The following is a 60,948-nucleotide window of genomic DNA, read 5'->3' as shown; positions in this document are numbered from 1 at the left end:
ATACCAGCACACATTGTACTATCTTTTTCTAAATGCATTTCATAGGTTTGTATTCCACCTGGAAACATTTTTTTCCTTCACCTTAGCAACCACTGTGGATATGTTCAACCAGATGCTTCCCTTTCATTCCTTAAAAACTTAAATGGACGTTTCTATGGCTTGAACGCAACCCAACCCCAGATGTGCCTGACCATCAGAGATGGTCTCAATTTAAAACATTTGTAAAATTGCAGAATTTGTAACAACACATTGGAATGAAAAAAAAAAGTATGTTATTTTACATTTTGTTATACAGTAGAGAAATTCAGAGATTTGTGAATTACATTTCGGAATATCAAGTGAATCAATTTCCCTGTAAGTAATAGGAGTCAAATCATTGGAATTTACCCCAAATCTGCCATCTGTACTTGTGATGGGGGGGGGGGGGGGAGAGCAGGGACAATACCCAGTACAGTTTCTCTGTGTCCATAATCATGTCGAAACACTGACTGCATCTTTATTTCATAAAGCATCCACCTATGGGTGTGAATCATTCCATTTTTTACCACCAAAACCCAAACTCTGAAGTCATGCAGGATTGCAAGTTGGTATTGTTCCCTATTGTCATTGACAGAAACTGCTTAAAACTAGAAGCACTTCCCTTGTTCTAGCTATAAATAAACCTTGACCGCTAAGATATATACTATATTCATATATTTTATATTCAGCCATTAACTGGCTGATATGAATCCAGTTTTTTTTATTACGATATTCATCTAAAAAATAAATAAAAGTACCTGTGCAAATATCCACAAATTGAAGTGTTCACATTTAAGACATTGGCGCCATCCAGTGGCTCATTATGGGCATGGCCCTAGGGTCCACTGGAAGGAGCTGATTCAAGTCAAAGCAAAGTGCATTGAGGTCTATATTACCTAATGCTAATATACACCACAATGTTATAGGACATAGGACTGACCCTCTTCAGGTCAATAAGTGTGTCTGTCTGTACTGTAAAGGGCGGTGAAATGTAGTGGACTAGTATTGTTCTCCTATATAGGGGATCCTGTCATGGGGCAGACAAAACAGCACAAGGAGATTCAGAAGAGATGATTCAACAACGTGTCTGTGAAGCAGATGACAGTTGTGAGTGTTTTTGAAAAAATAAACGACAGGAGGAGGATTGCAAAAACAAACTGACATACAGACAGCAAAAACACTTGTGATGAAGATCAAACCCTACATGATCACGTTAGTCTGACTGGTTAAGTCACCACGAGCAAAAAGCCAAAACTGAGACCGAGAGCGTTAACAGTAAATAACCAGGCAGACATCTTGGTCCCTGTAGCCTACATGAACATCACAGTACATCCTTCATTCTAATCAGGAGGAGGGTGAGGAAGCCTTTTTGAGGTTCTTATTTTCCAACATTGTACTTTTACTGTATGTAGGCATCCTGTAAGAGGAGCAACAGGGAAAACACAGCATCCCAGTCACATTGTCTTTATGTCTCTCTCTGTCTCTCTAAATGACTCCTCTGCGTGTCTATGCACTTCCCCTACAACCCACAGTAGCCGACCCCACATGAAAAAATACATTAATATACTATGGTAAAAATACTGTAGTATTACTATATTTATATACTATAGTATTCACTGTAGCGTTTTGCAGACTTTACTATAGTATTCAACTGTAGTGTTTTTGCAGACATGACTGTAGTGTACTGTAGTATATACTGTAGTGTTTTTGCAGACATGACTGTAGTGTACTGTAGTATATACTGTAGTGTTTTTGCAGACATGATTTACAGTTTACTATAGAGTTTACTATTGTTACATATACCGGATAGGTGCAGTGAAATGTGTTGTTTTACAGGGTCAGCCATAGTAGTATGGCACCCCTTTAGAAAATTAGGGTTAAGTACCTTGCTCAAGGGCACATTGCACAGATTTTTCACTTTGTCAGCTCATGCATTCAAACCAGCAACTTTTCGATTACTGGCCCAGCGCTCTAACTGCTAGGCTACTATAACCTGTAGGTAGGTAGGAATGGAGTCTGAACGGATACTTTAGAGCTTCTGCTCTTTTCCATAACCTGTAGGGAACACAATATATGGTCTATACTTGGCATGTAGGTTTCTCATTCATGGGTGGCACAAATTGGGGTACGGGGTATGGGAATGGGTGAGGTATATGCAAATGAATATTGTAGAATTACTATAGTTAGAACACTGTAGTGTTTTTTGCGGGTACTGTAGTATTTTTGAGGAAATTACTGTAGTATTTACTATAGTATTCTACAGAATACTACAACATGCTATAGTACTACACATGATCAATGGATACTACAATGTGGAGTTAAGTATTCTACAAAATTCTATAGTAAGCACTACACGATCGAGGGATACTACAGTATGGAGTATAGCATTCTACAGAACACTGCAATATTCTAAAGTAAGTACTACACACGATCGAGGGATACTACAGTGTGGAGTATTGTATTCTACAATATACTACAAGATTATATAGTAAGAACTACACGATCGAGGGATACTACAGTGTGTAGTATAGCATTCTACAGTATACTACAAAATTATATAGTAAGTGCTACACATGATCGAGGGATACTACAGTGTGGAGTATAGTATTCTACAGTATACTACAGTTAACTACATAATTCTATAGTAAGTACTATAGTATTATATAGTAAACTGTAGCATTTTGTCATGTGGGATAGTCATCAGCAGTAGACAAAACCAGTTTGATCTGAAGTTCACCAATGTCAAAATGTTGAAGGGTGTCAGAGTAGAGGCACCAGTGTGTGTAACAGTGGAAATGGGATTGGGTGGTTTCAGTTGCCTCAGAAAAAAACAGATTTTGATGTTCACCTTCAATGTAGTGAGATGGCTGAAGATAAATCGGCATGGCACGGAATAGAAATCAAACGAAATTGCATTGCATCGCATTGCACTGAACGCAATATGACATTTATATATCTATATCTATATATATATATATATATATATATACATATATGTATATATGTATATATATATATATATATATATATATATATATATATATATATATATATATATATATATATACATATATACACATATACACATTCATATATACATATATACATATACAACTTACTCAAATACACAGAAATAAAATATTTCAAATACTTAAATAATCATGTACTTCAAACATTGTCTGTTACAAATTTGGTTCACTAGTATGTCTGACAGCTTTTCATTTTGGCAAAGCCATGTGGCATTCAAGGGCGCAATGTTCTGCAGTGAACCGCGGTTGGATTTGCTTCCTTTCCAGCCACCCTTTCAGCCATAATACATTGAGTTAGGCTATTTTATGCAGAGGAACTGTGTAACTCTTTCATTACTTGAATTCAACTTTGCTGAAGAAAGGTAAAAGGGATAGATCATATCGTGAGAAGTATGGGATGAAATGCTTAAAAACAGCTTGATATGATTATTGGTAATGACCAGTTCCAACACAGACATTGATCCCAGCCAATCAGAGGGTTAAAATAGTTTCTCAGGAAAAGGAATGTGCCAATGGAATTACTTTGGAAGGGTGTGTGCAGGAAACCAAATGTACAGGTAGCTAAAGAGGTATGAAGGTGAAAAAATAGCACTATGAACCACAGTTTTGATCTACATAGATTAGGTTTTCATATTGCCGCTAATGGAGCATGATGTGTACCAAAGTGTATACTACCTGATCTTATACATTAACAAAACAGCTTATTACGGTGTGGGTTGTACAATACTACAAAACTGAAACCTATATCTGTCCAGTTTATATGTGTCATGTGCTATAAGACTTACTGAGAAAGATTCATGGTGTGTCCGAGAAAACATCCCCATCTGCTACTTTATTCTGTTGATGATATTGTAAGCGGAAAATGGATGTGAAGGTCACCATTGGCTGGTTCAAAGTGTCTGTCAACTCCTCTGTCATTGCCAATAATTCAATCCCGCCCATACCATGCACACAATGAAAGACAGAGCAACTGTCTCCCTATTTGTGCATGTTGTCCACTGGCGACAAGTCCTTGGATAATCACTTTATCCATATTAATGTTCAAATGGGAGAAGAATGACCAAAAACACATACAGTGACACGCAGAAGACAATCAAAGACGGCGAGACACAAGAAATGTTTTCGAGAATGTTTTCGATAGTGTCGGTTCGGAGGTGGTGATGGTTAAAAACCACAATGATACCAATCATAAAAGTAATAGTCATTCTGGCTAGAGTTAACGATAAAAAATATGAAGCTGGATATCTCTCTGGTCCGGATCCAGTGGATGAAGTTGGGGGAGGAGATGCTTGAGTCTGTGTGGCGTGGGGGGTTTGGGTGGTTAGGTTGAGACTGGTGTGGAGGGGGGTAGGTCTTTAGCCACGTAAGAGACAGGAGGAAATGTATTTATCTGCAGCCCCAAGTCCCTTTATCTATTTCACTTTCCATCCTTCTCAACCCCCATTATATTCAGAGTTCGAGGTCCTTTGAGATTTGCGTGGCGATGTCCCGGAAAGCAAGCGGTGCCCCCCAGAGTCGCGTGTAGCGCACCCCGTTGGAAGACTCATTGTTGGCGGCGCTGCCCCCTGTGGAGAGGTGGCACACCTCGGCCTCAAAGGCCACTTGACCACCGGCCGCCCCGTGGGTGCAGGAGAGCAGAAAGGGGCCGGCATGGTGGACCTGGCAGCCGCAACCCCGTGCCGCCTCCCGCAGAGCCAGCACCACCTCCGCCGGGTCCCGCCGCCCCCCAGGTCCCCTCAGATCCCAGCCACGTCCGACGGCCCGGGGCTCGGACGCTTTTTGATGCCCAGGTAAATGGCGACTGGAGGCCAGTAAGGGACAGAGAAGTAGGAGAAAGGACAGAGGTGTGGAAGAGTGGAGGAAAAAGGAGGAGAGAACAGCTGTTAGAGAGAAAGGGGTAGTAAATGTGGGTAAGTAGAAAAACTTGTGACGGGTTGTTGAATCTAAACTTTAATGTCCAGTTAAGGTGTGCAAGTTTACTGTCTGAAACTTGAGTTCTAGATGGGTTGACGAAGGGTTGCCGGATATACTGACCTTGTGACATATACTGACCTTGTGACCGCAGATCGGCAGATTCCCTCAGGTTCATTTGTGACCCTGCGTAGAGAACAGACACACACACACACACACACAGTTAAAGGGGGAATCGGAGAGCTGATTTATGGGAGATGCAGTTCCATGTCCACCAAGTACACAGTCATCATCCATCCACAATACAGTGAAGCCATTCAAAAAGAAAGGAACATAAATCAGAGTGAGGACAAGCAAACAACAACAGCAACAAAAACCTCCAGGTGTTCATGCATGTTTCCTCACAATATTATTATGTAAGATCTATTGACTCCTGAGTCAATGTTTTACTCAATGCATTGTCAATTGGCGCTGTTGATGAAGATTTCGTGGATTTAGTGGCTTGGAAATACGATGTCATTTCTTTTCTTTTTTTTCTTTTGACATTTTACCCTATTTTTCTCCCCAATTTCATGGTATCCAATTATTACTACTATTATTACTACAATTATTACTACTATCTTGTCTCATCGCTACAACTCCCGTACAGGCTCAGGAGAGACAAAGGTCGAAAGTCATGCGTCCTCCGAGACACAACCCAACCACTGCTTCTGCACATCCAACCCGGAAGCCATCCGCACCAATGTGTAGGAGGAAACACTGTGCACCTGGCGACCTTGGTTAGCGTGCATTGCGTTCGGCCCGCCACAGGAGTCGCTGGTGCGTGATGAGACAAAGATATCCCTCCCTAACCCGGACGATGCTAGGCCAATTATGCGTCGCCCCACGGACCTCCCAGTCGCGGCCGGCTGCCTTGGCGCGAACCCAGAGTCTCTGGTGGCAGTGCGGTGGCAGTGCGGTGCAGTGCCCTAGACCACTGCGCCACCTGGGAGGCCCTCAATGTAATTTCTAAAGGAGACAAATAATGAGTAGGAAAACCTTTTGTCATCATTGTGATGTCGTCAGATTAACTTTAGATGCAGTATAACCACAGATAGAACAAGGAGCCATATGTTTCACCAGATGTATAAATCTGAATCATCCGGTTTGAAGTTCCACTCCCCACCAAATATGGTGAGGAGAGGAAGCACCAGTGGCCGGCAGTGAATGAATATGGAGCCAGATGGAACTGGTCTGACACGCTAGTTTTCTCAGCGATTAAACATTTGATCTGAATACAGTTTGCTTTTCACAAAACAATAATCTGTTACGAACAGAGTTGACTAAGTCTTGTAGACTTTAACCTTTGCCAAAGTGGTAAAATGTGTTGTTGTTTAGAAGGAGAGCAATGGCGAATTGAGTTACTGCACACACGCAGTTCACAGAGTAGGCATTTCCTAACGGAAATATGCAAACACATGCTAGAACGTGCCAATAGGACCTCGCTAGCTCGTGCTTGGCTCTGCCCACCTCCTTGCTTGTTCTGCCCACTATGCTTAATTTGCTCCCATTGGAAACGACAGGTTTAGTATCTTGGTTTAGTTATAAAAAGAAGTTCGTAAAACATTAGTGAGCCGCCGTTCAGATGGTGTGACACGACTGGGTGACGTAAATGCAACCCATGAATACGGGGTCAGAGTATGGAGTGATATTGCTGCAATATTACCCCGTATCAGAGGCCCTGACTCGCACAACAGAGTCAACTAATAAGGCTGTATCAATATAACAAAATAAAAAACAACCCCATGCTTCTCATATTGTGTTTGTTCGGTGGCAACAGTGAATCTGTACTGATATGATTGTACTCCACGTCTTTTAGGGGGAGGTGGGAGAATCCACAGCAGCGTAAATGTTGGTGCATTCTGTGACACCAACTGTACGTCACTATCAATTCCACCACACAACAAAGACAGTCCGCATGTCCAGGAATCAACTGTCATTCAAAATAAAACAAGGTAGATGGAGTCACAGGAAGACCTTATGCACTAGGATGGTGCCCCTGGAACAAATCATTATTTTAACGCAAGCCCTTCCGTATAACAAAATGATAAATAACACTTTCATAACATATATCATAGGTGTCAGTTTATGACAACTAAGACCATGTTTACTGTTTATCAGCCAATTGTCTAGCAAAACTGCCATAGCTAATTAATTGTTTGTGTCACGTTAAGTCATTGTTATGACAGTGTTATGTAGCCCTTATGATGCAGGTTTCAAGTAAAGTGCCAAAGGAATTAACCAAAAAGCAGTGTGAGAGAGCTATAGAATAAAGACAAGTAGGTAGACACACTGTCATGCAGATAGACAGACAAACAGGCATGCATACAGACAGACAGATACAAACAGACAGGCCTACAGACAGACAGGTAAGGCAGACAGGCATACAGACAGGTATGGCGTAGAGACAGACAGGCCTACAGACAGACATGCAGACAGACAGGTAAGGCATACATACAGACGGACATACAGACAGGCATACCGATAGGCATACAGACAGGCATACAGATAGGCATACAGACAGGCATACAGACGGGTATACAGACAGGTATACAGACAGGCATGTAGACAGGCATGTAGACAGGCATATAGACAGGCATATAGACAGACAGACAGACCGACAGACAGGCATACAGACAGGTAAGTACTAGGCACATGGGAAGTTAGAGAAAGGAAGTCATACAGACAGACAGGTCAGTAAGACATAGACAGACAGACAAGTATGTACAGACAGAAACAAAGGTATGTAACAGAAAGGTAAACAGATAGGTACAGTACCAGTCAAAAGTTTGGACACATTTGACTATTTTCTACATTGTAGAATAATAGTGAAGACATCAAAACTATGAAATAACACAAATGGATTAATGTAGTAACCAAAAAAGTCTAAACCAAATCAAAATATATTTTATATTTGAGATTCTTCAAAGTAGCCACGCTTTGCCTGATGACAGCTTTGCACACTCTTGGCATTCTCTCAACCAGCTTCATGAGGTAATCACCTGGAATACATTTCAATTAACAGGTGTGCCTTGTTAAAAGTTAACAAGGTAGGGGTGGTATAGGTAAGGGTGTTGTGACAAGGTAGGGGTGGTATACAGAAGATAGCCCTATTTGGTAATACAAGAACAGCTCAAATAAACAAAGACAAATGACAGTCCATCATTACAGCCAATTCGGAAAATTTCAAGAACTTTGAAAGTTTCTTCAAGTGCAGTCGCAAAAGCGCTATCATGAGGATTACCACAGGAAAAGATGACCCAGAGTTACCTCTGCTGCAGAGGATAAGTTCATTAGAGTTAACTGCACCTCAGATTGCAGCCCAAATGAATGCTCCACAGAGTTCAAGTAACAGACACATCTCAACATCAACTGTTCAGAGGAGACTGTGTGAATCAGGCCATCATGGTCGAATTGCTGCAAAGAAACTATTACTAAAGGACACCATAAGAAGAAGAGACTTGCTTTGGCCAAGAAACACGAGCAATGGACATTAGATCGGTGGAAATCTGTCCTTTGTTCTGATTTTTGGTTCCAACCACCGTGTCTTTGTGAGACGCAGAGTAGGTGAACGGAATATCTCCCTAAGTGTGGTTCCCACTGTGAAGCTTTGAGGAGGAGGTGTGATGGTGTGGGGTGCTTTGCTGGTAACACTGTCTGTGATTTATTTTGAATTCAAGGCACACTTAACCAGCATGGCTACCACAGCATACTGCAGCGATACACCATCCCATCTGTTTTGCGCTTAATGGGACTAACATTTGTTTTTCAACAGAACAATGACCCAACACACCTCCAGGCTGTGTAAGGGATATTTGACCAAGAAGCAGAGTGATGGAGTGCTGCATCAGATGACCTGGCCTACACAATCACCCGACCTCAACCCAATTGAGATGGTTTGGGATGGATTCGACCGCAGATTGAAGGGAACGCAGCCAACAAGTGCTAAGCATATGTGGGAACTCCTTCAAGACTGTTGGAAAAGCTTTCCTCATGAACCTGGTTGACAGAATGCCAAGAGTGTGCAAAGCTGTCATCAAGGCAAAGGGTGGCTACTTTGAGGAATCTAACATATTTTGATTTGTTTATATTTGGACTTTTTTGGTTACAACATGATTCAATATGTGTTATTACATAGTTTTGAGTAGGTGTGTCCAAACTTTTGACTGGTACTGTAAGTAAACAGGAATGCAGTCACACACACACACACACACACACACACACACACACACACACACACACACACACACACACCGTTAGTATGTCCAGAAGGCAGGCAGGCAGGCAAGCAGGCCGACAGAGAGAAGCTAGAGACATGGGAACTTACTAACTGTTTTTGATCCCTGGGGAAGGGTACAACCCGAGACTGATTTGTTTGAGCCCTGGCGCTTAGAGGGTTCTAGATTGACCCTGATATAAGGAGAGGAAGAGCAACAGAGAGAGAGATAGAAAAAGAAATAGGAGAGGAAGGGGAGAAAGAGAAAATAATTGAATCATGGCCAAAGGAATGGTGGATAACAGCGCAGCTGTAGCTGATTGGCATGGAGGAAGCATATGTTTCATTACATTACATATATGTGATTATACTGTATATTATAGCTGATTCCAGGGATAGCTGGGTAAGCTCCGTTTCCAATGTCAGGGCCCAGGGCTGTGGTCTGTAACTTTGTGTAACAAATTCAGTTAGTGTGCCTACCTCCCCTGTTTCCCCTTATAAACACAACCCTGGTCCACAACTACCTGCTTGTGAGTTTGGAGGCAGGTGTTACGGAGGTGACTACTATTATTCACTAAGGTGATTGTACCCTGCATTTGGAGGCAAACGTTACTGAGGTGAGTGTTGCGGAGGTAAACGATTACCTGCGCATGAGTATGGGGGCAGGTGTTACGGAGGAGACTACTACAATTCACTAAGGTGATTGTCCCCTGCATTTGGAGGCGAGTGTTATGGAGGTGACTGTTACGGAGGTGACTGTTACGGAGGTGACTGTCACAGAGGTGACCGTTATAGAGGTGACCGTTACAGAGGTGACCGCTTACCTGCGTGTGAGTTTGGAGGTGAGCTTGGTGAAGAGGTTGGAGGTGGCACGGCTGCGGGCGTGCGGCAGGGGACTTGCATCATGGTGGGACAGAGTGGGGGAGGTGGGCGGGGCCGAGTAGACGGGCGGGCCCCGGTCTCTCAGCTGGCCCCCGTGGAAGGTGCTTCGAATGGTGGAGCCCCGTGTCAGACGGCAGCGCTCGCTAGAGGAGGAGGAGGCCCCGGCCCCAGAGATGCTCAGGGTGGAGGGGGATGTGGGGGGCAGGCGGTGGGACAGGGAGCTGGAGCAGAGAGACAATTAGAATTAGACAAATGTTACTGTCCACACTAAGTGGAAACTTGTTTTCGGCTTCACAATAACATGGTTGACAAAAAACAACACTAGAGACGGGGTGCCAGGTAGCCTAGCAGTTAGAGAGGTGATCCAGCAGCCAGAGGGTTGCCAGTTCAAATCCCAGGTCCAACAGGAAAAATCTGTCGGAAGTGACCTGGCAGGAAATGGGAAGTGATCTGGCAACCAACCGGAGAATTGCTGGTATCAAATCCTAGATGCCATTGCCTGCCGTTGTCCCCTTCAGCAAGGCACTCAACCCCCCACAACAACAGCTCCCCGGGCACTCAGTCTGGCAGCCCCCTGCACATCTCCAAAAGCCTGTATGTGTGTGTGTCTTTTGTATGAGTTGGGTTAAAGGAGAAGTTTTGCTTTTAACAATCAAATCTAAAAAAAATTATGTAAATGAAATGTTATAGATGGGTCCAGACACCTATTCTGTGATTTCACTTGTTTTTGAGAAACTTACCCCAAACAGAAAATCTCCCACTGGGCACAGATGTAGACTCAACCTCTATTCTATGTTGGTTCAACATAATTTCATTGAAATTTAACCCATGTGTGCCCAGTGGACTCTTCATCATTGTCACGTCCTGACCATAGAGAGCCTTGTTATTCTCTATTTTGGTTAGGTCGGGGTGTGACTAGGGTGGGTAATCTAGGTTGTTTATTTCTATGTTGGCCAGGTATGGTTCCCAATCAGAGGCAGCTATTTTTCGTTGTCTCTGATTGGGGATCATATTTAGGCAGCCATTTTCCCACTGTGTTTTGTGGGATCTTGTTTATGTGTCTGTGCCTGTGAGCACTTCATTTACTTCACGTTGTGTTCGTTCGTTCTTTATTGTTTTTGTGAGTTTCATTCAATAAACATGTGGAACCCATTTCTGCACTTTGGTCCTAATGTTATTACGACAATCGTGACAGTCATCCTCCTTGTGTAGTATGGGGCCCTTAAAAAACATGAACAAAGGATCCAAAAACACCCAAATAGTTATTTTTAGATACAGAAAAGCTCTCAGTATAGCAATGCAGTTCTTTAGATGTTGTACTCATGAAATTGTGTCATTCCGAACTTATCCGCAACATATTCCCTTTTGTGCGACTCAAGCCATTTCCGCTATCCAGCTGTTCTATTCTCCATGTAGCCCGCTGCTAAAGGTAAACTACAAAATAAAGGAAACCCCAACATAAAGAGTCTTAATAATGTGCCTTGGCATAGATTCTACAAGTGTCTGGAATTTCCTGTGTGGAAGGGAGGTTGAAGAAGGCAAAGGTTAAGACAACGTGATTCTAATATCCCATTACTCTTTGCAACAAATGGTACCAGCTATGCTAGTTAGCAACAGCGCTGGTAGTTACAACGGTGCTGGTCCCACATTTGTGAAGACATTGTATACCACATTTACTCAAGTGTTTCCTTTATTTTAGCAGTTACCTGTAGAATGATTGTAAAGGTTTTGCTCGAGTCGCAACAAAATGGAATATAATGTTGCGGATAAAATTAAGAATTACACAATTTCATGTGTACAACAAAAAAGACCTGCTTCCCTATTCTGAGAGCTTAGAAGTTTCTAAAAATTAGTATTGGGGTGTTTTTGGAGCCTTTGTTAATGTTTTTTCGGGGCTCCCATACTACACAATGAGAATGAGGAAGCGCCCACACACTAGGATGAGGAAGTGATTTGCTGTTTGGGGAAAATGTCTAAAAAAACAAGTGAAATCACAAAAGGTGTCTGGACACTTCTATAACATACAATTTACGGTACCAGTCAAAAGTTTGGACACACTTACTCATTCAAGGGTCTATCTTTATATTTTACTATTTTCTACATTGTAGAATAATAGTGAAGACATCTAAACTATGAAATAACACATATGGAATCATGTAGTAACAAAAAAAGTGTTAAAACAAATATGTTTTAATTTTGAGATTCTTCAAAAGCCTTGACAGCTTTGCAGACTCTTGGCATTCTCTCAACCAGCTTCATGAGGTAGTCACCTGGAAAGCATTGCAATTAACAGGTGTGCCTTGCTTAAAGTATATTTGTGAAATTGATTTCCTTCTTAATGCGTTTGAGCCAGTCAGATGTGTTGTGACAAGGTAGGGGTGGTATACAGAAGATAGCCCTATTTGGTAAAAGACCAAGTCCATATTTTGGCAAGAACAGCTAAAATAAGCTAAGAGAAACGACAGTCCATCATTACTTTAAGTCATGAAGGTCAGTCAATGCGGAAAATTTCAAGAAAGTTACTTCAAATGCAGTCGTAAAAACCATCAAGCATTATGATGAAACTGTCTCTTATGAGAACAGCCACAGGCAAGGAAGACCCAGAGTTACCTCTGCTGCAGAGGATACGTTCATTAGAGTTACCAGCCTCAGAAATTGCAGCCCAAATAAAAGCTTCACAGAGTTCAAGTAATAGACACATCTCAACATCAACTGTTCAGAAGAGACTGCGTGAATCAGGCCTTCATGGTCAATTTGCTGCAAAGAGACCACTTCTAAAGGACACAAACAAGAAGAAGAGACTTGCTTGGGCCAAGAAACACGAGCAATGGACATTTGACCGGTGGAAATATGTCCTTTGGTCTGATTAGTCCAAAACTGAGATTTTTGGATCCAACCACTGTGTCTTTATGAGACGCAGAGTAGGTGAACAGATGATCGCCGCATGTGTAGTTCCCACCGTGAAGCATGGAGGAGGTGGTGTGATGGTGCTTTGCTGGTGACACTGTCTGTGATTTATTTAGAATTCAAGGTACACTTTCCCAGCATGGCTATCACAGCATTCCCATATGGTTTGTGCTTGGTGGGACTATCATTTATTTTCGGTACAAATCATTCCTTAAGTTCTAGACCTCAGCTGAATCTGGTAATGAATGGTGTGGCTGTTGAACAAGTTGAGGAGACTAAATTACTTGCCGTTACTTTAGATTGTAAACTGTCATGGTCAAAACATATAGATTTAATGGTTGTAAAGATGGGGAGGGGTCTGTCCGTAATAAAGAGATGCTCTGCTTTTTTGACACCACACTCCAAAAAGCAAGTTCTGCAGGCTCTAGTTTTGTCTAATCTTGATTATTGTTCAGTCGTGTGGTCCAGTGTGGTAAGGAAAGACCTCGTTAAGTTACAGCTGGCCCAAAATAGAGCGGCACGTTTTGCTCTTAATTGTAATCAGAGGGCTGATATAAATACTATGCATGCCAGTCTCTCTTGGCTAAGAGTTGAGAAGAGACTAACTGCATCACTTCTTTTCATAAGAAACCTTAATGTGTTGAAAATCCCAAATTGTTTGCATAGTCAACATACACACAGCTCTGACACTCACACTTATCCCACCAGATATGCCACCAGGGTTCTTTTCACAGTCCCCAAATCCAGAACAAATTCAAGAAAGCATATAGTATTATATAGAGTCCTAGTTGCATGGAACTTCCTTCCATTTCATATTGCTCAAATAAACAGCAAACCTGGTTTCAAAAAACAGAAAGCAACACCTCGCGGCGCAACGCCTCTCCCCTATTTGACCTAGATAGTTTGTGTGTATGCATTGATATGAAGGCTACGTGTGCCTTTTTAAAACATTGATGTAGTTCTGTCTTTGAGCTGTTCTTGTCTGTTGATGATCTGTATTATGTCATTCTTTATTATGTTTCATGTTTTGTGTGGACCCCAAGAAGAGAAGCTAATGGGGATCCTATTAAAATACCAAATAACAAACAGGACAATGACCCAACACACCTCCAGGTTGTGTAAGGGCTATTTGACCAAGGAAAGTGATGGAGTGCTGCATCAGATGACCTGGCCTCCACAATCACCTGACCTCAAACAACTTTAAATTGTTTGGGATGAGTTGGACAGCAGAGTGAAGGAAAAGCAGCCAACAAGTGCTCAGCATATGTGGGAACTCATTCAAAACTGTTGGAAAAGCATTCCAGGTGAAGCTAGTTGAGAAAATGCCAAGAGTGTGCAAAGCAGTCATTAAAGCACGTTTGTTGTTGCTGAACGCTGTCAAACGCCGAAACTGAAACCTGAACTAAAGACCTCGATTTAAAAGCCGACAGTGTTTTTATATAGTTTAATTGTATTTTGAATTCTGCGGTTCTGTTGGGCTAAATTGCTGTGAGCGCTGCTATCTGTCCCGGGATCCTGCCAGATTCCGTACAGGGGGAGAGACGCGAAAGCCCAGCTAGCCTAGCTGGCTTGGCGGCTCAAATGGAGGCCGCTATTGAAAGTTTCCAAGGTTGCAGGAGCTGAGTTTACACTGCTTTGTTCTGGGACAATGTGGACCACGTTGACTTTCAATGTAGCAACTGCTTGCTTGCAGAGGACTACAGGAGCGAAGTAACTACTCTTAGCAAGCAAGAAGAAAACCTACATAAGCTAATGGGGAACCCATGCCCACCTACTATTTATTTTTCTTCCACCCCAGTAGCCGGTTGCCGCTCTGGACAGGTGGAAGATGAACTGCCGTGTCGGCTCCCCACAGCCGACTGGCCGGTGTAGGCAGGGTTCCATCACCGAAGGGGACTCCCCCTTTCCTGGAGAACAGAGCTGATCTCGACCCAACCAACCAGCCATGGAGGTACGTCACTCGCCGTGGAAGTGGCAACGGGGGTCTTCATGGAGATGTTGAGCCGGGAACTGACACAGACCAGAAACAGCTTTGCCGCCCTGGAACCAGAGGTTCTGGTGCCTTCGTCTGTGGTGGCTTCCCAATCAAGATCGGATCCGGAGGTACCTGCATATTCATTCTCGGCTCTGTCTCCCTCTCCGGTGACTTCTACCTCTGGTTCAGATCCTCAAAGCTCCCAGCCTCACCAGACTGTGAGGCTGCCTGAGAGACCGGCCCATTCACCATCACCAGCTGTCATCAAAGGCAGCTCTATGGTGAGAAATATCTCGGTCCTGAAGGCAAAAACCCTGTGCTCTCCAGGAGCAAGAGTACAGGACATAACAAGGCTGCTTCCAACTGTTCTACCACAGATGCCGGGAGCTGACACTGTCGTAGTCCATTTGGGGTCAAACGACATCAGGAGGGCTAGCTCGGAACATTTGAAAATTGATTTTAAAGAACTGATTTTAGCATTAAAAGACTCAAAAAAACAGACAATAACTTCAGGTCCAGTACCATTGTTGAGCCGCGGGTGTGAAAGATTTAGCAGACTGCTGTCATTACACATATGGCTACAATACTACTGTAGCTCTGCTGGAGTCACTTTTATTGATAACTTTGACACCTTCTGGAAACAGAAGATACTCGAAAAGACAGAAATGCCAACGGAGGCGGTGTTGCGGTCTATATTCAGAACCACATTCCTGCAAAGCTTAGATAAAAATCTAATGTTAAATACTGTTGAAGTAATATGGCTACAGGTTCATCTGCCTCACCTAAAGCCCATTCTTGTGGGAAGCTGTTATAGACCACCAAGTGCTAACAGTCAGTATCTGGATAATATGTGTGAAATGCTTGATTATGTATGTAAAATCAACAGAGAAGTACATTTTCTGGGTGATTTCAACATTGACTGGCTATCATCAAGCTGCCCACTCAGGAAAAAACTTCAAACTGTAACCAGTGCCTGCAACCTGGATCAGGTTGTCAGTCAACCTACCAGGGTAGTTAAAAACAGCACAGGAATTAAATCATCAACATGTATTGATCACATCTTTACAAACGCTGCAGATATTTGTTTTAAAGCAGTATCCAAATCCATAAGATGTAGTGATCACAACATAATAGCCATATCTAGGAAAACCAAAGTTCCAAAGGCTGGGTCTAATATAGTGTATAAGAGGTCATAAACTCTTATCGACGGTAGGCAATTCACTTCTTTGGGACTGGGGGGCAGTATTGAGTAGCTTGGATAAAAAGGTGCCCAGAGTAAACTGCCTGCTACTCAGTCCTAAAAGCTAGAATATGCATATAATTAGTAGATTTGGACAGAAAACACTCTTAAGTTTCTAAAACTGTTTGAATGATGTCTGTGAGTAGAACAGAACTCATATGGCTGGCAAAAACCTGAGAAAAAATCCAACCAGGAAGTGGGAAATCTGAGGTTTGTAGTTTTTCAAGTCATTGCCTATCAAATATACAGTGTCTATGGGGTCACATTGCACTTCCTAAGGCTTCCACTAGATATCAACAGTCTTTAGAACCTTGTTTGATGCTTCTACTGTGAAGGAGGGGGGAATGAGAGCTGAATGAGTCATGGGTCTGCCAGAGTGGCATGAGCTGATCACGCGTGCTCACGTGAGAGCGACCTGCGTTCCATCGCATTTCTACAGACAAAGGAATTCTCCGGTTGAAACCTTATTGAAGATTTAAGTTAAAAATATCCTAAAGATTGATTCTATACTTTGTTTGACATGTTTCTACGAACTGTAATATGACCTTCGTCTGAACTTTCGCCTGGACTTGCCCCGTGAGTTTGGATTGTGTACTAAACGTGCGAACAAAAAGGAGGTATTTGGACATAAATTATGGACTTTATTGAACAAATCAAACATTTATTGTGGAACTGGGATTCCTGGGAGTGCATTCTGATGAAGATCATCAAAGGTAAGTGAATATTTATAATGTTATTTCTGACTTCTGTTGACTCCACAACATGGCGGATATCTGTATGGCTTGTTTTGTTGTCTGAGCGCTGTACTCAGATTATTGCATGGTGTGCTTTTTCGGTAAAGCTTTTTTGAAATCTGACACAGCGGTTGCATTTAGGAGAAGTGGATCTAAAATTCGATGCATAACACTTGTATCTTTTAGCAATGTTTATTATGATTATTTCTGTAAATTGATGTGGCTCTCTGCAAAATCACCGGATGTTTTGGAACTACTGAACGTAACGCGCCAATGTAAACTGAGATTTTTGGATATAAATATGAACTTTATCGAACAAAACATACATGTATTGTGTAACATGAAGTCCTATAAGTGTCATCTGATGAAGATCATCAAAGGTTAGTGATTCATTTTATCTCTATTTCTGCTTTTTCTGACTCCTCTCTTTGGCTGGAAAAATGGCTGTGTTTTGCTGTGACTAGGTACTGACCTGACATAATCGTTAGGTGTGCTTTCGTCGTGAAGACTTTTTGAAATCGGACACTGTGGCTGGATTTACAACAAGTTTATCTTTAAAATGGTGTGAAATACTTGTATGTTTGAGGAATTTTAATTATGGGATTTCTGTTGTTTTGAATTTGGCGCCCTGCACTTTCACTGGCTGTTATTGAGGTGGGACGCTACAGTCCCACATATCCCAGAGAGTTTAAGGTCTTAGGACACTAAAGAGGCCTTTCTACTGACTCTGAAAAACACCAAAAGAAAGATGCCCAGGGACCCTGCTCATCTGTGTGAACGTGCCTTAGGCATGCTGCAAGGAGGCATGAGGACTGCAGATGTTTCTAGGGCAATAAATTGCAATGTCAGTACTGTGAAACGCCTAAGACAGTGGCAGTAACTTATGTCATGCAATAAAATGCAAATTAATTACTTAAAAATCAAAAAAAAAAAATATATGTTTTAGATTCCGTCTCTCACAGTTGAAGTGTACCTATGATAAAAATTACAGACCTCTACATGCTTTGTAAGAGGGAAAACCTGCAAAATCGGCAGTGTATCAAATACTTGTTCTCCCCACTGTATGTGGTAGTGGTGGAGTAGGGGCCTGAGGGTACACAATGTGTTGTGAAATCTGTGAATGTATTGTAATGTTTTAAAATGGTATAAACTGCCTTAATTTTGCTGGACCCCAAGAAGAGTAGCTGCTGCTTTGGTAGCATCTAATGGGGATCCATAATAAATACAAATAGAAATGCAAGGCAAAGGGTGGATACTTGAAGAATCTAAAATCTAAAATCTATTTAGATTTGAATGAGTAGGTGTGTCCAAACTTTTGACTGGTACTTTACATACAAAATATATATTTGCTTGTAAAAACTAAAACTTCTCCTTTCAAAGCAGAAGTCAAATTTCGGGTTGGACCTAGTGTTCAATTCACCAATAAATTTATCTTAATCTTAATCTCTTAATCTTAATCATCATCAGGGGACAAGTGGGGATATATTTGGGAGTCTCTCTCTCTCTCTCTCTCTCTCTCTCTCTCGCTCTCCTTCCCTTGTCCCTTCATGTCCTTCACCTGTTCTCCTTGCCATTCTGCAGCAGGGAGTGTCTGTCGGTGCTGGAGCGGTCCGTGCAGACATATGTGTTCCGCCGGGTCATGGCACTTCCCGGGATGTTGTTCTGGGAAAGTAAGAGGGCAAATGATCATATCAGACGTTACCATAGATACCAGATGTCACATCATACTACCAAAGAGGAGTATGATGGTGGTTGTCTTGAAACATGTGGGGACTACAACCTGGGACAGGGACATTCTTGCTAAAATTATTATTCTATTTTATCTCATTGAGTTTTATTTTATATATATTTTGTATTTTTATTACCCTTCTTTACCCATTGACTTTCTCTATTGTTGTTGTATTGTTGAGAGATGAGCCTGCAAGAGAGCATTTCATTGCACTGTGTACTCCATGTACATCATGTGTATATGACGAATAAACAAACTTGAACAATCAGAGTCCCGCAGTATTATTGGTTGTTTAACTGCAAGCATTTGAGTAAATGCATGCAATACAATATTTCTAAGCGCATCCGATGCGGAGTAGGCTACTACATGGGCCAGCTCTACGGGGTGGCAAAGGCGGAAAATTTTTTTGTGCCCATGCAATTTTGTTACCCCATATACATAACAAATTGGTTGGTTTTGCCAGTGTAGCGCTGCCGGGCTTGCCAGAGGCTATATGCCGGGTCAGCGCTCAAGATCTGAGGAGGGGGGATGTAATAATGTAACATGTAGTAGTTCAAATCCAATGCATTCTGATTGGGCACCTAGCCATGCAATTTCATAAGGTACGCCTTCATTACCTTGTTTAGGAATGTCATTGCATCCCAACCAGGGCGGGGTCAAATTGACAGTTTTTTTTCTCACACAGAGGGAAAAAAAAGTTAACTTTTGCAGACAGCTACAGCTAATACTAGTCTAGCTAGTATTTTCTAGTTTTGTTAAGTTTTGGTAGCGACAAGCTGGATAATTATAGCTGGCTAATGGCTGGGCACTGCCAAGAGCAAAACACTGAGGACCGCCATGTCGAGAGCGATCCCTAGCTCACTGAACAGCCTGCTGGCCTGACCACGGAGATTGAGGAGCCTAGCATCAAATGGAATATTCGCCCATCCCTTACGCTGCCTACTGACCAACAAGATCGAGACGAGCCAGAGCCTAGCACCGACAGCACGAGATTAACATCACAACAAGCACCTGCACCTCCGTTACTCTAGCCACAAGCAACTGACGACCTGTTGGATTTATCCAAAATGTAACCAGTGGAAGCAGAGTTTATTGCGGTTTGCATATTTTTGCAAAGTGAAATCTCAACCAGAGCCAGCAACAACAAATGGACCCCACTCAGTGTTCTTCAAAGATTCTTAATGCCATTGCTTGCTTATGCGGGTTTCATTGCTATTGATATACACTACCGTTCAAATGTTTGGGGTCACTTAGAAATGTCCTTGTTTTTGAAAGAAAAGCACATTTTCTGTCCATTAAAATAACATCAAATTGATCAGAAATACAGTGTAGACATTGTTAATGTTGTAAATGACTATTGTAGCTGGAAACGGCAGATTGTTTATTGAATATCTACATAGGCGTACAGACTCATTATCAGCAACCATCACTCCTGTGTTCCAATGGCACGTTGTGTTAGCTAATCCAAGTTTATAATTTTAAAAGGCTAGTTGATCATTAGAAAACCCTTTTGCAATTATGTTAGCACAGCTGAAAACTGTTGTCCTGATTAAAGAAGCAATAAAACTGGCCTTCTGTAGACGAGTTGTGTTCCAAAATGGTACCCTATTTCCTGTGTAGTAGTGCACTACTTAGGGAATAGGAAGTCATTTAAAACGCATATCTTTCCCAGGGCTCGTCCGAAATGTTATTGTAATCTGTATAGTAATGCACTACTTATGGAATAAGGTGCCATTTCAAATGCAGCGCTATAACCCCCCCACCAACCAACCCACCCATCCTACCTCACTGTTTCTCACCGTGGTGGCAGTCATCTCCTTTCGGCGGTCGGGGATCTCTGACTTGTTGGGGTTATTGGCACTGCTGACCATGGGACTGGAGGGTGGCAGCGAGCGACTGCCCATCACGCTGCAGCTGGCCTTACGCGGGGGCATGCGCCCCTCCCGCAGCTCCCGGTCACCTGTGCTGGTGGGGCTTCTCTTGGGGTGCATGACCGGCATGGAGGGCCCGCCTGAGGGGGGAACACACATGTTAACACTGGCAGACAGACAGATACACACACATGCACACACTCACAGACACTTAGTCAGTGGACAGGAGAGGAGCTGAGGATATGGGTAGGATGACCACATGTCCCGGATTGTGCAGGGCAGTCCCACATTTTGTCCCGTAGCCAAACAATCATGTCCCGCATTTTAGAAATTCAAACACCACATTTTTTTTGTCCCATATGTAAGTCAGACATTTTTTTTCTCCAAATCAAATGAAATTTGAAATGCGGGACATGATTGTTTGTTATACCTTATATGCATGATTGTTTGTTATACCTTATATGCTCTGAATATAAGGTATAATAGTAAAATGCTTGCTTACTTTCTTACTTACAAGCCCCGAACCAACAATGCAATTTTAAGAAAAATAAGTATTAAGTCAAAAATAGATAAGCCAAAAATAACAAATAATTAAAGAGTAGCAGTAAAATAACAGTAGCGAGGCTATATACAGGGGGTACCAGTAAAGAGTCAATGTGCGGGGGCACAGGTTAGTCGAGGTAATTGAGGTAATATAGTTGAAATCGGAAGTTTACATACACCTTAGCCAAATACATTTCAACTCAGTTTATCACAATTCCTGACATTTAATCCTAGTAAAAATTCCCTGTATTAGGTCAATTAGGATCACCACTTTATTTTAAGAATGTGAAATGTCAGAATAATAGTAGAGAGAATGATTTATTTCAGCTTTTATTTCTTTCATCACATTCGCAGTGGGTCAGAAGTTTACATACACTCAATTAGTATTTGGTAGCGTTGCTTTTAAATTGTTTTACTTGGGTCAAACGTTTTGGGTAGCCTTCCACAAGCTTCCCACAATACGTTGGGTGAATTTTGGCCCATTCCTCCGGACAGAGCTGGTGTAACTGAGTCAAGTTTGTAGGCCTCCTTGCTCGCACACGCTTTTTCAGTTCTGCCCACACATTTTCTATAGGATTGAGGTCAGGGCTTTGTGATGGCCACTCCAATACCTTGACTTTGTTGTCCTTAAGCCATTTTGCCACGACGTTGGAAGTATGCTTGGGTCCATTTGGAAGATCCATTTGCGACCAAGCTTTAACTTCCTGACTGATGTCTTGAGATGTTGCTTCAATATATCCACATAGTTTCACCTCCTCATGATGCCATCTATTTTGTGAAGTGCACCAGTCCCTCCTGCAGCAAAGCACCACCACAACATGATGCTGCCACCCCCGTGATTCACGGTTGGGATGGTGTTCTTCGGCTTGCAAGCCTCCCCTTTTTCCTCCAAACATAACGATGGTCATTATGGCCAAACAGTTCTATTTTTGTTTCATCAGACCAGAGTACATTTCTCCAAAAAGTACGATCTTTGTCCCCATGTGCAGTTGTAAACCGTAGTCTGGCTTTTTTATGGCAGTTTTGAAGCAGTGGCTTCTTCCTTGCTGAGCAGCCTTTCAGTTCATGTCGATATAGGACTCGTTTTACTGTGGATATAGATATTTTTCTACCTGTTTCCTCCAGCATCTTCACAAGGTCCTTTGCTGTTGTTCTGGGATTGATTTGCACTTTTCGCACACAAAATCTGTTCATCTCTAGAAGACAGAGCTCCTTCCTGAGTGGTATGACGGCTGCGTGGGCCCATGGTGTTTATACTTGTGTGCTATTGTTTGTACAGATGAACGTGGTACCGTCAGGCATTTGGAAATGGCTCCCAAGGATGAACCAGACTTGTGGAGGTCTACAATTTTTTTCTGAGGTCTTGGCTGAGTTCTTTTGATTTTCCCATGATGTCAAGCAAAGAGGCACTGAGTTTGAAGGTAGGCCTTGAAATACATCCACAGGTACACCTCCAATTGACTCAAATGATGTCAATTAGCCTATCAGAAGCTTGACCTTGTTTTCTGTAAACCTCTGACCCACTGGAATTGTGATAAGTGAAATAATCTGTCTGTAAACAATTGTTGGAAAAATTACTTGTGTCATGCACGAAGTAGATGTCCTAATCGACTTGCAAAAACTATAGTTTCTTAACAAGAAATTTGTGGAGTGGTTGTAAAATGAGTTTTAATGACTCCAACCTAAGTGTATGTAAATTTCTGACTTCAACTGTATGTACATGTAGATACACTATGACTATGCATAGATAATAAACAGAGAGTTGCAGCAGCGTAACAGAGGGGGTGGGGGGACAATGCAAATAGTCTGGCTAGCCTTTTGATTAGGGTGGCAGGTAGCCTAGTGGTTAGAGTGTTGGCCTACTAACCGAAAGGTTGCAAGATCGAATCCCCGAGCTGACAAGTCATTCTGCCCCTGAACAAGGCAGTTATTGAAAATAAGAATTTGTTCTTAACTGACATGCCTAGTTAAATAAAAAAATATCAGTTCAAAAGTTAAGAATTCTTTTGGATCTAGACTTGGTGCTCCGATACCGCTTCCCGTGCGGTAGCAGAGAGAACAGTCTATGACTAGGGTGGCTGGAGTCTTTGACAATTTTTAGGGCCTTCCTCTGACACTGCCTGGTATAGAGGTCCTGGATGGCAGGAAGCTTGGCCCCAGTGATGTAATGGGCCGTACGCACTACCCTCTGTAGGGCCTTGCGGTCGGAGGCCGATTAGTTGCCATACCAGATAGTGATGCAACCAGTTAGGATGCTCTCGATGGTGCAGCTGTAGAACTTTTTGAGGATCTGAGGATCCATGCCAAATCTTTTCAGATTTGCCCTCTTCACGACTGTCTTGGTGTGCTTGGACCATATAGGGGCTAACATGGTCCAGTTTGATGAAGTGCTACAAATGTAAGTAAATAGCCGTATTAGACTGAAGGATAAGGTAATTTCGTCAAACGTGTGAGAGTCTCCACGCCATCGGCTCCTTACAAGGCACCATGACCTACGTCCCCAATATCTCTGTCTCTTCTTCATGTGAATGACGGGGATGTGGGCCTTGTCGGGTGTCTGAAGTAAATCCTACGCGTCCGACTCGTTAAAGAAAAAATACTTGTCCAGTTCGAGGTGAGTAATCTCTGTCCTGATATCCAGAAGCTATTTTCGGTCATAAGAGACGGTGGCAGAAACATTATGTACAAAAAAAACACACACAATAGCACAATTGGTTAGGACGCCGTAAATCGGCAGCCATCTCCACCGACGCCATTATTCAATATTCTTATGATACATATATTTTAAGCTCAATGTGACTGCAATTCCAACCTGTCTCTTGTAGTCACAAACTCATGTTGAGCTTAAAATATATGTATCATAAGAATGTGGTACTGGTGATGTTAAACACCTCTCCAATCGTTGATGAGATCTAATATTCTGCGCAGCGCAAAACAAGATTTCAACCAATCACATTTCTCAAATTCTTTTAACAAAATTCCAGCTAATCTTGGAGAGGACAATTAGGCCTAACTACTTACAAAAGTGTGATTCTGTCGAAGTAAATAGCCGTATTAGACTGAAGGATAAGGTCATTTCATCAAACGTGTGAGGCACTCCATACTCATTAGCTGTTCATTCAACATATTTACTAATTCACTCAACCACATTTTAAAAGTCTCTCTTCGTAACTGATTAACATTCCCCGAGACTAACCAGAAATGTTTCCTTGGCCACATATTCCCAGATTTTCATAAAAAAAGCCACATGTGGTTTCTCATTTCTGCATCACCAAATTTTGAGTGCTGCAAAAGAATAGGGTACAGAAGGTGCACTTCAATTAACTCAATTAACAGCGGGAGCAGGAGTGTAGTGCAGCCGCAGCGCACCTGAGCGACCACTCTGCCACTTCTCACAATGGGGATAGTTTAGGAAAGTTAGATCAAAGCTCAATATGATGTCTTGGAAGATCACATAATGATGAATTGATATTCTACATAACAGAACCAAATATAAATGAATACTATAACGTTGCTCTTACACCAAAAACACCACCTCATTCTTATGAGATTTTATGATTGGATAGCAGAATAGTAAATACAAAAATTGAATGCGGCCAAAACTCAACAGCGTGTGCCACTAGACAAAATGTGCTTTGATTGAAACTAAATACAGGAAGTCTACATAGTTTAACACCATCTGCTCTAATATGCTCACGGTAATTCAAGAAGAACTAAATGCATATTCCCATTAAACTGATTGAGATCAAATAATTGGCATGCAGATGCCGTTTGGACATTCGACCGTATAACGTGAAGAATTATCATTCACGATTGACAGTGATGATGGCCTATTTTGAAATGAGGTATGCCTAACTTGGTGTTTGAGGGTATTAAAAATATAACATTTTCTTGTTACAATATGTGGTCAGATGTTGCAATTGGAGGATGCATTTTATATAATGATATTCAATAGACTATCTGTTGGTAGAAACTTTGAGAAATGATGATGTTATTTACATTTGTATTGCGCTCCGGCACCTAAACAATGTCCACTACACCATTAGCGGAATTGGGATTTCTGTGTTTGTGAGGGGGGGATATGAGATGGTGAGGGAAGGTACAGTATAATCTACAGTAGAAAGTAAACAAGAGGGTACAGTAGAAGGTGCAGCAGAATGCACAGTTGAACACTCACAGAAGTCACTGTGCCGCCGCTGCCTGTGATAGGTGGAAGCGCTACGCTGGGTCTTGCTGTGTGAGGAGGATGAAGAGGAGGAAGAGGAGCCTGCAGTGGCCAAGGAGTGCTTGTTGGTCCCGTTAGTGATGGGGCTGGGCCGGACCCGTGCCAGGGACAGGGTACTGGCCGAACGAGACTCGCCACCATCCTGTTACCAAGACAACCACAGCACGGGTGTTAACTAGATGCATGGACTAAATGTGGAGCCACCAAGAGCACTGTGGCTTTCCGTGTACCGATATGTTGTTTTACATTCACATAATACGCCTATATAAATATCAAAATACCTATTTTGTTTGTCTACATAATTCTTAATCAAATAAGCATTTTAGTATGTTCTTACAAAAATACATATTCTTACCTAAATCCAGTATACATACTGATTACTAGGGCTGCAGTGTTTTTCTGTGTAATAGCACATTGATATCTTGTGCTGCCCTCTGGTGGCCAGGCCCAGACTGCTCACCTCATTCTTGAGGCCCAGCAATAGGTAGGTAGCAGTGACCTCGTTGTACTTCTGGTTGAGCAGAGCGTCCTTGATCTCCTCGGGAGTAAAGCCCATCCCCACCATCACCTCTGAAGACCACAAAAAAGGGGAGATGGGGAAAAAGAAGGTGGCCATTTTGGAAATCATTTTAAGTTAAAGTTCATTTTAAGCTAACATTTCATGAACGGATATTAACTGAAAGGATACTGTATCTGAAATGTGTTTCATAAGAATGTCAAAAGGCATGAAGTGACCTGGCTAAATAAGCCACCAGAGCCAAAGTGGAAGAGTAACACATTGCCTTTAGTGCCGAAATGGTGGATAGCAAGGCATTGCTAAACTGGCTCACCTATGCGAGCGGCATCACTGTAGTCCTCAACAGGCTCTATATGGGGCTTCAAGGAATCCTCATCATACCCTGCGTTTATCCACTTGTCCTTCATGACTTGCTGTGGAGATCACAACAAGATTCCATGTTAGAGAGTAGCTAAAGTTGGAAACCCTGTGTGTGTGTGTGTGTGTGTGTGTGTGTGTGTGTGTGTGTGTGTGTGTGTGTGTGTGTGCGTGCGTGCGTGCGTGCGTGCGTGCGTGTGTGTTGGAGTTTTGGGGATGTAGGTGAAATGAAACAAAACACAAAGTGGATTGAACTTCTTGGAAAAAAGCATTATGTTGTCATCCAGAGACATATGTATTTATTTTCCAAGCTACAGCACACAATATTTAACATACAGGAGGTTTTTAAAGGACCAAAGTGTATTGGTCTGCTTAGTGTAAAAAAAATTGCGATACTGGTATGGTCCTGGCCTAGTGGTTTGGAGCTTTATTACATGTTGGGGTATTAGTGTGTGACATGTTATACCCTTTTTACACTACTGAGCCAAACCGAACCGAGCCAAGCTGTACTTGGCATAGTTACACATCCACTATAATTGCTAAAACTATGCAAAGGACAATGTGAAAAGACAATATCCAAGCCAGCACAATATGGTTTGGGTTGGTCCTATAGTGTGAATCAGGCATGTGTGGTTGGTTCTCCTCACATCTAAGGTGCAGCGCTTGGTGGGATTGAGCACCAGGAACCGGCGTAGGATCCCCTCGCAGTCTGTGGACATGTAGAAGGGCACACGATACTTCCCTCTCAGGACGCGCTCACGCAGCTCCTGTGGGCAGTGACAAACACACACACACATACACACACATTTTTAAACACTCACCGAACACACACACCAAACGCAGATTGTCAACCACAGACCAAAAACAGGCCAATCCCGACACACACGAACACAGACATACAGTACAGAAGAAATAAGACACCAATTGTACACTCAATATACTCTGCACTCACTACAACACTATATCCTATGAAGCGTTCGGATTAGCAGCCACACAGGCACACAAGTCGAAGGGCAGCGAGCTGCTGACCAGAGTGTACAGTTTAATTCCCAGACTACAGACATCCACCTCTAACCCCCCCCCCCCCCCCCACCTCCCCCCCACACACACCTTGAGGTTCTGCCCATCGAAGGGCAGCGACCCTGACACCAGCGTGTATAGTATGACTCCCAGGCTCCAGACGTCCACCTCGGGCCCGTCGTACTTCTTCCCCTGGAACAGTTCCGGGGCAGCGTAGGGCGGGGAGCCACAGAACGTGTCCAGCTTGTTGCCCAGCGTGAACTCATTACTGAAGCCGAAGTCGGCGATCTTGATGTTGGCGTTGGCGTCCAGCAGGAGGTTCTCGGCCTGGAGAAGGGATGGAGAAAAGAGAGGGCGGAGAGAGAGTAGAGGGAAAGAAGGATGGAGGGGTAGAGGGATACATGGAGCAGATGGACGGAGGGATAGAGGGGGAGGGATGGAGGCATGGAGGTGGGGAGATGGAGAAGGAGAGCAGTCATCCAGGATTTATATAGATAGAGTAGTCCGGAAAGACTGGGAGAAGAAGTGACTCACACTGCGTCTGTCTGTGCTTATGTTTAGGGACATAATATACAATAATAATCAGAAGACATATCTATTTCCTTTACCCATTCCACATCTATAAATACATGTACTGTACATCCATAAATGTTCACATCTATAAAATAGGAGGATGACTGACTGCAAGGTCACAATCTTTATGTTTAGGATTATAATGACGATTACAATCACAAATAATTTACACAGAACAAAAATATGAACGCAACATGCAAAGTGTTGGTCCCATGTTTCATGAACTGAAATAAAAGATCCCAGAAATGTTCCATACACACGAAAAGCTTATTTCTCTCAAATTTTGTGCACAAGTTTGTTTTCATCCCTTTTAGTGAGCATTTCTTATTTGCCAAGATAATCCATCCACCTGACAGGTGTGGCATATAAAAAAGCTTATTAAACAGCATGATCATTACACAAGAGCGCCTTGTGCTGGGGAGAATAAAAGGCCACTCTAAAATGTGAAGTTTTGTCACACAACACAATGCCACAGGTGTCTCAGGTTTTGAGGGAATGTGCAATTGGCATGCTGACTGCAAGAATGTCCACCAGAGTTGTTGCCAGATAATTCATGTTAATTTCCCTACCGTAAAAGTTGTTTTAAAGAATTTGGCAGTACGTCCAATTGTGTGTGTAACCACGTCAGCCCAGGACTTCTGAGACCAGCCACCCGGACAGCTGATGAAACTGTGAGTTTGCACAACCGAAGAATCTCTGAACAAACTGTCAGAAACCGTCTCAGGAAAGCTAATCTGTGTGCAAGTCGTCCTCACCAGGGTCTTGACCTGACTGTAGTTCAGCGTTGTAACCAGCAAATGTTCACCTTCCATGGCTGGAGAAATGTACTCTTCAGTGATGAATTCCGGTTTCAAGTGTACAGGGCAGATGGCAGCCGTCATGTGGGGGAGCGGTTTGCTGATGTCAACGTTGTGAACCGAGTGCTCCATGGTGGCGGTGGGTTTATGGTATGGGCAGGCATAAGCTACGGACAACACAATTGCATTTTCTCGATGGCAATTTGAATGCACAGATACCGTGACGAAATCCTGAGGCCCACTGTCGTGCCATTCATCCGCCGCCATCACCTCATGTTTCAGCATGATAATGCAAGGCCCCAAGTCGCAAGGATTTGTACACAATTCCTGGAAGCTGAAAATGTCGCGGTTATTCCATGGCCTGCATACTCACCAGATATGTCACTTACTGAGCATGTTTGGGATGCTCTGGATTGACGTTTACGACAGCATGTTCCAGTTCCCACCAGTATCCAGCAAATTCACACAGCCATTGACGAGGAGTGTTACACAATTCCACGGGCCACAATAAACAGCCTGATCAACACTATGTGCTGCATGAGGCAAATGGTGTTCACACCAGATGGTGACTGGTTTTCTGATTCACGCCCCTACTTTTTTTTTTAAGTATCTGTTTCCAACAGATGAATATCTGTATTCCCAGTCATGTGAAATCCATAGATTAGGGCCTAATGAATTTAAATGGATTGATTTCCTTTTATGAACTGTAACTTTGTAAAATCTGAAATAGTTGCATGTTGCGTTTATATTTTTGCTAAGTGTATATTCAATTAGCATTCTCACCTTCAAGTCTCGGTGGACAATGTTCTTCATGTGGCAGTAGTGGACAGCAGACACAATCTAGAGGGCAGAGAGACAGGTAATCAGACAGACAGACAAACAGACACACAAACATACATACATACAGACAGGCAGATTGATATACACACACAGACAGACAGCTTTAGCAAGCAGCAAGCCAGCCAGCAAGCCAGACAAACAGACTGACTAAAAAGACAGCTAGACATCCAGAGAAACAGACAGACAGACAAGTGTGCGAGGCACCGTGGTCGTCATACCTGTCGAAATTTGGCTCTGGCTTCAATCTCCTTCATTCTACCATGAGATACGAGGTAGTCAAATACTTCACCTTAAAACAAAGAGAGTAGTCAACATGATGAGGGAAATACTGTATGTGACAAAATATGTTTCAATGCATCATACTGTACACTCAATCTTCCTTAAACCCTTTCCTGGTTACATAATGTACTCATATTGTGCTCGTTGAATCTGCAGTATTTTCAACCATCCTTAACAGTTAAACTAATATCTTTCCAGTAGCTAATATCAAAGGCCTAACACTAATGTTATAGTGACAGAGACTGTGGGGCTGTGGCCTGCTTCCTCCCAGATTTTATCCTAATGACATTTCAGCTGGTAGAAATATTCTCCCTGGCCACTAAACCCTGTCATTAGCTATAAGCCTATTACCGAAATCCCCCCCTACATTTACAATATAATTTCATAGAACACCAAAGGTAAAATACGCAACATTAGGTTATGTTTACTTACACATACAGTGGTAGTACGTACTGTACAACCATTGTGTTCGGTAATGGTTTTGAGTCATCTCCATTGGTTTATTTTTACTTTTCTCCCCTGTCAATCAAACACAAGCTAATCCGCCATTACGGAGACATAGTAGCTAGGTCTATTGAAACAGACAGGAAGGCAGATGCACCCACCTCCACTGGCATACTCCATGATTAGGTAAAGGGTCTTATCAGTCTCAATCACCTCGAACAGCTGCACTGTAATAGGCACAAACAAAATCAGATAAAAAATAATAAATAAATAAAATCTCCTTTTGTAAAAAAAAAACAAAAAAAAGACATATCTGATAAATCCATCAGGGCATGAAAGCGGTCTAGTCTAATGCCATGTGTTTTTAATTTATTTTGATCACATTTCAGCTTTAGAAAATCCCGTTCCCCTTGCCAACACAACCCTGGGCCCTCCTTCCCCGCGTCTAGCTAGCAACTGTATGTTCTAGTAGTATAGTCTATTCAACACATACAGTGAGAGGCCTAGACAAAATCCTGCTGTCTGGGTGGATGAGACAGAAGTGGACCAGCCATTTAGACTACACACACTACTATTAGTATGCTATGCTATCTTATGCTATACTATGCTATGCTATACTAACTATACACAAACAACATGGACTAGAACATTGACTGCGGACTAAAAGTACATTTAAGCCATGGCCACAACATAAGTATACAGCACTGTAATAGCCTACATATAGTCATAGTGTGATCATGTGAAAGACAGACAAACAGCATAAACACCAGCACAAATGCATAGGATGGTGGTACAGTTCAGTACATACTAGCACAAAAGCTTGATAGAGCTTGATAGAACACAGCATGTATCAACATACAAACCACACACACACACACACACACACACACACACACACACATACACACACACACACACACACACACACACACACACACACACACGCACACACACACACACACACACACACACACACACTTAATGCAGGCCCTTACCTATGTTTGGGTGATTTAAACCTTTCATTATCCGAACCTCCCGAAAAAGCTGCGAAAGGCATTAGGATTTTTGTTAGAAGTGAATAGAATAAAAATAATCTATATAGAACATATCCATATGGGGTTTTCAACTGAGAGAAAATGTTACAGCAATGTGTACCATGTGTTTTTTCAAAATGTTATGCATTTTCAATTCAAACTGCTGTAAGGCTTACACTTACAGTATTAGAGGAAATCAGTTCAAATGCATTGTCACAAAGAAGGATTTTTTATTTGAACCATCTATCTGACTCATCTGGTTCACAATATATATAAGCTCCTAGCTTTGTGACACAACATCGAGAGTCTGTGTATTGGTTGGAGTCTCTGAGTTGTGCATCCGGCGAAGGAAAAATAACCATACCACTAAAAAAAACAAAAGCATATGTATAATCTGTAGCAACTCTACGTTAAGTGAAATGTGTCCCTTGATATCAAAATAAACATTTTAATCCAACTTTTGTCCAAACTGCACCATATTCCTGCTGTCTAAACAGTGGTAGATTGTGGTAGGAAGTCTCGTATGAAGTGCGTGGTTTAACGTCAGCCACGTGTATAATTTTGCAGGAATATGGTGGGGTTCAAGTCAGACTCAAAAAAAGATAGTATGATAAGCTTTAATATCCTCTTTCTTCATTCCTCCCCCTCTTTCTATATGTCTCTCTCTTCCTCCGTTTCCTCCTTCATTCAATCCCTTATTTTCTCAGTCTAAAGACTCCGGCACTGCCCAACGTCACTGTTGCCATAGCGACCCGGGTATTAAGACTAGGCCCTTCCTCGCTTCTTCAGCTGTGCCAGAGGGAATTATGGGATACGATGATGCCGCCCCCTGATGTCTTGCCGTCGTCGTCCAGAAATTCCGTAATTCCACAGACCAAACATGCCCCAGCACATTTGCTATCACAAACGCCTGTCTGACCTACTGTCATTGATATACCATTAATACAGTATATAGGGTACAGATGCATTCGATTGTCCGTCGTATAATCATCTTGTGAGGCTTATTAGTGACAAGTACTTAAAATTGACACAGTTCTGACCACCTCTAGATACCATTAACACTACCCAACGCGTCACTCTCTCACCAAACTCTCTCCTCTGTCTCTTTACCTCCCCCAACTCTCTCTTCCCCTCTACCCCTTCCTTCTTTATGCGTAACAGACCAGATTATGCTAATATGGGCTCTTTCATGTCTTCTGTATTGAGGATTTTCTCTAGCCACGGGTATGTAAAGCAGCATGTTATCAACGCCAATTGTCGTTGCTAGCCAATCCCGGACCACTCTCATCAATCTAGGCCAAATCTGATAGACAGTAGGTGTTGTCTCTGACAATGGCCCAATCGCATTGTTTGGTCTCAAGCAGCCATCCAATCAGTCTCCTCTCTTGCACTGCTGCCCAATAGAAGATAAGCGAGAGAATTTAGGTGGACCTATCAAGAAAGGGCATAGGCATAAGATCACAGATCTTGGTAAGACATGTCCTCCAGGCAAGAACAGTGCTATCTCAAAGGAAAGACAAAGTAGCCATGCATTAGAACCCACACAGTGGCCATCTGAAAGATGATGAATTTGAATCATCCTATATATCTTCAAAGAAATAACAGGTACAATAGATCAAAAATAAATGTTATACGATCATTAAGACTCTCACATCAAGTTCATTCTATAAATTACATACATAACATAATACAGTTCTCATCTATGGACAGTGAAGATACAATTAGAATTTGGGCTTTATACTCTAGCATTTTGGATTTGAAATCAAATTTAGAGGAGACAGTACAGAATGTCACTTTTTATTTGAGGGTATTTTTCTGTATCTCCCTCCCTCTCTCTCCCCCTCTCTACCGCACCAGCTGTCTCAACATCTGAATGCTCAGCTATGAAAAGCCAACTGACATTTCCTCCTGAGGTGCTGACCTGTTGCACCCTCTACAACGACTGTGATTATTTTTTGACCCTGCTCGTCATCTATGAATGTTTGAACATCTTGAAGAATGATCTGGCCTTAATGGCCATGTACTCTCATAATATCCACCGGGAACAACCAGAAGAGGACAGGCCACCCCTCAGAGAGTGGTTCTTCTCTAGGTTTCTTCCTAGGTTCCTGCCTTCTAGGGAGTTTTTCCTAGCCACCATGCTTCTACATTCTGTTAAAATTGCGCCGACAGATAGGGCCACCGTGCTTCTAGCTCTTAGGAAACTTTGCAGTTTTTTAATGTGTTATTTCTTACATCGTTAGCCCAGATTTTTTTGTGTGTTATTACATACAGCCGGGAAGAACTTTTGGGTATATTGACTGGCGGTAACCAGCATTACGACCAGAAATACGACTTTCCCGAATCAGATCCTTTGTGCGTACCCCACAGGGCAATTGAACTGATTCCAGAGGCTGATCCAAAACACTGCCGGCGGAGGAGAGGTACTCGGAGTGGACTTCTAGTCCGACTCAGGAGGCGCGCACATCACCCACCGCTTCTGAGTATATTACTCGCTAATGTTCAGTCTCTGGATAATAAAGTTGACGAGCTCAGGGTGAGTCCCTGAGCTTGTCTGAGTCCGTACAGCCAGTTAGGTTCTCAGTTCATTGCGCAGACAGGATTAATATCTCTCTGGGAAGAAGGTCAGGGGTGTATGTTTCATGATTAACCCCTCATGGTGTGATTGTGATAACATACAGCAGCCTTTCTTAAAGTATGGGTGGGTCACGGACCTGTTAATGGTGGGTCGCGACGTGTGAGAGTAAATTTATAATTATTTCATTAATTACTGGAATTGATTTGGCCAAGTGCATCTGCGCTCTCTGTTCAGTGCGCTCTCTGCTTAGCAGCGGTCTCTGCTTAGTGGGAGAAGGAGATGCTGTGTGTTTCACGGTTTACCGGATCTTTTTTCTGCAGTTTTCTTGAAAATCAGGGCAGAATGCTTCAGGGCAGAATGCTTCAGGAAACAGTGCTTCAACGGTGGAAAAGTAAGTCAGCTAGCAAGGCATTGTTGTCATTTTATAACAGGTGATGATAAGCAGAAATACGGGAGTACTAACTCTCATAGTAGTAGATGTGAGTTTCTCTTTCAAACAATCCCCTGGCCTTGTACACAGCTAATAGCTAACATTTGCCAAAGCAAGCTAGCTACTGATAGTGCAGATGAAGATGAAAAATGATCAAGATTACTGTACATCTTACTGTAGAAATGATTGTTGAAAGAAAGTCTAGGTTGGAACTGTTGCTGTTAAAATGTATTAACTGGAATACACTGATTGAAGCAAGATGCTGTTTGAGGCAAACACACTCACACAGTTCTGGTTTGCTCATCTACAGCAGAAAGTGGTCTCCTGCCTGACTGAGAAAGCAGTAGATGTTCTCATCCGGTTTGGCACCACATACCTATGCAAGTTAGGGTTCTCAACTCTGACATACTTAAAAAACAAGTACAGAAATGGTTTAAAAAACAGAGCCCAAATAGACATGCCTGTTGAAAACGTCAACCAGCCACACACCTCTCATTAGGACAGTGTATGTGTGTGTTTTCTGGTCTATATCTGTGTGATGTGATCGATCAGTTTATTTCAGTTCAGAATAAAAATCATGTATTGTATTTTAACAGCACCAGTTCCAACCTAGACAGATATGTAAGAGTGTTTTTAATGGGGGAAAATAAACCTGAATAGATATTTATATGGATATTTAATTTCATTGTTATTTGTTTTGTCTATATTGCATTTGTTTTAGGCATAAGGGCAATGAAATATTTATTATATAAATATGTATGTATAGTTGCATATTTTCCTAAGCTTGGGTCCCAAGAAAATACAGAAAATCTCATTTGGGTCCCAGGCTGAAAAAGATTAAGAACCCCTGACACACAGGAACTCAAGCTCTTTTGTTCACCCGACCTAGAATACCTCACAATCTAATGCCGACCGTATTACATCCCAAGAGAATTCTCTTTGGTTATAGTCACAGTCATGTATATTCCCTCTCAAGCCAAAAAACACTACCGAAGTTCTATCAACAAATTGACTGTAGTACTCGCGTTGCTAAAACACTCAACCCTTGCTACTCCAACTTGCGGGATGCCTACAAGGCCCTCCTCGCCCTCCTTTTATTCCTAAAGGTGAGTGGCTAGCATGTTTTTGTGCATCATTATTCATGATCCATTCATGTTTTTTCTTTATCATGGTATTATCAGGATCAATTGAGAAGTATTCACAAACTTCTTATTTCCACACTTAGAAAGAAAATTACTCCAGATGTCATCCATCATTTAGTTACTATTGGACATGATAAGTGCATTCATTTCTAAATAGTAAGACATATTTATGTGAGTATTGGCCATTTATGTAGTCTTTTGATCTCAAATCCAAAATGTTGGAGTATAGAGACAAAATTTTAATGTTAGCGTCACTTTCCAAATACATATGGTGAGGACTGTACACCATTTAGATTTTTTTTTTTAATCCAAAGTGACTTACAGTCATTCGTGCATACATCTCCGTATGGGTGGCCTCAGCAGGAATCGAACCCACAATGATCGTGTCCCTCATATCTATATCATTAACCCACATATGAGACGGTCCTACAGTCCAACAAAACCATGATGTGCTGAACACTACAGACATTCTCCCAATCCAACACTACCCCCCCCCCCCCCCCCCCCCCCCACACACACACACACACACACACACAGCGCCATTATGAACAATTATTTCATCCTTGATTGGCTCCTTCCGGTCTGTTCAATTCGTGCCCCCCAGTGGAGGAGTTCATGTGTGCCGCCACAGAGCTAAGGGGGGTAGAAAGAGATAGAGAGAGAGAGGGGAGGACAAATTGAAAAAGAGAGAGAAAGAGGATGAGAAAGAGAGAGAGAGAGAGAGAGAGAGAGAGAGAGAGAGAGAGGAGAAGAAAGAGAGAGAGGAGAGAGAGAGAGAGAGAGACGGACCTCTGACTAGCACAACGAGGGAGACACATCTCAGCACTGAGTCGACATAGTGTGTGTGTGTGTTTGGTTTTACTATCCTTGTGGGGTTAGAGGTTAGATGTCAGGGTTAGGGGTTTGAGGTTATCAAATCAAATATTATTTGTCACATACACGTGTTTAGCAGATGTTATCGCGGGTGTAGCGAAATGCTAGCTCCGACAGTGCAGTAATATCTAACAGTTTCACAACATATACCCAAAATATATGTAAATCTAAGTAAGGAATGGATTAAGAATATAAATAAATATGTCAGAGAGGCATTGGATAAGATACAATGGCATAGTAGAGAGTACAGTATATATATATGAGATGGGTGATGCAATATTTACACACAATTAAAGTGACTAATTGTGGAAGTCAGCTTTGAACTGGGACTCCACTTTGTCCCTATACCGATGTTTAGCTTGCTTGATTGCTTGCAGAGGGAGTAAGTACACTGTTTGTATTTTTCCATATTCCCAGTCTTCTTGCCCTGGTTAAATGCTCCCATCTAGCCACAGTTTCTGGTTGGGGTAGGTTTTAATAGTCACAGTGGGTACAACTGTCTCAATCTCCTATGCAATAATCTCATATGCACTTCCTGATAAACTCATTCACCGTTTCGGTATATGTGTCGATAATATTTTCTGAAGCTACTCTGAACATATCCCAGTCCGCCGTGATCAAAATATTGAAGCGTGGAATATTGAAGCGTCAGACCAGCGTTGAATAGTCCTTACCACGGGTGCTTCTTGATTGAGTAGCTGCCTATACGTAGGATGGGAGGAGCAAGACGGAATCGTGGTCCAATTTGCTGAATGGAGGGCTGGGGAGGGCCTTATATGCATTCTGGAAGGTGTATAGCAATGGTCGAGCGTTTTAGCAGCGCAAGTACAACAATCAATATGTTGATAGAATTTCGGGAGCCTTTTCCTCAAATTTGCGTTGTTAAAACAACCAGCTACAATAAATGCAGCCTGTGGATATGTGGTTTTCAGTTTGCATAAAGTCCAGCGAAGTTCCTTGAGGGCCATCAGGGGGATTGGGAGGGGGATATAGACCGCTGTGGCTATCATTGACAAAACTTATCTTGGGAGATAGTACGGTCGGCATTTGATCATGAGATATTCAGAAGGACTTGAGTTCCTGTATGTTATGACAGTTACACCATAAGTCGTTAATCATAAAACATATACCTCCACCCTTCTGCTTCTCGGAGAGATGTTTGTTCCTGACGGCGCGATGTATTGAGAACCCAACTGGTTTTACAGAGTCAGACTGTATATCTCGAGAGAGCCATGTTTCCGTGAAGCAGAGTATGTTACAATCCCTGGTGTCTCTCTGAAAAGCAACTCTCGCCTTGAACTCATCAATTTTATTATCCAGAGGTTGGACATTAGCGAGTAAAATACTCGGGAGCGGTGGGTGGTGTGCACGCTTCCTAAGTCGGACCAGAAGATCGCCCCGAGTACCTCTCCTCCGGCGGCGTTGTTTTGGGTCAGCCTCTGGAATAAGTTAAATTGCTCTGGGGAGAGCAAACAAAGGATCCACTTGAAGTCCTAATCCTGGTCATGATGCTGGTAGTTCTGGTGAGTTACTGCCGCTCTAATATCCAATAGTTCTTCCCGGCTGTATGTAATGACACAAATCCATTCCTGAGCTAATAACGGAAAAAATAGTACATAAACAAACAAAATACTGCAGAGTTGCTTAAGAGCTAGTTGCGATGCTGCCATCTCCGTCAGCGCCATTAAAATCTTAGGGTTAAGTTAGGGGTAAGGGAAACAGGATTTTGAATGGGATTCAATTGTTTGGACCCAACAAGTATAGTAAAACAAACGTGAAACAAACATGTATGTGGAAGTGGGGGGTTATGAGGCAATGTTACCATGTGCACTACAAGTTAACCTCTTAGAGCTCTAGGGGCGCTATTTCATTTTTGGATAAAAAACGTTCCCGTTTTAAGCGCGATATTTTGTCACGAAAAGATGCTCGACTATGCATATTCTTGACAGTTTTGGAAAGAAAACACTCTGAAGTTTCAGAATCTGCAAAGATTTTGTCTGTAAGTGCCCCAGAACTCATTCTACAGGCGAAACCAAGATGATGCATCACCCAGGAATTAGCAGAATTTCTGAAGCTCTGTTTTCCATTCTCTCCTTATATGGCTGTGATTGCGCAACGAATGAGCCTACACTTTCTGTCGTTCGCCCAAGGTCTTAGCAGCATTGTGACGTATTTGTAGGCATATCATTGGAAGATTGACCATAAGAGACTACATTTCCCAAGTGTCCGCCTGGTGTCCTGCGTCGAATTCGGTGCGCAATTGCCAGCTGCTTCCACTTTACCATTTGATTCAGGGGAGAAAGCATGTGTCCAAGAACGATGTATCAATGAAGAGATATGTGAAAAACACCTTGATGATTGATTCTAAACAACGTTTGCCATGTTTTCAGTCGATATTATGGAGTTAATTTGGAAAAAAGTTTGCGTTTTGAGGACTGAATTTATGGATTTTTTTTGGTGGCCAAATGTGATGTATAAAACAGAGCTATTTCTAATACACAAGGAATCTTTTTGGAAAAACTGAGCATCTGCTATCTAACTGAGAGTATCCTCATTGAAAACATCAGAAGTTCTTCAAAGGTAAATGATTTTATTTGAAGGCTTTTATGTTTTTGTTAATGTTGCGTGCTGGATGCTAACGCTAATGCTAACGCTAAATGCTAACGCGAAATGCTAACTCTAGCTAGCTACTTTTACACAAATTATTGTTTTCCTATGGTTGAGAAGCATATTTTGAAAATCTGAGATGACAGTGTTGTTTACAAAAGGCTAAGCTTGAGAGATGGCATATTTATTTCATTTCATTTGCGATTTTCATAAATAGTTAACGTTGTGTTATGCTAATGAGCTTGCTGATAGATTTACACAATCCTGGATACAGGGTTTTTTTCATAGCTAAACGTGACGCAGAAAACGGAGCGATTTGTCCTAAACAAATAATCTTTCAGGAAAAACTGAACATTTGCTATCTGAGAGTCTCCTCATTGAAAACATCTGAAGTTCTTCAAAGGTAAATGATTTTTTTGAATGCTTTTCTGTTTTTTTGTGTAAATGTTGCCAGCTGAATGTTAATGCTAAATGCTACGTTAGCCATCAATACTGTTACACAAATGCTTGTTTTGCAATGGTTGAGAAGCATATTTTGAAAATCTGAGATGACAGTGTTGTTAACAAAAGGCTAAGCTTGAGAGCTAGCATATTTATTTCATTTCATTTGCGATTTTCATGAATAGTTAACGTTGCGTTATGGTAATGAGCTTGAGTCTGTATTCACGAACCCGGATCCGGGATGGGGAGATCAGAAAGGTTAAAGTACTATATGTGTATTCATGTCTTTACATTTTCCATTTCTCTCTTTACTCTGAGTATTGCATGTTTGTGTTGCATGTTAAATTCTGCCCTGATGGTGTGACCTGTGAAATATTCTCAAAACAGGAAGTAAGTTAGCATTCAGTATTGTGAGGTAGTTGGATGATAGGATCAAGATACTTGCATGTGATGAGTCCAGGGTTTTTCCTGCATAGTGAATTCTTAGGTCGGCTGACCGTGACTACTGCCTCACTGAGTTACCACCTACTACCTTTTTTTGAGCCAGGAAAAATCCTGGCGTCATCCTGAAGGCTCTGTTCCAATATCCATATACTAGCATACGACTTAAAATTAGGCAATATATTGGGCATGCATTGAAAGAGATGTGCTAGTATGGACATTGGAACGTAGCCAATGGTCAATGATCCCTGATTGTCAGCCATGTTTCTTATACCCTTCATGCACAGCAAACCCTGAGTGTCCATTGTGGGTCTTCCATTTATGCACAGGAACAACTAGCCTGTTTGTCCACCATTCTGGTTCTGGTAAAACCCAAGTGTCCACTGTCTATCATTCGGGATATACCCTGAACGTGCTGATGAACATCAAATCATCTCACTGTGACAGACCTCACCATTCCCAAAGACACACTTGCAACTCATGCCAACCGCAAAACAAAATAGCTGCTTTCACAGCAACAACCAATATATACACCTTCAAATCCATAGCTGTTCCATGTTCCAGTCACCCAGTCAGTCATCCAGTCGTCCTTCTATCCAGTCAGCCAGCCATCCTCCATCTAGTAATCCAGTTATCCAGTCACCCAGTAATCCAATCACCCAGTCATATAATTATGCAGTCAACTCATCATCCAGTCGTCCTTCCATCTAGTCAACCAGTCATCAAGACATCCTTCCATCTAGTCAACCAGTCATCCAGTCGTCCTTCCATCCAGTCAACCAGTCATCCAGACATCCTTCCTTTCAGTCAGTAATCCAGTCATCCAGTTCACAGCACCTGCCAAACAGTATCACGTCCCTCTCTCTCTCTCTTGCTCTCTCACTAATCGGGAGACCAGAGTAGCAGCGTTCCACAAAAACACTGATCCTGCTGCAGGTTTCCTGGTACTTTACTTTAGTAATTCAGTCATTGAAAAAACTCACTTAATAAAGATGCCCCTGCCTGATTGTGAGACTTATGGTGATCTTACTCAGTGTAATGTCAATGGGAAAAGAGGGAGTTTATTAAGCATTTATTAAGTGTTCATTAAGCGTTTATTAAAGTCACGTCCACTGTGACTGAAAAAAAACAGATTGATAATTAAAAAATGCAAATGGCCAATACTCACCTTTTGTAGGCTGGTTGGATTCAACTGAGTTTTGTCAATGATTTTTATTGCAACCTGGAGGAGGCATGAGGAGAACTTGGGGTCAGAGAAAGCAAAGAAGGACATTTTACAAAAAAGCACAACAAGAAGACAAAAACATCCCAGTAGAAAAACTAGTGGTCGCTAAGGCCAAAGCTAATTGGGATCCATTTAAATAAAAGAACAACCACAACTATAGATCCCCCTCCCATCCACTTCCTATCCATGACAAAGTCTCACATCTCTGCCCTATATCCCATGTCCCCCCCAATCACTACAACAACCCAAACCTAAGACCAGGGTTCCCCAACTGACAACCCGTGGGTGGTTTTATTCCCACCTCCCCCTCTCTCTTTGCCTCCGCTTGCTCTCTCTCCATCTCTCTTGCTTTCCCTCCTCCTCCTTTCTCTCTCCTCCTCCTCTCCCTCCCGCCTCTCTCCCTCTCTCCACGCTGCTCTCTCTCTCTCTGTGCCGCTCTTTTTCTCTCCCCGTGCCTCTCTCTGTAATTGTTGGACATAAAATAATGTAAAAACACCAGGAAATCAGCTCCAAGTGATTTTAATTTTGGTAATCTGTTCCCAAGTATTCCCAAGCATAATAGAGAGACGTGATGCTATACAAATGTAAGCAAGGTTTGAAATTCTTCTGTTTAATTCAAATATTATATCTGTTTAGGCTTCTTGCAGTCAATTTGCAGTCTACAAATTATTTGTAATTATGTTCCGGCCCCCCGACCAGCCGCCCAAGAAAATCGGCCCGCGACTGAATCTAGTTGATGATCCCTGCCCTAGACTTGACATTCTATGCATCTGAAGAGATTTTAGATAATTTGCTTGGTATAAACACTAGAGTGAAGCTTCTTGCTATGCTGGGTCTAGAGGTCAATTTGGGATTGGGCCCCATGCATCCGTCCAACTCACTACCATAGAAATGTACACTATTTCTACGCTTTCTATGACTAGCACCCTTCCTTTGCATCATGTACCTTACCCAACAACCCCCCACCCTCCCTGTGCCCCAGCCTCACCTCCTTGCCCGTCAGGATGTGGCGCGCCAGTTTGACCTTGGCAAAGTTGCCCTTGCCGATGGTCTTGAGCAGGCGGTAGTTGCCGATGTGCGGAGTCTCGTCAGAGCAGGAGGCCATGGAGTTCCTGCAGCGGGCACCCAGCGAGCGGCTGGACAGGCTGGTTCCCTTGTCTGAGCGGCTGGCAGCCAGGGTCACATGCTGGGGGGAGAGAATATATGGGAAAGGGGGGGGGGTCACCACCAGCACCCCGATGACAACGACCACGCAAAGCCTGGTAACTCTAAAACTCTTTTCACACTATCCTGGTGACCCGAAACATACACTGAACAAAAATATAAATCGCAACATATAAAGTGTTGGTCCCATGTTTCATAAGCTGATCAAATCATTCCCAGAAATCCTGCAGTACATAGACACAAAATCTTATTTCTCTCAAATTTGGTGAACAAATTTGTTTACATCCCTGTTAGTGAGCATTTATCCTGCCAAGATAATCCATCCACCTGACAGGTGTTGCATATCAAGAAGCTGATTAAACAGCATGTTCATTACATAGGTGTGTAAAATGTGCAGTTTTGCCACACAACACAATGCCACAGATGTCTCAAGTTTTGAGAGAGCGTGCAATTGGCATGCTGACTGCAGGAATGTCCACCAGACCTGTTGCCTGAAAATTGAATGTACCTTTTTCTACCATGAGCTGCCTTCTACCATAAGCTGCGTTTTAGAGAATTTGGCAGTACGTCCAAACATCCTCACAACCCCAGAGCATGTTTAACCACGCCAGCCCAGGACCTCCACAAACTCATTCTGATTGGCTGGGCCTAGCTCTCCAGTGGATGATGCCCCCCCAGCCCACCCCTAACCACACCCCTGCCCAGTAATGAGAAATCCATAGATTAGAACATAATGAATTTTCAGTTATTTCAGTTGACTGATTTCCTTATATGAACTGTAACTCAGTAAAATCTTTGAAATTGTTGTATGTTGCTGTCACGACCTGACCTTAGTTATCTTTGTTTTCTTTATTATTTTGGTTCGGTCAGGGTGTGACGAGGGTGGTATGTGTGTTTTGTCTTGTCTAGGATTTTTTGTATATCTATGGGGTTTTGATATTGTCTAGGTATATGTAGGTCTATGGTGGCCTGAATTGGTTCCCAATCAGAGACAGCTGTTTATCGTTGTCTCTGACTGGGGATCCTATTTAGGTTGCCATTTTCCATTTTGGTTTTGTGGGTTATTGTCTATGTGTAGTTGCATGTCAGCACGCGGTCTTTATAGCGTCACGTTCATTTTGTTGTTTTGTTAATTTGTTTAAGTGTTCTTCGTTAATTAAAGAAGTATGTATTCCAATCACGCTGCGCCTTGGTCTCATCAATATGACGAACGTGACAGAATAACCCACCAAACCAGGACCAAGCAGCGTGAAAAGGAGGAACAGCGCTTAATGGGGAAATGGACCTGGGAGGAGATATTAAATGGAGCAGGACCCTGGACACAGCCGGGGGAGTATCGGCGTCCTAAGGAACGGCGATACTACGAGGAGAAATACAGGAGAATAGAGGAACGGTGACGATATGAAGGTACACGGCTAGCACGAAAGCCCGAAAGGCAGCTCCAATAAAATAATGTTGGGGGTGCACATGAGGAGATTGCCTGAGTCAGATAGGAGATCTGAGACAACTCCTCGTGCTTACTGTGGGGAGCGTGTTACTGGTCAGGCACCGTGTTATGCGGTAGAGCGCATGGTGTCTCCAGTGCGCTATTCTAGCCTGGTGTGCTCTATTCCAGCTCCTCGCATTGGCCGGGCTAGAATGGGCATCCAGCCAGGAAGGGGGATGCCGGCTCAGCGCTCCTGGTCTCCAGTATACCTCTTTGGACCAGGATATCCTGCGCCGGCTCTGCGTACTGTGTCTCCGGTGAGTCTGCACAGCCCAGTGCGTCCTGTGCCAGCGCCCTGAAAATAAACATCCAGCCAGGACGGGTTGTGTCAGCTCTACACTCCAGACCTACAGTGCGCCTCCACAGTCCAGTACGTCCTGTTCCTCCTCCCCGCACTCGCCCTGAAGTGCATGTCACCAGCCCGGTACCACCAGTGCCGGCACCACACACCAGGTTTCCAGTGCGCCTCCAGGGTCCAGTACGCCCTGTTCCTGCTCCTCGCACTCGCCTTGAGGTGCATGTCCCCAGCCCAGTACCACCAGTGCCGGCACCACGCACCAGGCCTACAGTGCGCCTCGGCAGTCCAGTACGCCCTGTTCCTGCTCCTCGCACTCACCCTGAGGTGCGTGTCCCCAACCCGGTACCACCAGTGCCGGCACCACGCACCAGGCCTACAGTGCGCCTCGGCAGTCCAGAGTGTCCGGCGACAGTACCGAGTCCAGAGCGTCCGGCGATGATACCCAGTCAAGAGCGTCCCGCGACGGTACCCAGTCCAGAGCGTCCCGCGACAGTACCCAGTCAAGAGCGTCCGGCGACAGTACCCAGTCCAGAGTGTCCAGTGACAGTACCCAGTCCAGAGCGTCCGGCGACATTACCCAGTCCAGAGCGTCCGGCGACATTACCCAGTCAAGAGCGTCCGGCGACATTACCCAGTCAAGAGCGTCCCGCGACAGTACCCAGTCAAGAGCGTCCGGCGACAGTAACCAGTCCAGAGCGTCCAGCGACAGTACCCAGTCCAGAGCGTCCGGCGACAGTTCCCAGTCAAGAGCGTCCGGCGACATTACCCAGTCAAGAGCGTCCGGCGACATTACCCAGTCCAGAGCGTCCGGCGACGGTACCCAGTCCGGAACCTCCGGCGACGGTACCCAGTCCGGAACCTCCGGCGACGGTACCCAGTCCGGAACCTCCGGCGACGGTACCCAGTACGGAACCTCCGGCGACGGTACCCAGTCCGGAGCGTCCGGCGACGGTACCCAGTACGGAACCTCCAACGACGGTACCCAGTACGGAACCTCCGGCGACGGTACCCAGTACGGAACCTCCGGCGACGGTACCCAGTCCAGAAAGTCCGGCGACATTACCCAGTCCGGAACCTCCGGCGACGGTACCCAGTCCGGAACCTCCGGCGACGGTACCCAGTACAGAACCTCCGGCGACGGTACCCAGTCCGGAACCTCCGGCGACGGTACCCAGTCCAGAGCGTGCCACAGTCCGGAACCTCCAGCGACGGTCCCCAGCCTGGGGTCTCCAGCGACGGTCACCAGCCCGGAAGGGGGGCGGCATCCAGAACCAGAGCCGCCACCGAGGTTAGATGCCCACCCAGACCCTCCCATATAGGTTTAGGTTTGCAGCCTTTGGGGGGGGGGATACTGTCACGACCTGACCTTAGTTAACTTTGTTTTCTTTATTATTTTGGTTAGGTCAGGGTGTGACGAGGGTGGTATGTGTGTTTTGTCTTGTCTAGGGTTTTTTGTATATCTATGGGGTTTTGGTATTGTCTAGGTATATGTAGGTCTATGGTGGCCTGAATTGGTTCCCAATCAGAGACAGCTGTTTATCGTTGTCCCTGATTGGGAATCCTATTTAGGTTGCCATTTTGGTTTTGTGGGTTATTGTCTAAGTGTAGTTGCATGTCAGCACACAACTTATAGCCTCACGTTAATTTTGTTAGTTTGTTTAAGTGTTCTTTGTTAATTAAAGAAGTATGTATTCCTATCACGCTGCGCCTTGGTCTCATCAATATGACGAACGTGACAGTTGCGTTTATATGTTTGTGCAGTATACTTAGCTGGCTCTGATATTTTATTTTCATTGCCTTCTCTAGTACGTTTCCAGCAACTATGGTGGATGCGTAACCAGGCCAGCCCAGTACAGCTCGGCGGGCTAAAAAGGGTACAAGACCAACTGTGAGACCAATAGCCCTTTCACACTACTGTGCCAACCGATGACCTGAACCACACTACTGTGCTGGCTTGGATGGAAGGAATTTTTATTTTCAAATGGCCCCTTCCAGCATGGTTTCAGCAACTATGGTGGATGTGTAACCAGGCCATTACAGTTTGGCTCGGCATGGTAGTGTTTAAGGTACTATTCTACTGGACTGGACTGCCATTATAGCATGGTGGCTCTGGCTCTCCAATAGGACAGGGTATTTATTTATTTATTTTTTATTTCACCTTTATTTAACCAGGTAGGCAAGTTAAGAACAAGTTCTCATTTACAATTGCGACCTGGCCAAGATAAAGCAAAGCAGTTTGACACACAATGACACAGAGTTACACATGGAGTAAAACAAACATACAGTCAATAATACAGTAGAAACAAGTATATATACGATGTGAGCAAATGAGGTGAGATAGGGGAGGTAAAGGCAAAAAAAGGCCATGGTGGCAAAGTAAATACAATATAGCAAGTAAAACACTGGAATGGTAGATTTGCAGTGGAAGAATGTGCAAAGTAGAAATAAAAATAATGGGGTGCAAAGGAGCAAAATAAATAAATAAATAAATAAATAAAATAAATACAGTAGGGAAAGAGGTAGTTGTTTGGGCTAAATTATAGGAGGGCTATGTACAGGTGCAGTAATATGTGAGCTGCTCTGACACCTGGTGCTTAAAGCTAGTGAGGGAGATAAGTGTTTCCAGTTTTAGAGATTTTTGTAGTTCGTTCCAGTCATTGCCAGCAGAGAACTGTAAGGAGTCGCGGCCAAAGAAAGAATTGGTTTTGGGGGTGACCAGAGAGATATACCTGCTGGAGTGCGTGCTACAGGTGGGTGATGCTATGGTGACCAGCGAGCTGAGATAAGGGGGGACTTTACCTAGCAGGGTCTTGTAGATGACATGGAGCCAGTGGGTTTGGCGACGAGTATGAAGCGAGGGCCAGCCAACGAGAGCGTACAGGTCGCAATGGTGGGTAGTTTATGGGGCTTTGGTGACAAAACGGATGGCACTGTGATAGACTGCATCCAATTTGTTGAGTAGGGTATTGGAGGCTATTTTGTAAATGACATCGCCGAAGTCGAGGATTGGTAGGGTGGTCAGTTTTACAAGGGTATGTTTGGCAGCATGAGTGAAGGATGCTTTGTTGCAAAATAGGAAGACAATTCTAGATTTAACTTTGGATTGGAGATGTTTGATGTGGGTCTGGAAGGAGAGTTTACAGTCTAACCAGACACCTAGGTATTTGTAGTTGTCCACGTATTCTAAGTCAGAGCCGTACAGAGTAGTGATGTTAGACAGGTGGGCAGGTGCAGGCAGCGATCGGTTGAAGAGCATGCATTTAGTTTGACTTGTATTTAAGAGCAATTGAAAGCCACGGAAGTTGAGTTGTATGGCATTGAAGCTTGCCTGGAGGGTTGTTAACACAGTGTCCAAAGAAGGTCCAGAAGTATACAAAATGCAATGGTGGGTAGTTTATGGGGCTTTGGTGACAAAACGGATGGCACTGTGATAGACTGCATCCAATTTGTTGAGTAGGGTATTGGAGGCTATTTTGTAAATGACATCGCCGAAGTCGAGGATTGGTAGGGTGGTCAGTTTTACAAGGGTATGTTTGGCAGCATGAGTGAAGGATGCTTTGTTGCAAAATAGGAAGACAATTCTAGATTTAACTTTGGATTGGAGATGTTTGATGTGGGTCTGGAAGGAGAGTTTACAGTCTAACCAGACACCTAGGTATTTGTAGTTGTCCACGTATTCTAAGTCAGAGCCGTCCAGAGTAGTGATGTTAGACAGGTGGGCAGGTGCAGGCAGCGATCGGTTGAAGAGCATGCATTTAGTTTGACTTGTATTTAAGAGCAATTGAAAGCCACGGAAGTTGAGTTGTATGGCATTGAAGCTTGCCTGGAGGGTTGTTAACACAGTGTCCAAAGAAGGTCCAGAAGTATACAAAATGGTGTCGTCTGCGTAGAGATGGATCAGAGAGTCACCAGCAGCAAGAGCGACATCATTGATGTATACAGAGAAGAGAGTCGGTCCAAGAATTGAACCCTGTGGCACCCCCATAGAGACTGCCAGAGGTCCGGACAACAGACTCTCCGATTTGACACACTGAACTCAGAGAAGTAGTTGGAGAAGTAGTTGGTGAACCAGGCGAGGCAATAATTTGAGAAACCAAGGCTGTCGAGTCTGCCGATGAGGATGTGGTGATTGACAGAGTCGAAAGCCTTGGCCAGATCAATGAATACGGCTGCACAGTAATGTTTCTTATCGATGGCGGTTAAGATATCGTTTAGGACCTTGAGCGTGGCTGAGGTGCACTCATGACCAGCTCTGAAACCAGATTGCATAGCAGAGAGGGTATGGTAAGATTCGAAATGGTCGGTAATCTGTTTGTTGATTTGGCTTTCGAAGACCTTAGAAAGGCAGGGTAGGATAGATATAGGTCTGTAGCAGTTGGGTCAAGAGTGTCTCCCCATTTGAAGAGGGGGATGACCGCAGCTGCTTTCCAACCTTTGGGAATCTCAGACGACACGAAAGAGAGGTTAAACAGGCTAGTAATAGGGGTGGCAACGATTTCGGCAGATCATTTTAGAAAGAAAGGGTCCAGATTGTCTAGCCCGGCTTATTTGTAGGGTTCCAGATTTTGCAGCTCTTTCAGAACATCAGCTGACTGGATTTGGGAGAAGGAGGAATGGGGAAGGCTTGGGCGAGTTGCTGTGGGGGGTGCAGTGCTGTTGACCGGGGTAGGGGTAGCCAGGTGGAAAGCATGGCCAGCCGTAGAAAAATGCTTATTGAAATTCTCAATTATAGTGGATTTATCAGTGGTGACAGTGTTTCCTATCTTCAGTGCAGTGGGCAGCTGGGAGGAGGTGTTCTTATTCTCCATGGACTTTACAGTGTCCCAGAATTTTTTTGAGTTAGTGTTGCAGGAAGCAAATTTCTGCTTGAAAAAGCTAGCCTTGGCTTTTCTAACTGCCTGTGTATAATGGTTTCTAGCTTCCCTGAAAAGCTGCATATCACGGGGGCTGTTCGATGCTAATGCAGAACGCCATAGGATGTTTTTGAGTTGGTTAAGGGCAGTCAGGTCTGGGGTGAATCAAGGGCTATATCTGTTCCTGGTTCTAAATTACTTGAATGGGGCATGCTTATGGTAATACTGAGAGTGAAGACCTCTAAGCAAGATAACACTGATGTAAGATTGTTTTCCCTAGATCCATTTGTTCATGCAGTTGAAGTCAGAAGTTTACATACACCTTAGCCAAATACATTTAAACTCAGTTTTTCACAATTCCTGACATTTAATCAGAGTAAACATTCCCTCTATTAGGTCAGTTAGGATCCCCACTTTATTTTAAGAATGTGAAATGTCAGAATAATAGTAGAGAGAATTATTTATTTCAGCTTTTATTTCTTTCATCACATTCCCAGTGGGTTAGAAGTTACATACACTCAATTAGTATTTGGTAGCATTGCCTTTAAATTTTTTAACTCGGGTCAAACGTTATGGGTAGCCTTCCACAAGCTTCCCACAATAAGTTGGGTGAATTTTGGCCTATTCCTCCTGACAGAGCTTTTTCAGTTCTGCCCACACATTTTCTATAGGATTGAGGTCAGGGCTTTGTGATGGCCACTCCAATACCTTGACTTTGTTGTCCTTAAGCCATTTTGCCACAACTTTGGAAGTATGCTTGGGGTCATTGTCCATTTGGAAGACCCATTTGCGACCAAACTTTAACTTCCTGACTGATGTCTTGAGATGTTGCTTCGATATATCCACATAATTTCACTTCCTCATGATGCCATCTATTTTGTGAAGTGCATCCGTCCCTCCTGCAGCAAAGCACCACCACAACATGATGCTGCCACCCCGGTGCTTCACGGTTGGGATGGTGTTCTTCGGCTTGCAAGCCTCCCCCTTTTTCCTCCAAACATAACAATTGTCCTTATGGCCAAACAGGTCTATTTTTGTTTCATCAGACCAGAGGACATTTCTCCAAAAAGTATGTTCTTGGTCCCCATGTGCAGTTGCAAACCGTAGTCTAGCTTTTTTATGGCGGTTTTGGAGCAGTGGCTTCTTCCTTGCCGAACGGCCTTTCAAGTTATGTTGATATAGGACACATTTTACTGTGGATATAGATACTTTTGTACCTGTTTCCTCCAGCATCTTCACAAGGTCCTTTGCTGTTGTTTTGGGATTGATTTGCACTTTTTGCACCAAAGTACGTTAATTTCTAGGAGACAGAACACGTCTCCCTCCTGAGCATTATGACGTCTGTGTGGTTCCATGTGGTTTATACTTATGTACTATTGTTTGTATAGACGAACGTGGTACCTTCAGGCATTTGGAAATTGCTCCCAAGGATGAACCAGACATGTGGAGGTCGACAATTTTGTCGACATGTGGAGGTCTTGGCTGAGTTCTTTTGATTTTCCCATGATGTCAATCAAAGAGGCACTGAGTTTGAAGGTAGACCTTGAAATACATCCACAGGTACACCTCCAATTGACTCAAATGATGTCAATTAGCCTATCAGAAGCTTCTAAAGCCATGACATCATTTTCTGGAATTTTCCAAGCTGTTTAAAGGCACAGTCAGCTTAGTGTATGTAAACTTCTGACCCACTGGAATTGTGATACAGTGAATTATAAGTGAAAAAATCTGTCTGTAAACAGTTGTTGGAAAAATTACTTGTCATGCACAAAGTAGATGTCCTAACCGATTTGCCAAAACTATAGTTTGTTAACAAAAAATTTGCGGAGTGGTTGAAAAAAATATTTTAATGACTCCAACCTAAGTGTATGTTAATGGACTAAAAATTAGATGAATGGACTGAAAGCAACACCCAGGACTGCTGGTATACCATAGTTCTACACTGAAATTATATTCTAAGTTGGTATATTATCTTTGATTTGGACAACATCATGCCTGGGCTGCTGGGCACAATGCACAATGTTTTGGAACGTTTAGATAGAAACATATAATGTAGAACAGATGTCTCGCTACAAACATGTAGACTAAAGACCCATGTTCTATTCATGATACTTATATTTGCGATGCTTCACAAGGTTTACCTATGGAACGTGGCCCTAGTGCGGCTTGAATAGAAATACGGGAGATCATTCACTTCTAGGTAACAGATGTTGCTGAACATATGAATATGTCATTATAAATACTACTTTCATAGAACATCTTGTGCCAATTTTGGACTTTCTGATCTGTCTGATACCTGGGACAAATGTACTACTGTGTGATGTGACTATCAGTGGTCAGAAAAGTATCCAATTGTTCTACTTGAGTAAAAAATAAAGGTACCTTAATCTAAAATGACTTAAGTGAAAGTCACCCAGCAAAATACTACTTGAATAAATGTCTAAACGTATCTGGTTCTAAATGTACTTTAGTACAGTGGTGGAAAAAGTACTCAATTGTCATACTTGAGTAAAAGTAAAAAGCACAAGTAAATGCAATACATCAAAATTCCTATATTAAGCAAACCAGATGGCACCATTTTCATGTTTTTTTCAATTTAGGGACAAACAGAAGCACACTCAGATCATTTACACACGCAGTATTTGTGTTTAGTGAGTCCGCCAGATCAGAAGTATTAGGTTTGACAACGCGTTATATTGATAGGTGTGTGAATTGGACCATATTGCTACCCTGCCTGAGCATTCTAAACGTAACGACTACTTTTGGGTGTCAGGGAAAATGTATGGAGTAAAAAGTACATAGTTTCTTTAGGAATGTAAGAGGAAATGTTGTCAAAAATATAAATAGTAAAGTACAGATACCCCCCAAAAAGACTTAAGTAGTACTTTAAAGTATTTTTACTTAAGTCATTTACACCACTCACCACACCACTGACCAGTCACATAATGTCCGTGTTAAATACTTAGTCAGGGGCCAAGATGCCAAGATCACTGATGTTACTTCTAGCACTACAAATACTGAGCTGAGTTTGTTTTAGACTGCCTGGAGTGTCATTTGTGCAGGATTTGCAATTTTGGGAGTTTCTATTGGAAGAGGCAAGCTCAATCAAACACAGCTAAAGTATTTGAACCCAGGACTGGTATGCATCACATGCTAGTAAGTGCTCGATTCCAGAACCCAACAGCTTTAGTAATAGGTGCTGTGAAGATCCAATCCAAAGCTTGAGTCATGGCTAGTTTTCAGTCATTCAGGCAGGCAGCAGAGCATAAGAAAAAAAGTGTCATGTGATCAAAAGGAAACAGGACCCAAAAAAACACAAGAATAAGATGCCAGTAAGAGAGAGAGAGAAACAGAGAGAGGCGGAGAAAGAGAGAGAGAGAGAGAGAGGTGGAGAGAGAGAGAGAGAGAGAGAGAGAGAGAGAAAGGTGGAGAGAGAGAGGTAGAGAGGTGGAGAGAGAGAGAGGTGGAGAGAGAGAGAGGCAGAGAGAGAGAGGTAGAGATAAAGAGAGGTGGACAGAGAGAGAGAGAGAGAGAGAGAGAGAGAAAGGTGGAGAGAGAGAGAGGTAGAGAGGTGGAGAGAGAGAGAGGTGGAGAGAGAGAGAGGCAGAGAGAGAGAGGTAGAGATAAAGAGAGGTGGACAGAGAGAGAGGCAGAGAGAGAGAGAGAGAGAGCACGAGAGAGAGAGTGAGTGAGCGAGAGAGCAGATGCAGGCACAGTGGTCCCTGGCCGGTCTCGAGGCCTGAGGCGTAACACTTCCATCCCCTCAGCATGTCCTCCTGCTCTCTGCCTGAATGGCAACCTATTTCCTTTAAAATGCACTACTTTTGAATAGGGCCCATCTGGTCAAAAGTATCAAATCAAATCAAATTTTATTGGTCACATACACATGGTTAGCAGATGTTATTGCGAGTGTAGCGAAATGCTTATGTCCACTAAATAAGGAAGAGGTCCATGGGGCTCTGGTCAAAAGTAGTGCACTTTATAGGGAATAGGGTGCCATTTGGAATGCAACCACAGTCTCCACACAAACATTTGGGATTCGTAATAATGACAGATTGCTTCATCAAACAGTTCCTTGATAAACACACATTTCAGCAGAGAAATTACCATTTATGGAATCACATCTAAAGAGGAACCCCCATACACAAGTGCGTATAGTACGTTAAGCAAATTAGATAGGCCTACAGTGCATTTGGAAAGTATTCAGGCCCCTTCCCCTTTTCCACATTTTGTTATGTTACAGCCTTATTCTAAAATTGATTAAATACAACTTTTCCTCATCAATCTACACACAATACCCCGTAATGACAAATCAAAAACAGGTTTAGACATTTCTGCAAATGTACAAAAAAAAATAAAACGGAAATACCTTATGTAAATAAGTATTCAGACCTTTTGCTATGAGAATCGAAATTGAGCTCAGGTGCACATGTTTCCATTGATCATCCTTGTGATGTTTCTACAACTTGATTGGAGTCCACCAGTGGTAAATTGATTGAACATGATTTGGAAAAGCACACACCTGTCTATATAAGGTCCCACAGTTGACTGTACATGTCAGAGCAAAAACCAAGCCATGAAGTCAAAGGAATTTTCCATAGAGCTCAGAGACTGGATTGTGTCGAGGCACAAATCTGGGGAAGGGTACCGCAAAATTTCGGCAGCATTGATGGTCCCCAATAACATTGTGGCCTCCATTCATTCTTAAATGGAAGAAGTTTGGAACCACCAGAACTCTTCCTAGAGCAAGAACCCGATGGTCACTCTGACAGAGCTCCAGAGTTCCTCTGTGGAGATGAGAGAACCTTCCAGAAGGACAACCATCTATGGAGCACACCACAAATCAGGCCTTTATAGTAGAGTGGCCAGACGGAAGCGACTCCTCAGTAAAAGGCATATGACTGCCCACTTGTAGTTTGCCAAAAGGCACCTAAAGGACTCTCAAACCATGACAAACAAGATTCTCTGGTCTGATGAAACTAAGATTGAATTCTTGGCCTGAATGCCAAGCGTCACGTCTGGAGGAAACCTAGCACCATCCCTATGGTGAAGCATGGTGGCTGCAGCGTCATGCTGTGGGGATGTTTTTCAGCAGCAGGGACTGGGAGATTAGTCGGGATCTAGGGAAAGATGAATAGAGCAAAGTACAGAGAGATCCTTGATGAAAACCTGCTCTAGAGCGCTCAGGACCTCAGACTGGGATGAAGGTTCACCTTCCAACAGGACAATGACCCTAAGCACACAGCCAAGACAATGCAGGAGTGGCTTTTGGACAATTCTCTGAATGTCCTTGAGTGGCCTAGCCAGAGCCTGGACTAGAACCCATCAAACATCTCTGGTGAGACCTGAAAAATAGCTGTGCAGCAACGCTCCCCATCCAATCTGACAGAGTTTGAGAGGATCTGCAGGAAAGAATGGGAGAAACTCCCCAAATATAGGTGTGCCAAGCTTGTAGTGCCAAATAGACTCAAGGCTGTAATCGTCGAAGGTGTTTCAACAAAGCACTAAGTAAAGGGTCTGAATGCTTATGTAAATGTCATATTTCAGTATATTTTTTTAATACATTTGCAAAAATGTCTAAAAACCTGTTTTGCTTTGTCATTATAGGGTATTGTGTGTAGATTGCGGATTTTTAATTTAATCCATTTTAGAATAAGGCTGTAATGTAACAAAATGTGGAAAAAGTCAAGAGGTCTGAATACTTTCCGAAGGCGCTGTAGATAGATAGATTATGTTTATTACTAATCTCTATTGTTGCTTGTCCGGGCCCGACTGCTACTGGCTAGAGGCTGTAGCGGATGGCGCTGCGCTGTTTAACCCGATAGCTCTGTATAGTCCGCTATACGCAGCAATCAATTGCATTTGCACAACATTGTATGCAATGATCCGAAAGAGTTATCTTAAAATTAATCGGACTAGTGAAGTTTTCTCGTTTTTATTAATAGGGTACGACAATATGCCAGTCATAACGGCTGGAATACACCGGCAGTACGTGACATCACTATCTCTATACAGCGTTATAAATAGGTGACGGTTAGTATGAAGCTTCTGCGCATATCCACTGACTGAGTGTTATCGTATGCGGATGGACTCATCCCGGTCTGTTCGCCTTTTGCCATCATCTCTTTCGCTGTTAAAACGTTCAAGGATACGGCCCATTTTGAAAGAACCTGCTATGCTAAATATCCATCCACTCTCATAAACTGGCTCCCTTTTCAAACAACCAAAATGCACACCATGTAATATGCGCTACAAATAAATATGGTGAATGTAAGGCACCATATTATGAGACATAAAACAATAATCCACATAGGATGCAGAATTTCTGCATGCACACAAATTATGGGGATAGCCTAATAATTCCACTTACATGGTCCGTGCCCCTGTCGTTCCCAGACGGTAACGCAGAACGAGAAGACATTTTCCCTGAGTTTTTCCAGAATTACTCTTTGTTTGCGCTTCTAATATTTACAAGATCAGGCTCCACTGATAATAACATCCGACATCGGCAGTTCCGCAGCTGAGACCAGGTCCAAATCAATCTGCTTCTTCTCCAACCCGCGAAGCAGTGATCGAGAGGAGACTTCTGCCAATCATGGCAGCAGCAGCCAACCGATATCGGGGGTGTCCTCAAGCAAGCTGCATTTCTCTGGCAAAATTCGCTCAATTCGGAAATTTTGCACGAAAAGGAACGCAAACCCACGACTAAACGTAAATTATGGACTAATACAGGGTGATGTTTGGCCAAAGCCCAATGTTTCTGTAGCGACTCTCCACCCCCTGCCTCAGTTTGGCATACAAACAAATATGGCTTCGGGAGGAGCGTCCCCGTTTATAATAATACAACTGTATGATCTACCAATGGCCCATCGCTGTCCTGCATGCAACCGACGGTGATTGCATCACTCCTCGGGAAAACACAGGGTATTTTTGCAAAAAGGCCGAATCGTTCATAACCCGATTGTCCTGGTGGCTGCTCCGTGAGATGCGCCAATTCTCCCGTCAAAGACGCTTACTGACACATCTACCGACCGAAAACGCACTGCCTATTTTATGAGCGTAAACTTGAGCGTAAAATAAACCTATCCAAAACTGCAGAGGGAATGAGCGTGTTTGAATCACTGACCCATCTTCAATATGTATTATAGGCCTACTGCATCATTTATGTGGCCTATTGTTTGTTCTTGCATTTGTATCCAAACCGTTTGAGTACATTACGATCGGTGCTATTCTGATTGGTTAGCTATAGCCTAAACCAGTATTTAGATAAACAAACACCCCGCCACGCTCTCCAATGCATCAATCCATTTTTAAGGTATTCTCCCAACCAAAGCCATCACTCCAGAGCAGGTGCACACATTGGGATTATTGTAGGCTAGCCTACAGATCGACCAATATACCTTCTCTAGTCAAATCGGGAGCCTGGACATTTTTTATGATATGAAGATTAATATGAATAAATTATTCCAAAAGGGAGAGTTAATTGGACATCACTTTCGGTATTGTATACTTGGACTAGCCTAGTTACAACTATGTTGCAGATAAAATCAGGACTAGGCCTAAAGTGTATAGCCTAATATTAAAGTGAATAAGAAATACAGGAATTCAAATGTTTGTACATCTAAATCATATATAAAAACAAAAATGGTATGTGTTATAAAATGCAAGCCACCGCTGAGGGTAGACTATGTAGCAATGTGTAATTACATGGTTAGAACAGTTAAGCAGCCTTTGTAACAACAATGTTGATATTTTGATTTGAGCAAATATAGGCCTGTCTTTGTTGTTGTGAATTTTGATTTGGGTGGGGGTGCAATGGGGTAAAAATAGGATCTAACAGTATCTCAGTCATAGGGTTTCAAAATTCCTCCGAACATAATTTGGGGAAAGTTACTGGAATTTGGCAACTCTAAACTAACCCATTTCCTAACCTTAACCTAAATATCTTAACCTGCTGCGTTATTTATCAAACCTGCTACGTAAATTCTCCTAAACGTTGTCATTAGTTCTCTTAAGCTGCAACATAAATTCTCCTGAACTTTGTCTTTATCACAAATTCTAATAAAGAAACAAGCTACGTCCAATTAATCTGATATTGTATGATGGTAAAACGTATGATGGTACTCTAATTCAGATGATATTGTATGACTGTAAAACGTATGATAACGCGTACTCTAATTCAGATGATATTGTATGATGGGTAAAACGTATGATAGATAACACGTACTCTAATTCAGATGATATTGTATGACGGGTAAAACGTATGATAGATAACACGTACTCTAATTCAGATGATATTGTATGATGGGTAAAACGTATGATAGATAACACGTACTCTAATTCAGATGATATTGTATGACGGGTAAAACGTATGATAACACGTACTCTAATTCAGATTATATTGTACAACTGCAATTCCATTCGTAACGTAACATATCATACTAAATGGAGGGATACAAATTTACATCCCAAATCCTAAGAATTTCCCTGAAACCATACAAATCAATGCTATTGTGCCCTTGAGTAAAGCACTTAACCCTAAATTGCACTCCATCCAGCAGAGCTGCTGTGGCTGACCCTGTGCTCTGGTCAAAAGTAGTGCACTATATAGGGAATAGGGTGCCATTTGGGACGTAAATCCTGTCTATATGCAGCATTGTCTATTAACACATATACTATCAGCACATACTAACCCATGAGTTTGGTCATATTGATGCTAGAGCAACCAAGTAGATTGGGATCCTTTCCTATTCAGGTATGGGCCTTCTTCAAATACACACAATATGCATCTTTCCTCCCTTCCTTCCTCCATTGAGTTTATGTGAATTGGTGAAATTAATGTAGTGGAAATCTTGATGTTAGATAGGTGATTACTTCAAGGAAGGGTGAAAGGATGGAAGGAAGGATGTTTTTAAACAAGCCCTTGGTCTACCCAGCAGGGGCACAACCCTGCAGTGCTTTAAAGCTTCCAGCAGATGGTACTAGTGTGTTGTCACAAAATCACACAGTAACCTTTTCACCAAACCTAATCTAGAAATAACTTTCATATAAAGTTATTGCCTTTCACAATGCAATGGTCACAGTACTTTTCATATGATTCTCTTTTCATTTGTTTAAATACATCTGACCATCACTTAATCCAACTGCGCTTAAGGTTTAATCACTTCACTGTTTGATAAACCTATAGATTTTAAACTGGTTTGTCTACTATAAATGGATTTTGATTTTGATTTTGTTAAGTATAAACATCGAAATTACATGTATGATACCTGATAAGCATACATAATGACTACTCGTTATTGCTAATTGATTTCACATAGTGATAGCCACAATATGTTCACCATATAAAAGGGTGTGTGTGAACACTTGCAATTTCTTTCAATATAGATAGAGCAGGATAGATAGCAAGGGAGAGGAAGAAATCAAAGAGCTTGTAGACAAGGGGCCCGTCAGCGAGATGGGCATGGGCCCCGTCAAAGATGTGGACATAGGAGAGAGGGAACTGTTGTGTCTAATGAATTCCGGGCCATCGTTGTTGACCATGTGATAAAAATAGGCCTTACCATGGCAGAGGCTGACAGATTAGTTCACCTCAGTCTGACAAGATCAACTGTCAATTCGATCATGGAAACATTTCACCAAGAAAACAGATAAATCTGCAGGATATATACTATGCTTTACCATTACATTTACAGTAAATTACATTATAATGCGTGTAAATTCACAGAACATGTTACAGTATTCTTACAGTATGATTTATTGACTGTATACTCTGTCCTACCCTCAGAAGTAATAGAGGACCCTATGGTGGTGGCCGTGTGCTGACCGTCCAGCAGTGGTTGAAAGGGTGAGGGCCAGGAATGACATAAGGCTGTCCGAAATAAAGCAGACCATTGAGGAGAACAATGACATCTTTGCCGATGTGGCATCCATCAGCCTACCAACAATCATCTCGCCTTTTGAGGCGGCACCAGGTATCTTTGAAACACATTTGTCTGGTACCTTTTGAGAGAAACAACAACCTGGTGAAACAATTGCTGGCCAAGTATGTTCAGGTACAGCACTATATACTGTATTACAGTTACTATGATGCACATGTTACTTCACAATACCATATTGGATCTATATTGTAAAAATGAACTAATCAAAATATATTTTTAGAGGGTGATGGTGCTTGATGCTGCTGTGAACCATCACAAGTATATTTTTGTTGATGAAGCAGGCTTCAAAATGACCAAAACTCAGCGCCGTGGGCGGAACCTCATTGGTAAACGGGCGACCGTCCAAGTGCCTGGACAACGTGGGAGAAGCATCTCCATGTGCACAGCCATCACTGACGATGGTATCGTAGCACCTAGGCCAGTACTTGGGTCCTGTAATGCTGTGCACCCCATTGTGTTTCTCAATTAAATTGAGCAGGCCTGTCAAGGTGAAGGGGTCACCTATGTCATTGTGTGGGACAATGTCAGGTTCCACCATGCAGAGGTTTTTCAGGAATGGTTTTGGGCCCTTCCCCAATTCTTGACCCTATACCTGCCCCCATACATTCCTTTCCGCAACCCTATTTTTTTTCAGCATAGAGGTGGAATGTGTTTACGATCACCATGAGCGTGCCACCCTACTTCTGGCCATGGGTGAGGCACACAACCTCAAACTTGGATTCGCCATGCCAAAAGTTTTTTCCCGCGGTGCATAAACAATGACATTCACTGTGACATTCATTTAATTAGTTGTGACATTTGTTTAATTTAATTTCTTACATTTGATTACAGGCAGTACAGTATATGTTGCAATTATATCTGAAAAAATGTTTTTTTTGCATGAGTGATTGTAGAGGATGTCTTCATTGAAATCACCTTCGATTACACATTGCATAGATATTATGGAAATTGTAGATTTTCTGTAGATTTTGTTTAGTAATGGAAGTGTATTGCCTAAAGTGAAAACTGTAATTTATAGTACTGTAGCATATTACTTTCAGCACTTCTAAGAGCGATTTCAAACGTGTATCTTGCATTGTTTGCTATTGGATTAACTGGTAGTTAAAACTACTTGAAAATATATCATTATTTTGGGATTCGGTGATTAAACCAATGTTCTCATTACATTTCACAACTTATATTTTCAATCCATGGTCGTTTGGTGAGAGATGTTTACAATCCAAATGAATGCACAATGACAGGTTTTTAATGAAAGCTTGGCTGCCTTACGTGTGACCAGTTTGGAGTTTTGTACTAAGAGTTATGAAAATGTACCACATACAGTGCGTTCGGAAAGTAAATCCTACTCCTTGACATTTTCCACATTTTGTTACATTACAGCCTTATTCTAAAATCAATTAAATTATTTCCCCCCTCATATATACACACAAAACCCCATAATGTCAAAGCAAAAACAGGTTTTTAGACATTTTTGCAAATGTATAAAAAAAAATAAAAAAAACTGAAATACCTTATTTGCATAAGTATTCAGACCCTTTACTATGAGACTCGAAAGTAACAGGGTGCACCTGAGCTTAACATTGATCATCCTTGAGATGTTTCTACAACTTGATTGGAGTCCACCTGTGGTCAATTAAATTGATTGGACATGATTTGGGAAGGCACACATTTGTCTATATAAGGTCCCACAGTTAACAGTGCATGTCAGAGCAAAAACCAAGCCATTAGTTCAAAGGAATTGTCCGTAGAGCACCGAGACAGGGTTGTGTCGAGGCACAGATCTGGGGAAGGGTACCAAAATAATTATGCAGCATTGATGGTCCCCAAGAACACAGTGGCCTTAAATGGAAGAAGTTTGGAACCACCAAGACTCTTCCTAGTGCAGGCCGGCCAAACTGAGCAATCAGGGGGGAAGAGCCTTGGTCACGGCACACTGCCAAGACAACGCAGGAGTGGCTTCAGGACAAATCTCTGAATGTCCTTGAGTGGCCAAGCCAGAGCCCAGACATGAATCCAATCAAACATCTCTGGAGAGACCTGAAATAGCTGTGGAGTGACACTCCCATTCAACCTGACAGAGCTTGAGAGGATCTGCAGAGAAGAATGGGAGAAACTCCCCAAATACAGGAGTGCCAAGATTGTAGCGTCATACCCAAGAAGACTCGAGGCTGTAATCGCTGCAAAAGGTTCTTCAACAAAGTACTGAATAAATGGTCTGAGTACTTATGTAAGGGAACACCCCCCTGAAATGGACAAAAATGAATGGGAACATATTGGCACCATACGAAA

At 42.7% G+C, this 60,948-nt stretch overlaps 1 protein-coding gene across 13 annotated transcripts; it reads right to left on the bottom strand.

Annotated features, from left to right (window-relative positions):
- Positions 1-3,110: 3,110 nt before the first annotated feature.
- mark4a (MAP/microtubule affinity-regulating kinase 4a) lies at positions 3,111-55,747 on the bottom strand. 13 transcript variants are annotated; one of them, XM_090186124.1, is made up of 18 exons: positions 55,089-55,747; positions 41,906-42,103; positions 40,861-40,914; positions 31,142-31,190; positions 30,308-30,373; positions 29,642-29,712; positions 29,367-29,423; positions 27,304-27,540; positions 26,841-26,960; positions 26,150-26,249; positions 25,780-25,889; positions 25,272-25,461; positions 20,465-20,691; positions 18,510-18,613; positions 10,038-10,316; positions 9,321-9,407; positions 5,100-5,144; positions 3,111-4,848 (listed from the first exon to the last, which is right to left on the bottom strand). In XM_090186124.1, the coding sequence occupies exons 1-18, from the start codon at positions 55,137-55,139 to the stop codon at positions 4,497-4,499; spliced, it is 2,397 nt and encodes a 798-aa protein (XP_090042250.1). In that variant the 5' UTR covers positions 55,140-55,747; the 3' UTR covers positions 3,111-4,496. The 13 variants fall into 13 exon arrangements, with proteins under 13 accessions (XP_090042250.1, XP_090042251.1, XP_090042249.1 ...); XM_090186125.1 differs by having other exon boundaries at positions 20,480-20,691; XM_090186123.1 differs by having other exon boundaries at positions 3,111-4,927; positions 9,325-9,407; positions 20,480-20,691.
- Positions 55,748-60,948: the final 5,201 nt, after the last annotated feature.

Source organism: Oncorhynchus mykiss, chromosome 10, assembly GCF_057628025.1.
Source record: "Oncorhynchus mykiss isolate SJ-2025 chromosome 10, ASM5762802v1, whole genome shotgun sequence".
NCBI lineage: Eukaryota > Metazoa > Chordata > Actinopteri > Salmoniformes > Salmonidae > Oncorhynchus > Oncorhynchus mykiss.
This window is presented reverse-complemented; position numbering and strand designations above follow the sequence as displayed.

What these genes read in the sequence shown, in the direction of transcription:
- mark4a (XM_036989876.2), bottom strand. Translation starts at nt 55,139, where the DNA reads ATGTCTTCTCGTTCTGCGTTACCGTCTGGGAACGACAGGGGCACGGAC. An exon ending in CCAAGCGCTGCACCTTAGAT is followed by an intron (nt 26,250 to 26,840) that starts GTGAGGAGAACC and finishes TGATCTCCACAG; the next exon opens with CAAGTCATGAAGGACAAGTG. An exon ending in CAGTGATGCCGCTCGCATAG is followed by an intron (nt 25,890 to 26,149) that starts GTGAGCCAGTTT and finishes TGTGGTCTTCAG; the next exon opens with AGGTGATGGTGGGGATGGGC.